We start from the raw sequence: 72,089 nt of genomic DNA, 5'->3' as shown, positions 1-72,089 counted from the left end.
ATGGCTAGTATATAATCATTTTTGCGATGAAAATGTAGGGAATGGTGGGTTGTTGCTTGTTGTTGTGCTGTAGATGAGCTTGGTCTCCTCCATGTTTCAGCTCACCAGGGTCGCGTCACAAGTGTCAAGTTCTCCTTAGGCTGTGAGTGGGTGTTGAGCTGTGGGAAGGACAAGTACTTCATGTGGCACTGCAGCGAGACCGGTCGCAGGCTTGGCGGGTACCAGGCTGGGGCGTGGTGTCTATGTCTGGAGTATCCTTCCCAAGTACAAATAGAGGCTGTGAAATCTGTACAAAAGTACAGTGGAAGCTGCCCAAACCGGCATCTGTCCAATCCGGCAAGTTAGCAAGAGTAGGATAAAATCTCAGTCCTGTCCGTGGCTTGTACCTTTATTCTCAGCTCTGTAATCCAGCACATTGACAGAACCGGGCTATTTCTTCAGTCTCAATGAGTGCTGGTTTAGACAGTTTCCACTGTGTTCAAAGTCTCTCAACTTTTTCACATTTCAAGAATATTCTTGTTGATTTAACTATCATGTATGATGAAATTCTTCAAAGGCATTTAGAAGTTGGTGAGGTAATACAAGACACTATTATGGATGACAACTTCTTTAATTCTTTTAACACAACGTTTCAAGGCTAATTCTTGCCCCTTCGTCAGGTGGATAATGAACATAGGTAACATTGCAGAATATATATAGGTATACATGAAGCCAGAGAGGTAAAGTGATTGGCGGAGAAGGAAGCTTTGGGAAGCAATCAACATCAGAAGATTAGAACCTCAGATCAATAGAGATCAAGGCGTGTACCTACCCTCTGCCTGGTGTGTCAACAAGGACTCATAGACTCTCAATCTATCAGTTGTGTAAACAACCATGTACTGTTAAAACATTCCTCCTTTTCATCTCTCCTCTGTGATTGTACATACCTAATTACATTTATGTGCTTGTATATACATCTTACCTCTCTGGCTTCATGTATACCTGTATATATTCTGCAATGTTACCTATGTTCATTATCCACCTGACGAAGGGGCAAGAATTAGCCTTGAAACGTCGTGTTAAAAGAATTAAAGAAGTTGTCTTCCATAATAGTGTCTTGTATTATCATGCATGATTCAAATGTTAAAAAGGCAATGTAATGTCTCCAAGTGGTTAAAGTGTTTGCTTGCTGAAGATTTAGGTTTGAAACCCACAAGGTTACTATGAAGCATATATCAGTTAACGTTCACTATTGTTGGCGGATAATATTTGACTCTAACTGACACTGACTGTACGTTCAGGGCTCACTTGCAGAAGGCAATCTGAGTGCTACGACTATCTTAAGCCTATGCTGGACAATGAGAGTTACGTTTACAATCTTTGTAGAACTAAAATCGCTTTGTGCAAGTGAGTCCAGATCCTGTTTTTCTTCACAATATGTAAAGGTCTATAAGCATGTTTTTACCATTGAAGAAAGGAATATAACAGTGTGAGCATTTAGTTGATCATTTTCAAATATTTGTCAATGAATTTCTTTGCAAACTTTACATGAAACAGTACAAACTGTGATAAAACATGATATTTTATACCCAATGTACTAAAACACAAAGTATGTAATATGTATTGCTACAAAAAGCATGTGAAAGTATACCTACTCTAATCAGCTAACAACAACTTTGTTGCATAAAAGTACCTTAACTTAGGACTAGATTTGATGAACAGTCCAAATATGCTTTTGTGGGCGACTACTCTGGTCAGATCTCAGTGCTAAAGATAGGACAGAGCAGCTTCCAGCTTATTGTCACACTCAAGGGACACTCAGGTCTGTATGTGTTCAAGTATCCGTAGTCAACATCACTGTCATCCATGTCGCATTACCTTGCAGGTATCATATTATCTCCATGGTTGTACAGTTGACGTCATTAAAGATTCTTTGTGTGTTCACATGAAAGTCACACTATCATGCCACACTTCTCTAAAAATCAACATTGATTTCTCTTATTTATAGTAATTACTCTGAAAGAAAATAAATATATATTAAGATTACAATGGGAAATTAAAAAGTTCAGTTGAATCAATCCAATGTTGCATTAAATTGACTTTCATGTGAAACGAACCCCTTAGATTTCTGTGGAACAATCTCTACAAATATATTAAAACTCAACTTGTGATTGAGGCCCATTTGGCACAGCTTGACATCACCGCACACGACAGCTTTCCATGTACAAAGCTTTGGTATCATTCTATGTATGGCAAGTGTTGTCTGTTTGGAAGCTGCTTGCGTCGAAGTTTCGATTATTGATTTCAGGCAAGTCATAAAGGATAAAGTCTGTTATTGCATCAAAAGGAAGTGAGTGCATTGTCCTGGTACATGTATTAAAAGCCCAAATATTGTCGAAAAAGCATGACATTGTTTTCTTTGCATATGTTCAAAGCATGATTTTCCAGGTTAGAATTGGTCTTCAGCAGCCTGAGATTGTCATGTGGGATGACTAACACGATCAGGTTGTCAGGCTCACTGACTTGGTTGACACATGTCTTGATATCCCATTTGTGTAGGTCAATGCTCATGCTGTTGATCACTGGATTGTCTGGTCCTGATTCGATAATTTACAGACCATCACCATATAGCTGAAATGTTGCTGAGTATGATGTAAAAATAAACTCATTCACTCACTTTGCATGTTTTCATCAGCAAATATCAATCCCTTTATTCATCAATGTTTCACGGTTTTAGATGATTCACGTTTCTTTTTTAACTTTATCCTAGATTGAACTGCCTAAATGTGTTTTGCTCGCACACAGGAAAAGAGACATATGTAATAAGAACCAATAGCAAATTTAGTGGCAATACAGGGGAAATAACCCATTGTATATCCTTTGTATATCATGCTGTTTGGGCATCCAGTTGATTTTCCAATGTTAATTATGTTGTTTATTATTTGTATAATCATTGAAACAAAGAAGAAAATATCAATGTTTTCTTTCCTTTATCTGCTGGTTCACATTTCTTTTGGTTAAAAAAAAATTCAGAGTTACTTTCGTAGGCCCTAGATATTGAATTTAAATTTTTATTGAACGTCACCGGCCACGGGACAAGTGACTTTAAGAAAATCACTTGTCCTGGCTGATTTTCCACTTGCACTGGTCTTTGGTGTTAATGTTTACTGGACTATTTATTGGTAAGTGATGAACAGCAAAGAAGGAAAACTCCACTTTATTGTCATTGCAAAATTTGATGTCTGCATTTTTAGCAAATATGAAATACAATCAAAGTTGATTTGCATTTTGAAACCATAAGCAGGATTAGGTAGTCAGATTTAGTTGCATCTTAGATTGTCAGTGTACAATGTTGGTTTGCTGCCCACAGTATCAATCACTGGTTTGTCAGGGACAGGCCACTGTCAGTGTCAGTTAGCTCGAATACTGGTGACTACAGCATTAAAATGACATACACAAAGCAGACAATAAGATACTTTCCATGGTGTTTGAGAAAGATGACAGTGACTGCACGGTTCTGAATACTCAGTCCAGAATGAATGGTCTAGGTTAAGCCTAAACTGTAAGATAAATTTATTCTGAGAGTTGGTTTACAGGAAGTATACGGTCTATGGCCTGGGATGTCCAGCGCAGTTTGTTGTTTACCGGTAGCTTCGACCAGTCCATCATTGTGTGGGACATAGGGGGAAAGAAAGGCACAGCATTTGAATTGCAAGGCCACCAGTGAGTATATCCGAGTGTGTGAGAAGTTTGATTTTTGTGATGACAAAATGTATTATAATTTTCATGAGAGCTGTGTGCATTTCCAGAGCAGAACTCCAATTACTGATTTTGAATTAAATAGGCTATATGGACCTTTTCAATGGTTACCTGCTGTCTTTTGATAATTCGGTACATTGAAAAGTGGTGACGGCACTGACCTGGGCATGATCCACTAAGCATTTGTAGCACTACGTCATCGTATAAAGTGTGTAGTTACAACAGCACATAATGTTCATACTATCATAGCAATCATAATGTGTGTAGTGCCAAAAGCATGTAATGTTCATAGCACTACATCATTTGTAATCCTATAAAGTGTGTAGTTACGACAGCCCGTAATGTTCATAGCAATCATAATGTACATAGTACCAATAGCACGTGGCGTTTGTAGCACTGCATCATTCGTAATTCTTTTAAGTATATAGATACGATAGCTTGTAAAAATCATAGCACAATGTTATTCATAATCCTATAAAGTGTGTGGTTACAACAGCACGTAATGTTCATTCATTGATGTATATAGTGCCAATAGCACGAAACGTTCATAGCACTGCATTATTCATAATTCTATGAAGTATGTAGTTACGATAGCTCACAATGCTGTGATTGCTTTGTGGATTGGGTCCTCCGCTAATAAAGAGTAGATCTCAAATGATTTTTAATTTGTATTTTCAGTAACTGTGTAAACTCTACGTGTGTAGTGTACAATCCTCAAATAGCATGACTCAGTTCATTTCTTCATGTGAGATATTGTTTTCATAAACATTGTAAATTTATGTGCTGTGTAATTTCAGCGACAAGGTTCAAGGTTTGTCTTATGCCATGGGTGCCAAGCAGTTGATTTCAGGGTCAGACGACGGTCTGCTCGGGATATGGCAGATGGATGTAGAGAGGCTGGAGGTAAACCATGGCTTGTTCTTTATCAGTGTCAGAAGTACAGGTTCTTCTTACAGGGTTTGATGTTAGGAAATGAAGCGTTCTTGACTCTGGTGCAAGACAAAAACAGGTTGCACCTGCTGCTATGAAACTTATCTACATGCTTTAGTTTTGTATTGATGATTTAGAACATTAGAACAAAACAGTAGCATCCTATCTTACTACATAAATTTCTTGACTTGAACAATCACTGTCCATGCCATCATCAGTCATTTCTCCAAGCAAAGTCCTCATCATTCTCTTCTCCAGCTAGTGACTAGACATGTTCTTCTAACAGCAAAATGTTACCATGCAAGCTGGTGTAAATATGAACTTGCAGTTTGCAGTTCTAAATGTTCATTAGAGCCCTGAATTTCTTCTTGAGATGGAATAGATTCAATGAAAGGATCAGTTGTTTGCAAAATAATTGATGTTCATGTGGTCATTGCATGGTGTATATCTTGTATGCTTCACAGACTCCAGAATGGAAGGAGAGTGATGTGTGTCAGAAATGTGGAGCTCCGTTCTTCTGGAACGTCCGCAAGATGTGGGAGGAGAAGATGATAGGAAACAGACAGGTCAGTGTTATCAGTTATTGCACAGTAGGATAGTGTGTTATCAGTGATTATAACATGGGACACGTCTTACAGAGATGCCAACCACTCTGATTTTGGAGGAGTTACTCTGATTTTCAAACATAATATCCACTCTCCGATATATCTGTAAAAAAGACGAAAATACAAAAATATGAAAATTCAAATATGTTAATAAATTAACAATGTTTCAAAGAATTTTAGTAAATAGAAGTTTGAATATGTTCATTTGAGTCAAGTATTATCTGGTTAAGTATGTACAGAAATTGCATATTTCCAGCAGACTAAATCTACTTATATAGCGGAGCCCCACCCCCCAGCCCCCCAGACACCCACCGTCAAAAGGGTCCTTATCCCCCTCTCAGGCTAAACCCCCAACTTCCACCTTCAGGGCTCGAGAATTACTTTGGGCAAGGCATGACTCTGCCTTCATTTGATTCAGGGTTGGCATCTCTGATGTTATTGTCATCAGTTATTGTAAAGTAGGAATGTGTTATCAGTGATTATAACATAGGAAACAGTCAGTCAGTGTTATCAGTTATTGTAAAGTAGGAATGTGTTATCAGTGATTATAACATAGGAAACAGACAGGGCAGTGTTATCAGTTATATTGTTAAGTAGGAAAGTGTTATCAGTGATTATAACATAGGAAACAGACAGGGTAGTGTTATCAATTACAGTCATCCCTCGCCATAACGCGGGTCTTGGGGGTCCACAGATGACCACCAGCGTTATTAGACATCTGTGTTATAGTACCTATTACATAATGTGGAACAAAGGCCAAGTGAAATCGTATTTTCCAAGGACATAACAAAACTGCTATTTTGTGAAGTGCCCAGTCAAAAATATATTGTTTCGACTGTCATTGAAGGTGAAAATAAACTCTGAAAATGAAAACATATATATGTACGGGAAACTTGCAATCAAAAATCACTAGACATGATCAATTAATTGTTGCTCCTGTTATGCTAACTGTTATGAAAGATGTATATTCACATCAACTATGCTAAATGATTGTAACAGATTATTTAGCATTCTTATCTGGCTAGTATATAATGCATGTTTTCTGCAAACATATTTAACGTAACCATGAACACGTGTTATCAGTTATTTTACAGTAGGAAAGTGTGATATCAGTAATTATAACTTAAGAAACCAAGAAGTCAGTGTTATCAGTTATTGGAAAGTTGAAAAGTGTGTCATCAACGTTTTTGACATAGGAAACAGACAGGTCAGTGTTATCAGTTATTGTAAATTTGGAAAGTGTATTATAAGTGTTTATAACATAGGACACAGACAGGTCAGTGTTTTGAGTTATTGTAAACAGGAAAAGTGATTGCATTATGAGTGTTTATAGCATGGGAAACAGACACTTCCGTGGTTATCTTCAAGGGTCCTCAATTTGAACACTGCAAAGGTCCAAACAATGTTTTGGAGAATCAGATGCCAACAATGCCTTCCATCTTAAACCAAGTTTGATATGAGTGGAGACATTATTTCCTTACTGGTACGTGTTTGTGTGATTTGTTTCAGCATCACTGCAGGAAGTGTGGCAAGGCAATATGTGCCAAGTGTAGTAACTCTAAGTCCACTATCCCGCTCATGGGATACGAGTACGAAGTCCGGGTCTGTGACGAGTGTCTACCAACCATTACAGATGAAGAGTGAGTTATCACTTTGTTTACTGTCGACAAATAGGTGTTGATTTGTTATCATCTAAATTTACTTAAACTTTCATCAAGGTCTGAAGAAACTGTAAATATGCTTTTTAATTCAGTTTTCAAGTTGACACTGAGAGTTAAATGAAATCTGATGTTTTTACTTGTATGAACAGTCAAATGGAAAATGATCGAATCAAGCGTCGAATATCGAAAATCAAATGAAACTGAGGTCTGAATTGTTGCATCCTTACATGATAGAACTGACTACCTTTTTTCTCCTTAGTCGAGCGCCTCTGGCGACATTCCATGACACAAAGCACAGCATCATGTACATGCACCTAGATGAGACGAGGAAACGACTGCTGACTGTCGGAAAAGACCGGGTCATGAAGGTGTGTGGATTACAGGAGATCTAAACTGGTTGCTTTAACCACGAGGCTACCCTACCGTCCCTTTCTCTGAATGTACCAATGTTCAGAATTGTCCCAGGGCCTTTAATGTGACAAAGAAATGCTGTAACTACGCTACCATAATGTCCCCATTCCGTGAATTTACACATGTATGAAATTGAAAATATGGTCTTTGATGTGACGAGCGATTGCTTTCTCCACGAGACTACTATTCTACCCTCTTTCTGAATTTACCCATATACGGAATCAAACCAGAGCCTTACATTTTATAACTCGGCTATCCCACCATCCCCTTCCCTGAATGCACCGTGTGCAGGACCAAACCATAGTCTTTGATGGAATGAACATCTGCCTAAGACCCACTGCCCCTTCTCTGAGTACACCCATGTGTGGAATCCAACCATGGAATGAACAAACACTTTAACCACTTGTCCCACTGCCCCATTAGTTTCTGGAGACTATTTTCAAATCTGATGACATTTTATTTCCAGGTGTGGGAACTAAGCAGTGTTCTCTAGCAGTGTTCTCCAGCTCTGGACGCATTGAAGTCCTAGAAGTCATTAAGTAATGTATTCATCTCGACAGTCTGTATGTCCATCCTAGCTGCTGCTTCAGCCTCATCTGCTCAATAGCAGGCGCTTGTTTCCTGGCCTGGGCACCGTCAGCGCTATTGTAGGTCACCTCTCGGTCACAGGACACCTGACCTGTTTATATTGTACAGCCAAACACAATGTTTTTCCAGTAAATGGACCTTAATCTTGCCCTTTCTAAGTGGAACAAAAATTCTGACTTTTATTTTTTAATGTGTAAACAGGAAAATGATTCTATTTATTCCACACGCCCCTCCCCACTCCAGGTTGTATTTATGTACATGATATAGTGTGTCATATCTTGAATGACTGTGTAGAGAATCCTCCTGTACAATGTACGGCAGTCTGTGACCCTGGCTACAGTTGATGCTTGTTGTCTGAGATGAAGTCATGTCTTTGTTTGAGATTTTCAAGATGACAATTTTGGACTTGCTGTGTTGAGTGTAAATATAAACCCCTGTCTCAATGCAGTTTTAAAATATGAGGTGTTAGGGTCTTGGGATGCTGTCCTGACAGTATTCTGGGATATTTGTCATGCTCAGTGAATCTGGGAAGATATCTAATGGTTCATACACATATGAATTTCTTGTCTCAACTTCATACAACTTCACTGGCTATGCTTGTGCAATGATCAAAGATTTCAAAGGGAAGAAACTGTGTTGAAAAAAGATGTTCATTTTTTATTTATCAGTCACAAAATAACACCATGAAATATAGAAACAGATGTAACCACTTCAGTTAAATTGTGGGATAGATATCACTTTTGAAAGCGTAATGTCACAATTTAATGTAAACTGCCTTGATAAATGAATCCAGATGTTAAACAGAATGTTGAAAAAAAGATCAATTTAGCATGAAGTTTCTCTGACAGATATTGATCAAATATAAGATACAATTCATATGATATGCACTTTGGCAATCTAAATGACAGATGTTTTGTATTTCGAAAACAGTGATTTTTGTTCCGTAATATTTGTTCTGTTAGTTCAGTTGAAATTGTAAGAGTTGATCAGTAAAGATTGTAAGTTTATCATGAGGGATTGACTCTGGTAGTCTGATCGTCTTTAGACGAAACACGCAGCACGTGAGGTGCATCAAAATTTTTCTGTTGCATTTCGAGACATGATAATGACATTTTGTCTCACTTGTATGAATACTCGCAAAATACTGTGTTGTGTTTATTCTGATAGTCCCAATCATGTTAATGTTTCTATACCGCCTTATAATTACAAAGGAAGATAAATAGTAACACTTGATGTTAATGAAAAGCTTGTGGGGCAGTGATCAATTAGATCTGTTGTGACATGTGTAGAGCTGTCTCCAGAAGGCTCAGATAATTTTAAGAATTTTCCTCTTGGCATATGATCAGCATGTGTATATTGTTTGTTGACGAGGCTGCAAAAATTAATTCAAGTAACAGTACATTACCCTTCGTGATGAAATCATACTTGTATGATAAAATACACAACTTAAGCTTTGGGGGTAATTATTACTATTTTGACCGTGATATTATGCCAGTACACTTAATCTGGAAAAATTATGCTACTTTATTCATATTACAGAAGCATATTAATGTGGATATAATCTCACAGTGAAGTGTTTTGCAATTCACCAGTGCAGGGGTTCAGAAGTGGCCTCATATCGATAGGAATCGATTACTCTTAGCATCTCACTCATTCCAATAAACGTGTAAGGAAGTAAAATGTTATCTGTCACATGACCAACAATTTTGTTCGATGTATGGAGCTTTATAATGATTGGTAATGTGTATTTCTCTCTAAAACCTCCCTTTCATGAAAACTTGGACCATGTGAAAGCAACCGGCAGACAAGTGTTGCACATTTTAGGCTCAACTTACACTTTGTGAAGTAAGGTAATACACCTAGGTCCTACAAAGGGTTGGCATCTCTGCTCTTGTGTGTAAAAATGTATGAATATCACATGACAAGTGTTAACAAAGGCTGTATATTTTGTTATAAATATTCCTTTCGGTTCCAGATGTTTGTCTTATTTCAAAGCCAACACAAGGACAGATATATCAGTGGTGTGTACAAAACAACTGAAATGCTACTAGCCAGCTATTTTTAAAACTAACCAATGTATTGGTTCAGAAATGATTCACGTAATGTGTTCCATCCCTGTGTTGTTTCAGTTTATATACTCTTCATAGAAAGTACGGGAACTCTACTTTCAATGTATGATTGTCAAAATTGGGAGGTATATGGGATTGAATCAATGTTGATACAATAATAATGGATGTTTTGAGAATGCATCACCACGTGGATTTCATTCAAAGCAAAGCTGTTCGTTCAGTTATCCCCAATTTGAGGTGCCTGGAGAAAGGCATGAAAGTTTCAGGTTTACAATTTTCAGTCAGTAGTGTGTGATTTGACCCTGAAAACCCTGCAAGAAATGTATTGAAAAAAATGGTCTACAGTGATTTATCAACCTGCCTGAGGAATGTCAAGATTCATAGTGACACTCCCTGCACGTGTAGGAGGCTCCCACGTTGTGCACATGCTTCCCATGCATTGTGTTTGCGTGAGGTGATAACATGAAATGATGATGCATACACAAGCTGAATGTTATTGTAACATTCCTCAATGGGTTTTCTTTCTACCAGACTTCAAAGTTTAGGTTCCCCTACTTTTTTTGTGAGAGTACAGTTGGGAAACAACTTTGCACTGTTTCAGACAGTTGTTGAGTGTATAAGCACTTGTTTTCATTAGAAAATATGAGTTTTCTTTGGGTGTTTCATATATTTCTACACCCTTGGATTTAATCCAGCGAACCTTTTGGAAAACAATTCTGCTTGAAACTGTATATAAATGAACTTCTACATCTGTCCAGTTGACGTAGTTCTTCATTACTCACAGCATTAGAGATTATGTATATACATGTATTTAATCGGTATATTATTACAAAGATGTGTGATGTTATGCCTCAGTATACGTGTAAAAAACATAAATGATACATAAACGTAGATATGTAAGGATATACAGAGATCAAATCTTAGAAAGACTGTGTTGGGTAATTGCACAATCTTGTTTCACTATTAGTGTTTTGTTTCCTTTTGTATTTGTATGAGGGGTAGTAGGGTAGCCCAGTGGTTTAAGCGTCCACTCATCATGCTGAAAACCCGGGTTCAATTCCCCATTCCTGGTGTCCCCTGCTGTGATATTGCTGGAATATTGCTAAAAGCAGAGTAAAACCCAACTCTTTCACTATTTGAATGAAAGCTACTAAAATAATTAGGTTATGGTGATCTATTGTGATTATTTTAGACTAATACACAGCGTATCTGTAGTTCTGACAATGTGCGCATGTGTGGGAGAAGACTGAATCTGTTGACTCTGTGTAAATGTAAATATAGTAATGACTGCAGTTTTCTGCTGATACAAGTAGCGAGAGCCTACATAGGTGCCTTGTACATATCTGCAACCATTAGTCAGAGAGCGATCGAACAATAAACATGTCACAGGATTATGGTTGTCACGTGAATTGACAATGAAATGCTATTCGTGACAGCAACTGTGGCAGAATATTCACAGATTCCAACCCTCCCGAATTTATCAGAATCAAAAATGCATGTCGATTCCTCCATTCCGACAAAGCCAATTTCATTCCAAATTTTTTTCAAAATGTAACAAAGATATGATTACACGATGCCATTTAGAAAGTGGTCAAATGCAACATATGTCATATTTGGGATTTCACTTTCTTAGTAAAGTACAAATTCTAGTACTTTTTTTTTTTCGGTTGAGTCCCATCCGGGATTCGAACCCGCACCCTCAGAGTCAGGCACCTAATCGCCAGCACACAAAGTCAGCCGCCTAGCCCGCTCAGCCACCGCGACTTCCAGCGGGCTAGGCGGCTGACTTTGTGTGCTGGCGATTAGGTGCCTGACTCTGAGGGTGCGGGTTCGAATCCCGGATGGGACTCAACCGAAAAAAAGTACTAGAATTTGTACTTTACTAAGAAAGTGAAATCCCAAATATGACATATGTTGTAACAAAGATAGTCTTACTCACTGGAAGGCTAGGCTCATCTTTAACTGTAAATAATAATAATAATTAAACAAACAGGTTTCCCTTTTATGAGGATCCTTGTGTGTAAAGGTATTGAAAAGCTATTTTCCTTGAGAGCAACAATGTAATGGGGATGCCTAATTTGTTGGGAAACATACTAATATTTACTTCCTCAGGGAGCTCAAATTCCTAATTGCACCAGTTTGGGGTTGGCATCTCTGAATGTTGAATGACAGTTTTTAATCATACTTCAGAGGCAATATAAGAAACTTTGAGAATGTATGCATTGAAACCTCATGGGTGAGATATCACATGGAGTGACAGTGGAGTACTGTAGCTGTTCAGTAAGCAATGGATGCAGTATTATATGACAGTTTTTACTCCTACTTGAGAGGCAATACAAAAACACATTTTCACAATGTATATGTCATTGAAATTTAATTTATGGCACAGCACATGGAGTACAAATTGAATGGAATGTCCTTGCTGTTTACTCAGTGATTGCTGTAGCTGGAATATTGTATGATGTACTCCTGCCTCTGAGGCATTGTAAAACACTTCCGCAGACAAAGTGCATATGTCACTGAAATATGATGGATGGCAAGTCACATGGAATGACACTGGAATGTTGTTGCTCTTATGACAAGTGTAACACCTTTTTAATTCTCAAAGTTAAACACTTACACAACATACATGTTGTGCACATAGCATAGGTTGCAAAGTTTTTTATTTAAATAATATTGCCCAGCTCTCATTTTTTTTGAGAAGCAGTGTTATCATTTGACGCTGATGAGTTTAAAACCTTTCAAAATGTTATCATATCTATGTTTTGAAATCAAAAGAAGGATTTCCAAAGACTTAGAGTTGTTTACCTTTAATTGTTGTTATTATGATTTCATAGAGGGATTAAGATTGTTTATATTTTTCTGATAATGAGTTATTTTGGAAAAAGTTAGAGAAGAAAATTCCTTGAAGCAAAATCCTGTGTAACCCCAGGCTTTGTTTGATAATGGTAGTTTAGCCCCTGCCCTCAATTCAAGATGTCCAAACTGTATGGTACTATTCTCAATTCAAGTTATCAATATCATTTTAATATTTAAACTTTGCAAAGGTAACATGTATTCCATGAGACAAAATGTAGCAGGCCGTGGAGTCATCCCACAGATGACATCCTTTCCTTGTCAGCTTGCTGACAGGGATAACCTTTATGGTCATGTAGACAAGACGTCAGACTTCAGAACAGAAGGTCTGGTTCGAATCCCAGCACAGGACCCTGAAATTATGTGGCCTCTGCATGTGAACACTGAGTTTAACATTTTTGCAGACTGAATGCAAGGTAAAATTAATTGTTAGAATGTGACCGTTGAAAACTATGGATTTTTAGACTGTGTGATGTTTTTTGTTCAATAAAGATCTTACTTGAAAACTGTGTTAGACGTAGTAAGATCTACTATTGAAAATTATTCCTTAAACTCTGAAATGATAATTTGAAAACTCTCTCACTTAAAACATTAAGGGAACATTCAGCTAGTGATGTCGTTCATTTATCCAGACAGGAATCAATCTATTCGACTTTGCAGAAGCTACAGTTTTTGAGTCATCAGAGTTCTAGAATGTATGTTACTTTCACTTGTTTCGTGCAGTAGTAATCTGTTGTATGTACAGTTTTCCATGGTTACATATCTTTACTTGATAATGTACCCTTCCTATGTTGTTGAAACAGATACCAATTCATGCATGCATTGCTCGGATTGATTCAAAGAAGGAACAGTTGTTAAGCCAGAAGTAGGAATATTTCATTGATCATGTGACCAGAAAGTCAAAATTGGAAACTGTGCGATATATAACAACCTCTTCCTTGTGGAAAAATATTTAAGATATCAGCATCTGCAGTTGTTAAGCTATCAAGATATCAGATACCATATTTGACGTATTTATTGTTCTGCACTTGGGGGATCTAATAAGGAACATATTTAAATCAGACAAAACAGTCAATAAAGTAATATCAGTATGTGTCATAAATGCTGATCTAGTTCTATGTTCACAATCCTCTCAAGGAGACTGACTCTTATTTCACATTCTTCGTATATCTAATCAGAGCATTTGCTTGAGAAGTGACACTAAATGCGTTGAATATGGTATAACTAGATTCGGTTTCTAAATGTTGGAAGTGTTTGCAGATGAATTAATTTTGGAATGCCTGAATCAGATGATGGGTATATGCTGAATTTGTTCTGTGTTGCTAAGCTGTTATAACATTTTCGTGAATAAAAGATGTACAAAACACTCTGTGATTAACACGCTGACTACAACAAGTATACTTAGGGTATCAAACGTAACAGAATTTGCTCCTAAGGTAGCAGAGCATCTTTGTCACTGCTATCAGATGCTTGCTTCTTGTGGCTGTTTTGGCATCGGTGAAATATGTTGTAGAATATCTCTGATAAAGCTATGAGATAATTTGTAGCAGCAAATTCTGTTACATTTGTTAACACGATTATACCTGAGGTGGGCAGTCAGTATGTTAAATGCATAAAGATGTACCTCTGAGTATATACTTCATGATACTAACACTATATTAATCTTGTTTCTTTTCTCAAATCATTATTTTTCGGTGTGACCTGAAGAAATATCATTTTATTGAATATATATTTTTGACATCTTTAAGAGGCATTACGATCATTGAGCAGTAAGGGGAGATAACAATCCAGGGATTATCAACTTCTGTAATGGTGAAGTAGTTCATTCACAGATTGTTAACTTCTTTTATATATTTTTTAAATAACATTTTTATTTTGTCTCCTGGCTTATAGTTACAAATTTGTTAAAACAGATGATATAAAAGTATTTTTCACGATGCATCGAAGACATTTCTGTCATTTTTAGACTTGCCAGTGTGCGAATGGGAACATAGGAAATGTTTTTGTGTTACATTAACTTTCAGCCTTTGCTGCAATATTTCCTGTTGGTCTGTGGACTACCTTATGCAAACCCCAGAGATGCTGTGTCTGTTGTTAATGCCCTGCATTCTGTCAGTGAAGCTTGTGTATGCGCTAGTCGTGTTGATGTCTGAAAACTCAAACTATGACAGGGCTCGATTTAAGCATTTAGAACTTGCACTGATGCAACCTGACACTGCTAAATTTAACCTCTTCCCAGTGGATGTTAATATTTTGGGTTCAGAGAACACAGACTCGTGAGGAAGTGACATGGAACAGTGACTCTGATTGTTGTAGGAACAGTGACTGTAATTGTTGTAGGGACAGTGACTCTGATTATTGTAGGAACAGTGACTCTACTTGTTGTAGGGACAGTAACTCTGGTTATTGTAGGAACAGTGATTCTAATTGTTGTAGGGACAGTGACTCTGATTATTGTAGGAACAGTGACTCTAATTGTTGTAGGGACAGTGACTGTGGTTATTGTATAAACAGTGACTCTAATTGTTGTAGGGACAGTGACTGTGGTTATTGTATAAACAGTGACTCTAATTGTTGTAGGGACAGTGACTCTGATAGTTGTGGGAACAGTGACTCTAATTGTTGTAGGGACAGTGACTCTGGTTATTGTAGGAACAGTGACTCTGGTTATTGTAGGAACAGTGACTCTAATTGTTGTAGGGACAGTGACTCTGATTGTTGTAGGAACAGTGACTCTGGTTGTAGGAACAGTGACTCTGATTATTGTAGGAACAGTGACTCTGATTGTTGTAGGAACAGTGACTCTGGTTGTAGGAACAGTGACTCTGTTGTAGGAACAGTGACTCTGATTGTTGTAGGAACAGCGACTCTAATTGTTGCAGGGACAGTGACTCTGGTTATTGTTGGAACAGCGACTCTGGTTATTGTAGGAACAGTGACTTGATTATTGTAGGAACAGTGACCAAAGGGCTGACTGTTTATGAAAGTTTAGGAAGTAAGAGATCTACAAATTTCTTGTGTTATAGTGTTGTTCTAAACTGTCATGACCACAGCTCAAACATTGTATGAGATTTTATATCAAGGAGCAGGTGCAGCCTGTTTTTATTTTGTACAAGGTCATTGACTTACGTTAAGCAGGTTAAGTAGGTTTCATTTCCTTAAATCGACCCCTGTATGAATTACATTTGTGGATGAACCATCCCTCTATGTGTAGGATTAACAACAGAATATCATTGCTGGATTGTTATGTAACATCTTGTCTTGGGTAGAACTGTCTTCATGCTTCCATGGAAACAGTGTTGTATCCGCTCTGTCAGTCAAACAATCTGGCTTATACTAGTTTGAAAGGTTTAAGTTCTTAGTTAAACATTGTCTGATTTTTGTCCACAGATGTGAAAAACTGAAAGACAGTAGATATCTTTGAAGTGAGATGTCTCAAGATTTGCTACTGGCTGCAGATATTTCTTGTATATTAAAGACTGAACTTGAAAGTCTGAACACTATTGTCAAGTGTTGTCAAAGGTTATCAATGTACAGAATCAAAATGAGATTCTTTCTCTGAATGTAAGTGAATGTACTGTAGTACATGGATGTAAAAGTGTTTGAGCTATCCTGTACAACGGGTGAAATGCTATACCGTGGTATTAGTAGAAAAGCAGTATTTTGCCTTTGGTTCAGTATACTGTAATGCAATCCACAAATTTGGTGATATTGGTTTTCTTACCATCATTTCTATGTATTTATGAAATGGCAAAGATTATGGGTATGTTGCTATGTTATTAAACAATGTGAGATTGGCTCTTGTGAATTTTCAGCAGTGTGACACTGAACCGAAACAGACTGAACCAGAGGCTTTGTACCGCCATAGGTACCAAACCATGGTGAAAGCTTACCTTTTCACCCCTATCCTGTGTCCTTCGCTATGCAGTAGTGACTGTGTTATTGTCAAATTTGAAGAAAGGGACAATAATTAGTGATGTGAAACCCAATCAGTTAAGAATAGGTCCCCAATAACTCATCCCTGCAAAAGCCAAACATGGCGGGGTAGCTTTGTGGTGAAAATATGCACTGTCACGCCGAAGACGTGGGTTCGTTTCCCTAGATACTTACAATAAGTGAAGCTCATATCTCATGTCTTCCACTGTGATATTGCTGGATAGTACTCACTCATTCACTGTCAGTCACCTCTGTCTCTTGGTCTATAGCCTGTGGTTGTAATGTGATAAGGGACGGCCAGGTAGCCTAGCAGTTAAAGTTTTCGCTCGTCAAGACCAAGATCTGGGTTTGATTCCCCATATGGGTATCATGTGTGAAGCTTATTTCTGGTGTCCCCTTTCATGATGTTTCTGGAATATTGCTAAAAGCAGCATAAAACCCAACTCACTTAGTTAGAAGTCATCCTCCAATAGGTGGAGCACTGAATATTGGAGACAGTCACATTCTGTAACTAGTTTTAATAAATTCGGCATGCTGTCAGACAAGTTAACACCTCTGATTCCTTTAGAACTTTTTTCCCCACCTACAGTGGACCTAAAGCCTGACCTTATCCGTTCACAGTGAAGTAAACTGGCTGGTTTTGGCACATTGTTGAGATGAGTACATCTTTTAAGTGAATGTATATTAACTGTGCTTTGTTGACAACATATTGTTTTCTAGCGTTGTAAATAGATTCCACTTGTGGCTGCCTATATTATTGCCTTGGATGTATAAAGCATCAGTGCTAATGTATGTGTGAATGCCACCAGTGTATTTGAGCACCCTACAGCTAAGATAAGAAGGTTCACTTTCAAAGAAGGTTTAGATGCGTACTTTTTCTGACGGGTTACATATTCTTTTTCAAACAGCATAAAATTTGCATGCAAGCAAATAAGATATTATCAGGGATTGAAAAGATACTTTATAGATCATGTGTACAGGGCCATGTGTTTTCTGAGTATGTCAATAATACTATCAGGTAGCCTTGTGGTTAAAGCATATGGTCGTCATGCTGAAGACCTAGGTTTGATTCCCCAAATGGGTACAATGTGTAAAGCCCATTTGGCCCACTCTGTGATATCGCTGGAATATTGCTAAAAGCGGTGTAAAACTAAAACTCAATCACTCTTCTGAGAACAGTAAATCAGGATGCCAAACGTTTGAGTTTCTCAACATTTTAATTTGCGGTTAGGTTTAATATCTTTGATTTTATATTCATTTTCAGTGTTTACGCTGTCTGATCATGTATATGTATGTCAGGTCAAGTGCAGGTTGCAATGACAAGGGAGAGTAGCATCAATTCTCTTCTACATTTCACTCTCCTGGAAATTTTTATCTTCAAAAGTTTTTGTACCTTTTCTCTTATGTTCAGAATGTGTTTCATTAAACTTTGTGTACATATATGTATGGTATGACTAATATACATTTAAATGGATTTCTGTGAGGAGAATGCAGTTTGATAATATATTGTGGTAATATTTAATGCTGAATGAACAAGAGAGCTAGGTTTTTTTTAGAAATATGTGATTTTATACAATTATTGACTTCTAGTGAGATTGATCCAGTGGAAAAGCCAAGGTAAATATGGTATGTCCAAGATCGATAAACCATTGATCAACTAAACTGAAGTCAATAATTGTTTTTTTACATGACAAAGTACTGACAGTCATGAATCGTTGTGGCCTCGTGTCATCTGCCATTTTGATACAGATGGGACGTACCTCGAAGTCAACACGGTCACAGGGACAAATGATGTCTATTCCTTCCTTAACCTTTGTGACGCTCACACTGCAAAGTTCACAGCTAGACTACCCCAAATCTATTTTTAGCCACAGGAGGTGCTTGGATTGTTACATCAACCTGTCGCGATGGGGTGAGGTTGACATCGCTTTGTGTCAAAGCTGTCATGTGACTAAGTGGGCCAATCATAAGGTGGAAATCTGTCATATAACGCAAGATGCTCAGTTAAATGCTGATCATAATAAAATATGAAAAAATACAATCATGAAACAGTTCACTATTTGTTTGTTACAAGGGCCATGTGCAGAGAAAGGGATTCTGTGCATGAATCCCTCATAAAAAAAATTGAATTCTGTCATAATGTAATGATAGTTTGTTTTTTTTTATGTTTAGGGCTTGAATTTTCTGCAAAAACCTCACAGAATTGGTCTGATGTTTTTGGTTATGATCAGCTTATGTTTATTAGCTTTGAAGTTAGATAGCAATTCATTGCTCCACTTTTGAGTCAAGAAGAAGGCTGTATTTGAGTGAAGAAAACTGAGGGTTGATGATGTGAGCAACAACTGAGGTAACACATTGTAAAGATTTGATGTACAATTGAGTTGGGGAATCTTACTGTGCTGTCTTCTAGCCTTCATTTCAAGAACAAATTCCAGAGCTGTCCAAGCGCAGCCACCATCAACACCACCTGATCCTCACTTCACCTCACATGCTCTACAAGCAGTGACATGTTTTAACTGTCAACTTCACTAAGTACTGCTCAATGATAAATTGCCACAATATGTTATCATATGTTTTGTGATATTTCCAGTAAAGTTTGATGACAGGACCAAAGACGTGAGAAATTCCTATTGATGTTGGAATGTACTGAACATGTGTTTTCAGTGCTTGATGTTGACTTTTACATACTGATGTAATGCTGATTAAAACTGATGTCATTCAAAATACGTCTGGTGTTGTCACTGAGACATGTTTTCAAGGAGGGGTATTAAAATGGACTCCATGCGTCTGCAAGTTAGTCTTTTCCAAAGAAGAACTTGAAAAATGTTCACTATTTGTCCACCAAACTTCGCACATAGATAGGTCAATTGGTGTACTGGTGCCTTTTGGTTGTTTTAGCATGAAAAATAAACTCTGTATTGTGTTTCATGGCAACAAGTTTGACTTTGATCAAATTTAGTGGTAGTCCTTTCTGGAGCAGCTCTTAAAATTCTTTCCATACCCTCCTTCCACTTAGCTATACACATGCCAAAACATATGACGTCATCATAACTAGCATCCATGGGGAGCATTTTGCCATTATAGGGAGATATTGATGACTTTGTTATCACATTAACTTTCACAAGGCTACGCAAAACTCCAAGACATATTTTGAACAAATACTTGGCAGGAATTTCTTCAATGGCCAAGCTGCTGATCCATTCAAATACTCTCCACTACCAATGTTGCTGATGTAACAGGGTGTGGAGTTATCCCACAGATGACCACCTTACCTTGTCAGCTTGTTGACGCAGCTAACCTATTTGGTCATGTGGACAAGGCATGCAACTTTGGTTATGTGCGACTTCAGATCAGAAGGTCAGTTGTTCAAATCCCAGCACTGGACTCAGAAATTTTATGGCCTCTACATTGGCGCCCAACATGGAGCTGAGCTTATTCATATAAAATTCAAGCAATATAAGTCTCAGTACCCTTCTGTTGTTGGCGAGTATGTAAAAGGACGTGGAGTCACCTCATCTTGTCAGCTTGCTGATGTGGTTAACCTCTTTGGTCATGTGGACAAGGCATCCAACTCTTAGAAGGTCCATGATTCGAATCCCAGCATGGGACTCAGAAATGTTATGTCCACTAGACTTGACTTAAGCTGATCTCAGGATCTGGCGCCACCAGGGGAAACCAAGATACCATGTTAAGCCTACACAGGCACAACCAGCATGAATCCAGTTTTTTTCCACACACACTAGACTGACACATCAAATAAAGACTTAAGAATGAAGATTTTTATGGATATCAACTTCTTTATGTGAGAACACAACGTTTCGGAGTTAATGCTTACTCCTTCATCAGGTGATTGAGAAAGGGGATACAGAGGTGTATTTATATGTACAGGTAAAACAATAACAAAGTAACAAGTGGAATGAGTTAACGAAAGCTGGAAGCCAGTATAAACAAGCACGGATAGGAAGCCGATAGTTATGATAACAATGATGGAAGCCAATGGTAATGCATTACAGTTGATTGGATATGTTTACATAACACAGATACGGGGTAAGGACGATGTACATGATTGGGGATAAGGATGGAAGCCAATGGTGATACATTACGCATGATAGGATGATGTGCATAACACACGATAGGGGGTGAGCATGTTTACATGAGGGTTGATGATGTACAAACACAAGTAGATAAGGATGTACTCGGGTAGACTGGCTATACATGAATTACATAGATAGAATGTACACAGATAGATGAGAAACGCTGAGACCAATCAACACCAGAATGAAGGAACATCAGACCTCAGTCAGCAAACTCGACCAGAAATCGGCCATCTCTGAACACATTCTCAAGAACCCTGGACACTCAATTCGATGGGAGGACACTAGGATACTATCTACCAACAACAACAACTGGCGCCAAAGGAAACTGCAAGAGGCCATCGAGATCCGGAGACAGAAACCAGCCATCAACCGCAACCAAGGAGTGTACCTACCAAGTGCCTGGGACTTATTGATAAATTAATCTCATCTATCTGTGTACATTCTATCTATGTAATTCATGTATAGCCAGTCTACCCGAGTACATCCTTACCTACTTGTGTTTGTACATCATCAACCCTCATGTAAACATGCTCACCCCCTATCGTGTGTTATGTACATCATTCTATCATGCGTAATGTATCACCACTGGCTTCCATCCTTATCCCCAATCATGTACATCGTCCTTACCCCGTATCTGTGTTATGTAAACATATCCAATCAACTGTAATGCATTACCATTGGCTTCCATCATTGTTATCATAACTATCGGCTTCCTATCCGTGCTTGTTTATACTGGCTTCCAGCTTTCGTTAACTCATTCCACTTGTTACTTTGTTATTGTTTTACCTGTACATATAAATACACCTCTGTATCCCTTTCTCAATCACCTGATGAAGGAGTAAGCATTAACTCCGAAACGTTGTGTTCTCACATAAAGAAGTTGATATCCATAAAAATCTTCATTCTTATATATTTTCACTTCTAAATGACATTCAAAGAATTAAATAAAGACTTGTTAGTAAAGTTTTTATTCTATAAATATCGGCTTGATCAGAGTGTATAACAGTATATACAAAAACCATTACAAACATGAGCAACAAGGATAAATCAGGTAAGTATATGCATAAAGGTACACAGGTGGTATACACACCCAGTGATAATGCCTTATAAACACCAGTGAGGTAATATATATGACAAACATCCAGAACACAAATATATCCCAGAGTGCTGTGTACTATTCACATGGCCATCAACTACAGCTGGTTCTTGTTATCTCAACTAATATACTACCCATGGAAAGTTTACACTCACTAGTGTAAACATAGCCACCTTTTGCAGTCAACTGTTCTAAAGTAGAATTTGCAAAATATTCTGTTTAATTGCATTGTTTATACATGAACTGATGTACTGTAAAATTCGTAACCTTGAAAAGATTAGTCACAAGTTCAATAATGATAAAATGCTGCTAAATTTGGCAAATTCTCAAAAAGACATTACACCAAAATGCAACTGTTCACGTGCACATCTGCACACGCCTTTCAGCAAATATGCTGCTTGATCCTTATGTATTTCATCTGAATAATTTGACTTAACCACATATATTTGATGTAACCACATATATTTATACATAACAAATAGTGAATGCTCTAATTGATTCTAAACTTTTGATGGGTAGTACACAAAACAGATAAACAGCCTACGTAATACACATGCACAATATTGCCATATCTGGTGTGAATCTACTGAAAGACTGAAAATACACATAGGAATTGGGGAAAATATTTCAACAAATTTACAGTGGTTGTATAGCCTGAAGGCACGCAACAACTGCAATAATGTCTAAGTTTGAAGAAACTTGCAGACTCGGTTGATGCATGTTGTATTCTGAGTTGACAATTATGTCCTGTTTCAAAATGTGATCATAGAGCTAAGATCATAATATATGTTAAGACAGGCTTATGACATCAAAGTGCTAAGATCATATTTTGAAAAGGCTGAACAATGGCCAGCTGCAGTTAATCACAAGCTTGAGTTACAGCATATCAACTATAGGAAGAGATTATGATGAGGACTTGAACTGTGTGTTGAATGCTGCTAGTTTCTTCATGAGGTCCTCCTCTTCCTGGCTTGTTGACTTGGTCCACGCTAGAGGCAGGTGCTTGGCTACTACGACCCGATCTGCAGAACAGGAGTAAATATTGCCATCAAAGCTTACAAAATCGATACTAATGTTTGTATGTCTATAAAGCAACCACAAGAAGAACACTACCATTGCATGTAAGGTCTCTCTATTTGCAATGAAAATCTGTTGGTCTTCCTTTGCTTTTTATCATCCCAAACTGTGTTCCATGGAAGATATCACTCGTGTGGAATCAAACAATACCTCCTAGGAGATATTGTTTTGACAGTAGATTGTGCACAATGTCCAGACAATGCTATGACATCATGAACTTGATAACATCACAATGCTATGACATCGCTGCAATGCAAGTCTAATGGCAGTACTGTGTTCATAGATGTACATTTTTCAGTGAAAACTAATGAAGAATGATTTTGGATAATAAATAGAATCTCACCCTCATGTCTACTGATATCAACTGTATCAACACTCTTTGATAAAGGCAAAAGTATCCTCGGCAAGCCTTGGATATTTCTTACTTTATTAACTTGTATTGGCATAATTGATATCAGTACACACTTGGGTGAGATTCTCTATAAAACACGTTGGTTGTGAACAATAAAATAACTTGGGACCAACACTGGTGACAGTAAAAAAATCCTTTTAAGTACTAAAGTATTTTAGACAAAGACATTCCATTTCCTTTAATTTAATCGCCAGTTATCCAAGTTTTATTGTTAGTTTTGAGTGTGTTCATTCAATGTGTCTCACCCTGAAAGAACTCTCCACTGGGCTGCTTGATGGCTGCTGGTGACAAAGCCAGCCAGATGAGAGTGTCCGCCCCTTCCTCTGCTGTCCGCAGTCGGTCCTTCATCTTGTTGTAGAAGTCGGGCATGGCTGATCTCACCGCTGGGAGCAACATATACAAACATACAGTCACATCATCTCAAAAACATGAAGGAGGGAGTGATTTAATTGGGTTTCACGCCACTTTTGGCAATATTTACAGCAATATCATAGTGGGTATTGCTCTTCATGCTCTTCACACACTGCACCTATATGGGGAATGGAACCTAGGCCTTTGGTGTCACGAGTGAATGCTTTTACCACTAGGATACCCCACCGCCCCAAAACATGAGGAAGGAAGCAGTTTTATTCTGCGCTAATTGTTATAATGAAATAATAATAACACTAAGAACTTATATAACATGAGAATCCAGTCAGCATACCTGCTCAAAAGCGCTCCGAGAGGATGCATGTCACATTTATCAATAATGTCCAATTAGTCTTTGTGTATGTCTTTGGGAAAAGGTGGGCATTGAGATTGGTTTTTAAGTGGCGAAGTCACAGTTTTAATGGCAGATAGTTCCAGAGTCGTGGAGGTACTCTGGCAAAGGATCGATCTTCACAGGTGGTGGCTCTTGCATATGGAACACACAGTATGCCTTTCCCCACAGATCTGTACCCCTGGAGAAGTTCCTGGAGATACACGGGCAAGGCCTGTCCTTGTTTTGAGTAAGTGAGTTTAATTTCACACAGCGTTTAGCAACATTCCGGACACATCATGGTGGAGACAACAGGACTTCACAAACTGCACCCATGCATGGAATCAACCCAGGCTTCCTTCATGATGAGCGAACACTTTAACCACTAGGCTACCTCAGCGATAAATGATCTAAGCACATGTGTTACACAGCACAACCTATTCTACATTTCCATATATCATGTAAATATCACAGACTTTCATATATTTGTAATATGAGGCTGACCATATTTGAACAAATAACTATGATACCAGCTATAGCCTGATGTTTGTACAACATTAAGGTACATTTCCAATAATGGTAACAAGTAATGGGGCATTTCATATACACTGGGACAATGAGTGAGTGAGCGCCACACTCAGCAAATTTTCCCATGGTCTGTAAATAATCAAGTCTGGACCAGACAATCCAGAGATCAATAAATGTGCATTGATCTGTGCGATTGGAAACACGATGACATGTGTCAACCAAGTCAGTGAGTCGGACCACCTGATCCCATTAGTCACCTCTTATGACAAGCATAGTCGCCTTTTGTAGCAAGCATGGGTTGCTGAAGACAACATCATCTCATTATTCATTGTCAGCATGTCACTCATAAATGAATGCTTTACTCAATATGAAAATGAATTTGGATAGAAAGTCAATAAACACATTTTAAGATGGGAGGACATGTCATAACTTTGAAAATATTACGATGTACTTTCATTAAAGTGTAAATTGTTTCCTTTCAGAAACAAAAATCAGTTCAACACATGTAATATGATGATACACCATTACTCAGCATGTAAACAGGAGGCAACAGGTGATTATTCCATAATGCTGAATGAGCAATATTGCAGCTATTCATGGTGACCTATTAAGAGTGCAACCCCCGACAGTGTACCTGGAGTGTCGGCCCAGCCAGGATGCATGCAGGAGAAGTGGATTTGTGGGTGACTGTTGGCAAACTGCTCGGTCATCACAACCTGCTGTCTCTTGTTCTGGGCGTACACCATCGTGCCGTCAAACTTGGACATCTTCTCAGACTGAAGATCCTTCTCATTCAGCTTCTGTACCAGCATGCCTCCAGATGTCACAATTATCTACAGGCAAAACATGACCATTCATTATCATACAACCTTTCATTAATAGATTATGATACTGACGAGTGTTGTCGAGACACCAGCCAGACTTGTTGACTTGGCTGATTCAGGCTGTTGTATCTTTTTTGTGTAGATCAATGTTCATGATGTTGGTCACTGATGTCCACACTTTCATCAATGCCAGTCAGTTCAGTTTAACACCACTTTCAGCAATGCTAGTCAGTTCAGTTTAACACCACTTTTAGCAATATTCTGGCGATATCACAGTGGTGGCACCTGAAATGTGCTTTACACATTGTATCTATGAGGAAAATTGAACCCCGGTTTTCAGTGTGAGGAGCAAACGCTGTAACCACAAGGCTACCCCACCGCTCATGATAGAGCTGTCTCTTACAATAGTCATATCTGGAATCACTAGATAATCTGGTCCAGACATTGGAACAGAGTTGAGTGACATGTTGCACAACAAACAATATAGAGATGACCGACTGATACACATACCACACGGGGGTCTTCACTCTGTGACAGCAGAGGAACAAGAGATACAGTCAGCAGATACGTTCCTGAAATATACATGCCATAAATCAGCAATGAAAAAGATGAGAAAAGCAAAACAAAACAAGAGTCATCAGAAGATGACATATCCCCCCGGCCCCCACATATGTGAAAGGACAAATCATCTGACAGTTACTTGATGTTTTCTTAGATTAAGTTTGAATCGTTTCCATGGAAGTCATGAAAAATATAAATGCCATATATCTGTGAACAGCAAAAGGCACCACTTCAAGATCTGTTTCATGTATCTGCCAAGATCTGTTGAAAGATATGAAATGGTTTTCCAGTTGTGCTCTGGAAACGAAGCATATCCCTCCATTTTGAGACTAAGTAAGAATCGTTTCCATGGAAACCTCGAAAAATAAAAGTGGCAAAACATTGTAATTGCAAAAGGCACCAACTTGCGGTCTGCTTCGAATATCTGCCATGTTTTGCTGTAAGATATTAAATAGTTTTCAACTTGTGCTCCTGAAACAAAGCCCATCCCTCCATTTTGAGACTAAGTCCAAAACTTTTCCATGGAAACCCAGAAAATTATAAATCTCAAAAATCTGTAAATAGCAAAAGGCACCACACTGGGGTCTGCCACATATATCTACCAAGTTTTACTGACAGATATTAGGAACTTTTTGAGATGTGCTCCGGAAACGAAACACATCCCTCACTTTTGAGACAAAGTCCAAATCATTTCCATTACAAAAACCTGTAAGTAACAAAAGGCACCACTTTAGGTTCTGACTGATGTACGTAACAAGTTTTTCAGAAAAATATAGAACGGTTTTTGAGTTCTGCTCCGGAACGAAGCTCATCCCTCCAATTTGGGAAACGTTTCCATGGAAACCGAGAAAATAATGAATCATCAAAACCTTAAGTAGCAAAAGGCACCACCTCAGGTTCTGATTGATATATCTACCAAGTTTTAAAGAAAAATATAGAACGGTTTTTGAGTTCTGCTCCGGAAATGAGACACACCTCTCACTTTTGTGACATGTCCAAAATGTTTCCATGGAAACCGAGAAAATAATAAATCACAAAAATATATAAACAGCAAAAGGCACCACATCAGGTTCTGATTGATATATCTACCAAGTTTTGCAGAAAAATATTGAATGTTTTTTCAGTTCTGCTCCAGAAACGAAGCCCACCCCACCATTTGACAAACACTAAAATGTTCTATTGAAAAACAAAAAAAGTAAAAATGCCAAAACTCTGTAAACAGCAAAAGGCACACCTATAGGTTGAGATTATTATATCTATCAAGTTTGGTTTAAAATATTTAGTCTGTTTCTGAGTTATGCTTCGGAGACAAAATGATTACAGACGGATGGAGGACTATTGTTCAAATTCATTTCATTTGGATATGTGGAGAATGGCATTTTACAGTAAAATTACACCACTAATTTGAGATACTAGTGACTTAAGTGAGTGAGTGAGTTTAGTGTTGTGCCGAACTCAGCAATATTCCAGCCATATGGCGGCAGTCTGTAAATAATTGAGTCTGGACCTGACAATCCAGTAATCAACAGCATGCGCAACTGGGAACCGATGACGTGTCAACCAATTCAGCAAGCCTGACCACCTGATATTGTCGTTCGCCTCTTTCGACAAGCATAGTCATCTTTTGTTGCAAGCATGGGTTTTGAAAGACAAAATTTAGTTAGTATTCATTAATTGTGATTGTAATTCAGTCTGAGCATCTTACAATGTTACATGTTAGAAGAATGGGTCTCGGCCATTCACGACATGACATTCATGGTGGAGGAAATTAAGTATGTTCACTTGTAGTATCAACAATGTTCAGTGGCATATGCATTAGCTATTAATATTTAGCTTGTCATTAATGTGTTGGCAAGGGACCATGGACAATTGTCATGGAAGGTCAATCTCTGAAGAGATCACTTTTACAAAATCAGCCTTGAATAAAACGATGAGCATAACTGATGAAGGAATTCTTGGACTGTCCTTAAACATAAACATCAAAAGTTGCATAATGAAAGAAATCAACACATTCATGTTTTCCAAAGTCTTTACAAAGCAGTTTGTGTCAAATGTTTAACTTGTGATGACTTCTTACCAAGTGAATTTGTGGCAAAGTTTTTCTCCAGTCCATCTTCTGCAACTTCTCTTGTGTTCACCATACACCCTGCATTGTTTATCTGTCACCGGAAACCAACAATAAAATCAGCTTGTTCTGTGTGCTGTTAGCAAGCAGACAGGGAGAGAATGAGAACGAGCAAGTGGTTTTCATTTTAGGAGTATTCCTGCAATATCACAGTGCGGAGCACCAGAAATGGGCTTCACACATTGCAACCATGTGGGGAATCGAATCCGAGTCTTTAGCATGCTGAGCATCCACTTTAACCACTTGGCTACCTTACTGCCTCTGCTGTGAACAGGGGTTCTTCTGCCATGTTATCTGTATCAAACCTACGGGGTTTCACACTACGCACAAATGTGCATCCAGTACACACAAATATAGAGAATGGACGCAGAATAACATGCTATTCTTTGCACCAACAACACATCTATGAGTTTGCCAAGTCTTTGGTTGCTAATGGAGAGCAGTTACTAGCATTTCATCCACCAGTCCACATGATCAATGTTTCATTCCAGGTTCTAAAGAAACTATCAAAACATAGAGTTCTATACCCCATTACTTCACAGGACCTTTATATTGCCTCAACTGGCCTCTAAAACTAATAATTCGGGTTCTTGGGCAAAACCCTGAAGTGTTTTTCTATAATAGTTTCAGCAAAATGTTTTCAAGATGAATTACTTCTACAATCATAACCTGATGAGCATGACCGGTGTAAACTAGTGCTGAAACCATACACTATGTCACAATATGATACATGTCACGATATTTTACCTGCGTAATAATACGTATTATGATATACACACCTTGAAAGAGTGACACAGTATTAACATCTAAAATGATTTATTTCAAGCTGTTTGTGTACAACAATGACACTACTGTTTGTGTACAACAATGACACTACTGTTTGTGTACAACAATGACACTACTGTTTGTGTACAACAATGACACTACTGTTTGTGTACAACAATGACACTACTGTTTGTGTACAACAATGACACTACTGCCATAAACAAGCATCTAATTCTATCATACTTGCGTATCTTTCTCTAGATAAGTACTAAACATGTTTCAATACTGTTTTGAAAAAAGTCATGTATTGTTTAGTATTGATACACCAGTCAACAATACGATAGGTCTATCGAACTTATATATATCAAGATGTATCAGTGCATCAGTGAATCATCCCAGCCCACTATGGAAAATTATCAAAGAGGCTTTTGAAATCCAGCAAATCGGATCAGCACATATAATATTCCACAACCATATTTTCTTTGTTTACATGTTTAATCAGCATGATTATTTAGTCAGCAAGGCCAGCATGTGATTGTGAGTATCAGCATGTTGACACTAACAGCATGTGTTCATGTTGCATTGAAAAACACTCTCATTCCCCAAAACATATCTCAGAAAAGACAAGATGCACATTTCCTAAAGAACCTATGTCAGCTTTTAGCTATCAGCAAGACTGTTGTCAAACAGACATGTAAGATTGTACAAAATAGGGTACTTCATACTCACCAAAACATTCAACTTTCCAGTATTTTTTTCAAAATCGGAGGCAAATTTGATCACTTCTCTAGGCTGTGACATGTCCAGCAAATGCAGATGAACATTCTGGAAGGAAGAAATGGTTCACGGTTTATTGTAATGCTCACAACAATAACAGGGCTCGCTTTAACAGCTGATAACCTACTTGCACCAAGTGCAACCAAACACCTAGTTGCACCAGTCAAATTCCAGTTGCATTGTTGTGCATTAAACATCAAAGGTTTTGGTGCACATAAACATATTTCTGTGATGTACCCATGAAACCATAGCAACACGGAGATGCAGCTTATTCCCGTTTACAAGAGCCGTTATAGGTGAAACATGTCTGAAAATAGCAATGTTTCAGTGCCAAAGCTATTCAAACTTTAGAAGAAAAATGAGCTGACATGTTTATGATTATAAAGTTAGATTTATTAGTGATTTATTTCTCAAAAACTGACTTGCACCTGGTACAAGTTAGACAAGTAACTAGGATGCACTTTGGGCTAATATTGGGCTGCACCACTGCAAGCCTTGAATGATCATTTGCTTGGAGTCTAAACTGACTTATTCTCTGCGATTAATATCATTAGCTTATCAATCTCATCACACTATACACACCAGGAAGGCGAGTACTATCAGTATACAACCTTCAACTGGCAGTAACAACACAAAAGATTATTATTAAAAGGACCTTTGAAATCCTTCAAACTCAATGTTGCAAATGAAATGAATCTTGGTTTAAGTTTTCAATCCTTTAACTCATAAACTACACTATTCTGCTGATATAAAAGAACCTAAGATTGCCAGATGTAAAACAGATTGGCATAGTGCCACAGAGCTCATGTTGGTACTCAGTGCCCACTGTAATTTTCGGAGGTGGGTATTATGAATGTTGAGTGGGTATTTCATTTTTCTGTTACCCACTGCTTTCAAATATTTGGGTATTTCAGTGATTTTTTTTTTCAGCTAAGTATAATGTCACTGAGTAAATATACTGTCCTTTCATGTACTGCCTTACGTCATACCTGATCAAAACTAACTTAAATATAATGAAAATGATTTCATAAAAAATCACTCATCGTATTCGGACTAGTCCTATACTAGCAGTACAACGTGGTAACAATCGATGTCTTTCTTAATATGCAAACAATTTTTATGAATTTCTCAAACTGTTTGTGTATCTAACATTGTAAATGCATAATTGGTACAGAAGTATTTTTCAATGTGTAATTGAAATTTTCTATGCATATTTTACCCAGATACGCTGTCCTGTATAGAGAAAATAAGAGGAAATGTGACAATTTATTCCATTCCTTTGCAAATATTTCCTCTGCATGGATATATATTGGCATTGGCTAGTGGTATATAAATAGAATATCTCCTACTTTTTTTGAAAGGTATACAAAGCTGCTTTGACAAAGGCATACATAATCAGATCACTCTATGTTTAAAGCAACTTGTATGTTGTATGTATATATGTATGTATCTCCAAGAAAAAAATACCTCATAGTACAGTCGTCCCTTGCCATAACGCGGGTCTTGGCGTCAACGGATGACCCCCCGCGTTATTATACATCCGCGTTATACTACCTATTACATACTGTGGAACAAAGTAAAATCGTATTTTCCAAGGACATAACAAAACTGCTCTTTCATGTATTGTGCCCAGTCAAAACTATACAGTATCGTTGAATGTGGAAATAAACAAACTTTGAAAATGAAAACATATATATGTACGGGAAATTTAATCATTCCTGTTATGCTACCTGTTATTCATCTAAGCCGGAAATCGCGATCAGCTGTGCACAGATGTTTGGTCCAATGTACCATTGATTCAGGAGAAAACGATCCGATAATATTACATCAAAGAATTTCTATTCCATTATCAGAATATTTTATATATTAAGCAGTTATTGTAACATATACATTATATATTGCTATTGGGTTAGGATATAATACATTTTTCTGCAAACATATTTAACATAACAATGAACACAGGCCCTTACTTGTCTGGATACATTTTACGAAGGAAACAGTTTGACAAGTCACCGATGACTTCCCGGAGTAATTACAATTTTGATTGTAAAAAAAATTTAATTGTTAAAAATGACTTCAATGAGTCAATAACGCAAGTCTCAGAATCCATGCAGTACGAGGTTGTAATCTGCTCGTAGTTGCTAGGAATAACGTGAAATTGCTGCTATCGTGGTAGGCGCGAAAAACGGACCCTCACGAACGTGGTAAGCGGAAGGTGTGCGCGTATGGAATGGGGTAATGCCATTCTCTCTCAGTGTCTCTGCTGGTTCAGTTTTGATGAATGCAAATGGGAATGATTTTAATCAAATAAAATGTGTTTTCTGACACCATACGTTCTGGGATGACTGTGTTTAATCGCGCTATATCGTGATGTGTTACATCACAGCTGACATTGTTAGTACTCGTCGTAACTTGGCTGATGGCATGTCTTGTCTTTCAGAAGTTACTATTACGATGTTGGTATGATTATTATTGAGAAAACCCTGCATGTTTTAAGCATCTGAAACACATTGGATATGTACGATAAACATGTCAGTCGCCATTCGCACTGAATTTCACTAGTTTACGTTATTTACCAGAGTGCAGCAGCGGATTTGTTGATGAGCTATTTTCGATTTTGTGAAGCCACTGAAGGGGCGATCGCAGTTCAACATTTTTTAATAGGAGCCACACATTACCCCGCGGTTTAACTGAATCCGTGATACTGAGAAGCGCGTTATTGTGAGGGACTGTATATGGCTGATTACTTCCTATCACACGGCTTTTGGTGATTTTCTAGCCGATAAATGAAATGTGACAATAGTATGATTTGCAAATACAAATTACTTTTGGTATAATATGATTTATGTCATTTTGCATACTAGCGTGCTAAACGTTTTGGGTTGAGTATATATGGCTAATTACTTCCTATCACCATCCCCAGAGTATTGACAAATGATCTCAATCTATCCAATTTTGTCAATACAAACAAATGTATATTCCAAAGCAAGCTTGTGTACCCTGTGTGGATAAACAACATTGATTTCTTCGACTATCCAGCTTCACCTGGTTACCAGTAACTTCAGATATTTCTGCTCTGGCTTCTTCCCCTCGCTTGCTATCCCTGCACACCATATGGACAGTCCCACCTTGTAAATACAGAAATAGGGGAGATTAACCAACAGTTCATGCAACAACTCTGGCAACAACAGTACAGTGATGCTCAGTTACAGGCTCTTACTAGTCAAACATGATAGCCAAATATGAGGTGCAGGGTGTTTGAGAATTTAAAAACTGTCCTGTATAGTACAGGATGAAAATAACGTAAGAACAGCAAAAGTGACGAGACGAAAAAGGTGGAAACTTGGAAAGAGGTGCTCGTATCTATATGATACTGATGTGAAAGGTAATAATATCAAACACTGGAAACAGAGAGTAAATAGACGAATAAACCGTGCTGGTAGGTGATAATAACTGATTGGTAATGGACAGGAGGACAATGTGGGTAAAGTGAACTGATTGGTAATGGACAGGAGGACAAGGTGGGTATAGTGAACTGATTGGTAATGGACAGGAGGACAATGTGGGCAAAGTGAACTGATTGGTAATGGACAGGAGGACAAGGTGGGCAAAGTGAACTGATTGGTAATGGACAGGAGGACAAGGTGGGTATAGTGAACTGATTGGTAATGGACAGGAGGACAAGGTGGGTATAGTGAACTGATTGGTAATGGACAGGAGGACAAGGTGGGTATAGTGAACTGATTGGTAATGGCCATGAACACCAGCTGGTACTATACTGAACAGCCAAATAAATGCAATTTGCGACAAATCAAAACCTCACAAAAGTAAGCATTCATGTTTATGTTTTCTATTAAGAAAATTGACAAAAAGACAGTTACATTACTTTTGCAGTTCAGTATGGTTTAGTTTATCCATACCTTAGTGTATGCTGGAGTTCACTGTACATCACCATATTAAATCAATCTAACTGGTAACCAACAATAATCCCCTTTTCTTTAATCTTCACTGTATGATAAGCAATTACCTTTCTTTGCAATAGCAATAGCTGCACATTTTCCAATTCCACTGTTTGCACCAGTGATCATGAAGCTTCTCCCTGTCACATCAACCTCCATGTCACCAGCATTGAACGCCTTACTAGCTGAGGCATAGCCTGATCTGAATATACATGCAACTGAATTTGTGAAAGGTCAGGAAATTTCACAACACTTTTTAAAGAGTATTGCTCTCATACTGCTGTTTGTATTACTCAAGAACATGTTAGTGTTAAGAGTGTTATTGTGAGTGACTGAGTGTTAGAGTGAGTGTTAGAGTGTTAGAGTAAGTTTTAGAGTGAGTGAGTGAATTCATTTTTATGCCACACTCAGCAATATTCCAGCTATATGGCAGCGGTCTGTACATGATCAAGACTGGACCAGACAATTCATCAAGTCTGGACCATACAATTCAGTGATCAACTGCATGAGCATCAATCTGCACAGCTGGGAACAGATGACATAGTCAACTAAGTCAGCAAGCCTGACCACCTGAACCCATTAGTCGCCTCTTACAACAAGCATAGGTGCCTTTTGAGGCATGGGTTATGGAAGACCTATTCTACCCCGGATATTTGTGGGTCTAGTGTTATATCTAGTGAGATAACATGGCATAGTTTCACACATTATAACCTTTGACCAACAGATGTGTTGATGTACCAAGAATATTCAAACAAATGCTGACAGCAGGCAGACACAAAGGAAAAGGACTCATCTAGCTTTACTATGAATGCTGTACAAAGCAACACATTAATTATATGTAATCAGTAGACTTGGTGCAAGAAGTTAACTTTATAAGTAATAGCAAAAATGCACCAAATCAATGTGATATTTCACATCACATTTTAGTGGCAAGAACAAGAGTAATATTTTATCATCAAATCTTAGCTCCATGAATGTTATCAACTGAGTGTGCTCATTCTTGCTCCATTTTACATCGTTTTCAGTTTTTAACTACTAGCCCCTTTTCTCACTATATCAGTCCCCTAGGATCATAAAAATTGTGGTCAATATGGTACATATGATATGCATTGCTTATGTACAAAATGACTTACTTTGTATATTCTTTCAATCCTTTCATGAACCAGATTGCATTTCTGAAGAATGACATCTTAAGGTGCTTAGTGTTATTTCAGTCACTGTTCAACTGCAATAAACCTGCAAATATGAAAAACATGAAGTGTTATCACTTAGCACCAAAGTAGCTTTACTGAAAACAGAGCTGTAACAAGAATTCTCTTTCTACTGTTGTGCAGGTATATGTAATTGTAAACTATACAGAGACCATATTTCATATACTTCAGCTGGTACACTGCGTTAACGTCTGATTCTTGCGACAAGTGAACTCGGAACTGATGAAGTTGTGGTGTAAATTTGCATGAATAAACTGTCATTTTCAATTGCTGTACAAATTAATTTTGTTTTGGGATTACTGCACTTTACCAGGCTTACTTGTTCAGATTAATTAGCGCTGATGGGGCTCGACCTCGCTTTGATGGAATACTGTCTTTGTCAATTTGTGACATAATTAGCGGACGCTCTATCTCGGGACCATGAGTGCTATCATAGTCATAAGTGGTCATTTAATGGGTCATTAGAACAGCACTGAGGCGAAGCACAAGAACTAGTGTGCTTACGCCTTACTATGCCACACCCTTCCCATTCATGTATTTGGTTTTTGGCGCCATTGTTTCTGGGACTGTAGTGATGAAACATGGATAGTGTGAAATGAAATAAGATTCCACTATCAGGGTAAGGTTTAAACCTATGGGTGGTTTGCCCCTGAAGATGTGTCAGTTCCCTAAAGATCGGAAAGGCTACCAGACCCTAACCCTAAGAATTGTAAAGGGTGCCAAACCCTAAAACCAAATCTTAAGGATCGTAAGGGTTGTTTGCCTGTAAAGAAGGGATCAGTGGGGCGTGAGACAATAGGCGACATAGCCAGACAGCGGGGCAGCTAGTAAAATAATTGCTTTGCGACGCTGGCTGGTGCTGCGCCCGATAAACTGCATTCTTATATTTGTGTCGACACGTATACCATTTTGAAAGGATTGCCGATTACAGTATTAGCTGTGCTCTAAGCCAAGAACTAAAATATGTTCTGCATAAGAAGCGAGTTACCACTCGCCGGTTACGTAACGCAATAATTATAATTTTCAGTCAATAGGAACTATTGACATATCCAATCGATCATGCTGTCAGATACATTTGCTATTTTTCGTAAATAAAATCAACAATTTAACAACAGCTGACAGATAGTTATGGTCAAAAGGTGCATATACAAACTGTAAATGGAGATTTTTACCAACTCTCCCTGCGAACTGATGTGAACTACGTCATCAATTTATGTGAACAGTGCTTGGTTTTATACAAAATTAGAAGCACCTTATCATGCGAATCACGATTAGCAAGGTATAGCATTGAAATAGTTTTTTTCCCAATAACAGACTCACTGTATGTTTTAGTCGAGAAGTTTTTCCGTTCGTATTCACAGACAACAAGGGATAAGTGACCAGTTCCAATTATATATCGCATTTTGTTCGTTTCGTATTTTTGTTTTTCACACAAATGATGACATACAACACATCCTGTATAATGAGCTGGAAGCTGTGCAAAATGTGATATTTGTCTTTGTATTTTGCGACGTATTTTAGCCCAGAACATAGTGTTGAAAATGGTAAGCAGGTTGATTAATAGTTAGATACCTATGTCATCTAATATTCAGCTAATATATGACAAAGTATAAGTTAATGTAATCATGTTCCATATGATGTGATGCTGTTTCGTTTTAAGCCGAACCGTATTACATATGCGTATTGCCACGCCCATGTACCAATAATTACAGTTAAAGTTGAAGGAATTTTCGCTGATGTTTTTCGTAAACTCTACATTGCACGTACATTGCATCAGTTGGTAGTTCAAATGTCCATGCTATACAGTGTCATTAAACGTGTAAAGGTGTTCATGTAAAGTCCTGCTCCAATTATCAAGGAACCCTGAATTATGGAGGATATTAATGTTATGGTAGTAAGGATTATGAATGCCAACTGACACTAGGCATCACTTGTATATAGATTTTCAGTTTACTGGTGTTAAACATTATTTTTTCCCATAAGAAACACAGTTTATCGAATTATTGTACAATGAGCAGGGAAACTCAGTATTCTCCTCACATGCAAATAGGGAATAGGAGTGAAGAGTTAACATTTTCCTAATGTTTTCGCATGCCACACTAGTAAAGAGCCTGTGGTAGTAGATTGTCCAAGTATACAAATGCAAACATCGTTATTTGGCTGTAATATTGCTGATGAGATGTAAAATTTTAACTCACTCAATTTACTAATGCGAACAAGGAAATTTACAGTTTTATGGATTTCACTTCAATAAAATTATATTTTATATTTACTCTTCAGCTTACAAGTCAAACAGAAATAAAGTTTTCATCTGTAACCATCAGTGTTTGAATCAGGATCTGTTTCAACTCATCATGTACATTGAAACCTGAAAAAATAACAGCTCTTTCAGTCTCTATGAATTTCTCAACATACTTTGTATTATAGCACCTAGTTTTCTCTTCACTATGTGAGCCATTTGTCCATTTTATCTCTCTTTGGAAGTTATGTATCTGTAAATACAATACAGGCTGTTGTCCATGAGAATGAAGTGTGATAAGTTGTGTTTGCTTGGGCATCAGTCTGCTTCCAAGAGACACTGCCAAGCAATAAGAGAATGCAGTTATGACCAGTACATCATCATTCAAATTACAAGAACTAAGATGATGATCTTAATTGTGTTATGTTTAATTTCAGATGCAGTTTATGCTTCTGTTCAGCCGACAAGGCAAACTTCGGCTACAGAAGTGGTATGTCGCCAACACAGACAAGACCAAAAAGAAGATCACCCGAGAACTAGTCACAATGGTTTTAGCCAGGAAACCAAAGATGTGCAGCTTTCTTGAATGGAAAGATCTTAAAATTGTTTATAAAAGGTGAAACCTTATGTTCTAATGATCTCATGTCTATAACTTGACAAAAAGGTTTTTTTCAGCCTGTATTCTGTCACAGACATAATTGTGAAACACAGATCCCCACCGACACAGTAATGGATTAGCCTGACAGTGATAAGGGCAGAGGCAAGGGTTGAAGTGTTGAAGACCGGGGTTCAGTACCCCATTTCTGGTGTCCTCTACCATGATATTGCTGGAGTATTGCTCGCTCACTCACCGTGTTCAAAATGAAGGGTGTGAATGTCATGAAGTTGCTGCAATATTTTTTCAATCTAGGGATCTGTGAACTCTCATACCTAAAACATTTCAATGTAAACATAACTTCTTTTCGTTTCTATTTTTCTTATGGTCGTGCTAAATTTTAAACACTATCCCTACATGACAAATGTCAGTTGTCGCAACATTCTCTCAGTGCTTACTGCATGCTATGTATGGTTTAGGGGTGGTAATTGAGGGGAAAACAACTATTGTGATGGTAATAGCCTGTTACAACACACTATTGCTATGACAATAGTCTGTTGCGGCCAGCAATTGCAATACTATTGCAATAGTATCTTTGTCCTTGAATAGTCTCGTTTAAAGTCATTTCCCAAATTGGTATACAGATTGTATGAAATGAAAACAAGTTGAAGTAGTTTCAGTCACTTTAAATAAGTGAGAAGAAGCATGATCAAGTAAACAGTTGAAACACGAACTCGATGAAGCTGCAAGTCTGCATCCATACTTCATGTATTTTGTGCCATGAATTTATCATTGTAAATCATTTGCTAAACTAGCTATAGTCCGACATGCTATTGATGCATGGAAAGTTTTTTCATTTCTACCTTCGATTAATTGCTATCATAGACTCAGCAATTGCAATTCATGGACAATTCAATTCATGCATTGTTACAACCCTAGTATGGCCTGATGATTTCATCTCTTACAAAATGTCGAAATGATTTACAATGCCACCATGGCCATTGTCGTGATTAGTAAGCTGGATTCCGATGAGACGAAATGTCGGCTAATCACAGAAGTGTATGTACATTTACCACATACCAAGTAAATTTGCTTGACATGTACTTAAATAAGGTTATGTCATTTACGTTTTCTTTTCTGCAGATATGCCAGTTTGTACTTCTGCTGTGCTATAGAACCAGAAGACAATGAGCTCCTTACTTTGGAAATCATACACAGATATGTCGAACTACTAGACAAGTACTTTGGAAGTGTAAGTTTTCCCCTTAAGTGTGTTTATGCTAATTAGTAAACTACAGTGACACATGTGACCTTAGTAGACTCAAGTTATTGTTTCTACTTTTTGTCAGTGTTTTAGTTGGTAGTCACGTTTCAGCTTTGAAACAGTGTAAAAACCTACACCCAAACATTCCTGTGTTCTATAAACGAGAGACCCGGAAGGTCTGTTGTAGAACAGGCCTTCAGCAACCCATGCTTGCCATGAGACCCGTGAAGGTCCGTTGTAGAATAGGCCCTCAGCAGCATATGCTTGCCATGAGACCCGTGAAGGTTCGTTGTAGAATAGGCCTTCAGCAACACATGCTTGCCATAAAAGGTGACCCTGCTTGTCGTATGAGGCAACTAGCAGGATCGGGTGGTCAGGCTGTCATTGTTGGCACATGTCATGTAGTGCAGATTGATGCTCCTGATGTTCATCACTGGGTTTTCTGGTCCAGACTCAATTATTTACAGACCGCTGCCATATGGCTGGAATGTTGCTGAGTGTGGCGTAAAACTGAACTCACTCACTATAAACAAGAAGTTTTCATCCATAAAGTTGTATTCTTTAATATGCAATAAAAGGGAGGTGTTATCCATACAGTTGTATGCTTTCTTATGTATTCAACTTCACAGCAAAAAAAAAAATGAGAAGCTGAAATCAAATATGTTAAACAGTCAGATATTATTCTTCTGGATGTTAGATAGGGATGGTAAGATATGATTTTTAAAATTTATGCTTAACATATGAAAATCATCCTTTTATGACATGGAAAGAAAAAAGTAGCCTTGTCCAAAGTGGATCAGTATATTATTCCCATGATTGGTCTTCAGGTGTGTGAGCTAGACATAATCTTTAACTTCGAGAAGGCTTACTTTATGTTGGACGAGTTCCTACTTGGCGGAGAAGTACAGGAAACAAGCAAGAAGAACGTGCTAAAGGCCATAGCTGCACAAGATCTATTACAAGAGGTAAGACTATCTTCCAGGTTACGCAAAAGTTTCCAGTCGCAGTACCAATGTCTGTATGAGGACGGAAACACTCATGAAGCTTTACATGTGTCGTATTGGAGAGCTGATATTTTCTTTAAGAACTCTTACAATACCAAAAGGTTTTGCTATATTTTTCAGTGTTTGAGAAAATGGAATTACAAGTCATTATTGTCCCATAGTTCAGTTGTTCTTAGCACTCATTGATTCAATTGACATTTTCACCATGGACCCCAAAAATGACAGATTGTATAATATTATAACATCATTGTCAGCTCTGATTTTGTTAGTTCCCTGCCTCTTGTGGACATTGGTGTGTTGTGTGTTAACACTAAAACATGCTCGTTCTTGCTTTATGTCAGTGCATTAACGCATGTCCTACAACTCAAGATGCATTGCCTTTTCTCATTTCTGCTTGAACAGTTTTCTACTTGTAATAAAAATAATCACAAAACACGAAAGAAATATTGAAATGCTATCAAAAAAGTAGATGACGTGTAGATTCCTTTTGATCGTATTTCTTCATGCAGAGAAAGTCATCATGTGGAAAGAAAATATCATTCTCATTGGCCAGAAATTCTGTGTATGAAAGCAAGATAAAGCATATGTTTTGTAGTTTGGCAAGGGTTTTTTTGTTGTTAACCTTGGTAATGATGCTTCGTGCCTGCTAATTGAATTTTGATGAATACTAACCAACACGTTCCAGCAGCATGTACTTCCTGTTCATGAACACTCTTTTCCAAAAATTTCAAGCTGCATCATGTCATTGCTATCGATAGACTACCCACAATGCACTGGTAGGTTTGTTGCCACAGTTACATAGGAAATACAAGCAAGATGTTTCACCAACATGCATCCAGGACCCAGAGCATGTTGGGATTGGCTAAGGAGTGTATGTTCAAGCATGTTTGGCATGTTGACAGCAGTTTCAGATTTTCAGATTGGAGTTATCCTGAACCAAGATGACATCCCATTCATCCTGTTATTCATTGCTTTGATTATTCTGATAACCAACTTCTTTTCTCTTCTTCATCACATTTACCTGTGAGGAAAGCTATTTGCACAGTTTCATCTATTGCAAACTGTTATGTGCACAAATGTGAAGAGTTCACAATAACTATATAAATCATAGTTGAAAGACATTGTGGACCATTTTACCATGGTTACAGTCTTGTCTAATAGAAATTTGATTTTAACAGTAGGCCAAAGTAAAGTTGAGACATATTTGATGGTAATTTCCAAATTTATCATTGTGTAAGTGGGGTGGTATCCGTTTGTAACCCAGAAGCACTGGATTTCATATTAGTGCCTGTGTTCTAAACTGATTGAATTAGTAGTGCAATTTTGGTTCTTTTCATAGCAATTAGCATGCCACAAGTGTGATCACTGATATACTAACTTAGATTTAATATTTTTCATGCATTTTTTGGTCTTCAGTATGCAGCTACAGAAATGTGGCCTTTCGATTAAATGGTCCGTGCATGAAGTATATGTTAATGTCTTTTCATAGAAGGTATTTTTTTGTAAGGATTCAGACAATCTGTAATGCTGTAAGTCCTGGTCTGTAATCTTGTAAGTCCTAGTTCTTGTGCTGTACTTGTTTTACATTATCTGGGGCACTTCCAATGAGAATTATTTAATCTTTTCCTAAATGTCTGTCCTGTTCACATATTTATCCATTGAATGTTAATGGTTGTTTTGATTTGAAGGATGAAGCGATAGAAACTGCACTTAAAGAATATGGATTAACATAATCCACTTCACAGGTTAGCCCTTAATACTCATCGCAGCGCTGCTCATTTGAGAGGCTTTGGAGATTCATGTCGTAGTTGTCTCCCTTGTCATGGCAGGCTCTGGTTTCACACGTCAATGTCACTAACTGACAGTTGTGAGGATTAAATCTGTAGCCATTAATAAAGGGATTTTCAAAAAGAGATGGTGCTACTTTGATTAGCCTGTTGGTTAGTTAGCATGTGTATTAAATTATTTCACTCATCCGATACGGCTATGTTAAGTTATTGTAAAGAGTACTTTGTCATGTGGTATTGTATCATGTTATTTGTCTCCTCAAACCTATTTTGTGATATCTTCTAATACTTTTTTATATGATATTTTGTAAGTTATGACAAAAAAACCAAAATCAGTACTTGCTACCATGTGTTACCCTGGTTATGCTTGGAATGTAAACTTGACAAATTCTTAATAATATTTGAAGGTCAATAAAAGAAAAATTAATGGGAGGGGTAGATACAGTGTGAAAAATTGACCTTCACCTGTTACATCATTTGTTTGCCATGCAAATTTTAAATCTGTCACCTTTGCACCACACAGTGAGTCATGAAACAGTTATTGATGTTTATAACAATCAGCAAGAACTGTCTCTTCTGGTGACTGAATGACATCATTACCTTATAAATGAGAATATCCATTGCAGCTTATCATCACTGACCCAGTCACATTTATGATGTCATTTCAAAAGGTGTGAAATTCTTTTGTGCTTAAACAACAAGTTTCCCAGCATGACTTGGAGTAAGTCCTCGTACCTGATGAATGCAGATAGTATATGCTTCACTCATTATCAGATTGCATATACTTCCTCTACTTTTGCATTATACCTTCACAAAAAGAATTAATGGTAAATAAGAAAAGTTTATGAATTTCAAATTTACTCCGTCATATTTCCTCAACATCTTGCCATAGGTACTAACACATTCCCTAATGAATCACCTATCGTACATGAAACACTAGTCATGTCATTTGTACTTTGCATATTGAGAAAATCCATGGTAAGCAAGAAACATTTATGAAATACACATTTGGTTCATAGTGAGTCTAAGTCATCTTGAAACAGGTGTTAAATAATTCCCTAATTCCCCACATGAAACTGTAATGTTTGTGACATTGACAAGTGAAATGAACAGCTTGCCATGAAGGACAACAGTTGTTGACCGATGTGTGATCTCTTGCTTTGAGAATGTTGGAATGACAACTACCTCTACGTTTTTACCCAGTCTAGTGCATACTACCTCTCAGTCACCAACCGGCTGGGTCAGTTTGCGGTCTGTGTGAATGTGTTTGAAAGTGTTATGTTGTGTTTGTCACAGACTTCCATATCAGTTGTGCATCTTCTCATGTGAATGCTGTCTCTCATTGTCTATCATTTCTACAATATAAATAAATAAAAGCACCTGCTTCTATCTGAATAAGACTGGTGGGGGTAGGGAGGGGAGGGGATGGAATTCAAAGACTAGTAAGATCATGTCAGTGAAGGAAAGTGTTGTCAACATTTCTACTCACTCAGGTGATTCAAAAATATTCCTGCAGCATCTATGATACTGATTCTAGGTAAAATTTCAAGCATATTTTAAAAAATTCAAAAATATATTTTAAAATGTAAAGAAAAAACTTCCAAATCATGCACTTTTGTTCCAGAAGTTAGGATAGGAAATTACTGGTATGGGTTAGTGCAGAAACATTTTTATATATGAAAAAAAAAGAACTTCAACTTACAAAATGAAACTGTGCTATGTTTTTATTTCAAACATCTCTTTGTTCATAGGCGGACATTTTTTATCGTTTTCAATCTCTTATATGTAATTGTTCCTCAGCATAATTTGCCTACTACTCATGTGCACCCAATTTGACTTGGTTGATCTACAACCATGATAGTATTCATTGTCTGCTGCTAGTACTGTAATCAATTGGTAATGGTTTTGAATACATAATCGTCCAATTATACAAATTAGTCTTTCAAGACCACCCCTGTGCTGTCAGGTTTAAAAGTCTGTTTTTTCTGTCTGTTATCCCATAGTAGCTGGCATGGTGTGATTTACTAAAATAATTTGCAGTAAGCTGTGACAGTTTACTAACAGATTTTCTTTCAACTCATTGTAATTCTACTTATAATTGATGGATTCAGATGAAGAATATCTGTAACTCCAGCATCCCAATCCACACAGCGTTCATAGCACAATAGCATTTCTACATCTGTGATAAACTGTAGAGCTGTGAGAGGTCAGGCTGTAGGACAAAAAGTGAAGCTGTCATTATAGACATGGTCAAGTTAAATGGTTTAATGTAGATTGGTTCAATGGAGATCAAGCAGTAGCATACGAATGGTTTAATGGAGATCGAGCAGTAGCGTACAAATGGTTTAATGGAGATCAAGCAGTAGCATACGAATGGTTTAATGGAGATCAAGCAGTAGTGTACAGATGGTTTAATGGAGATCGAGCAGTAGTGTTCGATGGTTTAATGGAGATCAAGCAGCAGTGTACAGATCGTTTAATGGAGATCGAGCAGTAGTGTACGGATGGTTTAATGGAGATCGAGCAGTAACGTACAGATGGTTTAATGGAGATCAAGCAGTAGTGTACGGATGGTTTAATGGAGATCGAACAGTAGCATACGAATGGTTTAATGGAGATCAAGCAGCAGTGTACAGATGGTTTAATGGAGATCGAGCAGTAGTGTTCGATGGTTTAATGGAGATCAAGCAGCAGTGTACAGATCGTTTAATGGAGATCGAGCAGTAGTGTACGGATGGTTTAATGGAGATCGAGCAGTAACGTACAGATGGTTTAATGGAGATCGAGCAGTAGTGTACGGATGGTTTAATGGAGATCGAGCAGCAGTGTACAGATGGTTTAATGGAGATCGAGCAGTAGTGTACAGATGGTTTAATGGAGATTGAGCAGTAGTGTACAGATGGTTTAATGGAGATCAAGCAGTAATGTACGGATGGTTTAAACATGCTGAAACTAAAACTTCAGTGACTAACTTATCCGTTGATTTGTTTAGAAATTGTTCATGGGCTGACTGAGAGTGTGCAACAGTTGGAGTAGAATTCTTGATGGGGAACGAGATGAAATAGTGATTGATCTAGATGTTAGCTGGCTGTAGGTCTGTAGAGATTAATTGGTCTAAGAGTTGGTGAGAATCCAGATGCGAGTTTTCTACAGATGATATAGCAGTTGGTCTTTGGGTAACTGGAAAGAAATGATATACAGTTTAGTGTAAAGTTTGCCATGAGGTGATTTATGAAGAGATTACTCACAGATTAATGAAGGAGTTAAGAAAATTCTTAAATCTGGCCCAGAGGTTGGACGTGGGATGGAAGTGGCCTGGAGATTGGAAGCCGGTCTAAGTTGTTGATTTTGGGATGCTTTGAAGAGCAGGGTGCTTAATTCTGTGATATAAAACAAATAAGCAGGCATTTTCTTTTTTATACTATGGTTTACTATGAACTAGAAGAACTAATATGGATAACCATATGTATGATATGATATAAAGTAATGTAAACTAACTGATATATAAGTATCATAACAGACCTAACAGAGATTAATTACATCACTCAGCCCAACATTAGACCTAATATGTTGAGTGAATGTATTAGATCTTATTAGAACAAGTGAAGTGCACATTACTTGTAATACCCAGCATATAATTACATAAAGGCTTCTGTTATCACTTATCTGACAATCACTCCATAAAAAAACGCTGCTACTCTTTTAAAAATTTAAATTAAATTTACTAATGGCAGGATTTTCTGAATTAGAAAATTGTGTTATTTGTAAACTTTTTGTTGTTAAATGAATTTTGCAGATTGTTAACAATGTAACAATGGGAGAAGAAAAACCATAAATGAGCACAGGACTAGTCTTCTTGTATGACTTTTTAGCTAATAACGACAATGTACACTTACTTAGCATTTGTACACCATAATTCTTTCACTATCTATGTAAGAGGTATACGCGCTTGTCAGATGAGAACAGAATATGTGATCTTGACAACCAGTTGCCAGTCACTCCTCCAATTGTCTCAAAGTCTCGGCGGCTGAGTGGGTTAGATTGCTGACTTTGGAAGTTGGTAATATGGTGCCTTTTTAATTTTATGAGAGTGGGTTCAAATCCTTGATGGGACACAAAACCAGAAAGTACTAAACCTGTGTTTTTTATCGAGAAAGTGTAATCACAAATATAGCATATGTTGCATCTGTGTTCTATCCATGATAGAATGTTCTATCCGTGAAAGACATAAATGTTTGCCACCTTTGTGTCAGTTCCATCATGGCTGATCACAGGGTCTTATGTTGTGATGTAATGCAAGGATAACCAATTTAGTCTGACTGTTTACTCTCTATGTTGTGTGTTCAGTCATTGATCTTTGACCTTGTCTTCTGGTAGTCATGGTGATGGTGACCCCAAGTAGACTGGTTAGAGCAGCACCACCTGGTTTTGTTTCAGGTTGTATTTGTCATTGTTAGAAGTTTTGAAAAGTCCTCCAAGAGCTGAAATTTACAAAATCATAAGAAAATAACAATCAGTGAGGCCCTCACCTTCCTGTAGTTGGGGTTTGGATGATTCAAGCAGTTGACTGTGTGATACGAGCATTGTACAACGTGAGGTTTTCAACCAAAGCATTGTACAACATGAGGTTTTCCATCAATCCAAGAAATGTGGCTACATGTAAAAATGGAATTTATTGATTCAGTCTAACCATGATGTGATTGTTTACGGCTACTGAAGTTGACGAGGGTTGATTTTTGGGGGTTTTTTTTGTACTGCATCTTGGATTGGATTGAGAGCATTCTTTCTAATTCTGTAATATATCATGAAAATATATGTAACAGCCCGAGCTGTAGCAATAATGGCAAATTCGTGACAAATCGTCACCTCGAAATGTTTCTAAAATTACAGATATTTATGAATAATTTTTTGTGTAGACCTTTCTGTATTTTCTCTAGTTTTGGAGTGACAATAAGTTTCTAACAATGACAAGCAAGTCATCTTCGCTACCATTCCTCAAGACAGGGCTAAATTTAGTTTGATATTTCTGTTGCTATGACTACTTAACAAATCCCAACTCCTTTCCCAGGAGGAGACCCCACAAGGATTCTTCGAAGATCATGGATTAGGATGATCGCTCACAGAATTGCTTCCTAGTCATGTGACCATCAGGTGTGATCACATGACCCAATCACATGACTCTCATGACCACTGCTATTTTGTGTTTTGGACGCCATCGACGTCAGTTTACAGTCTAAAGGTTGATTTGTATTCAACACAGATATAATCTTATTTAACAGATGCACTGAATTCCATGACGAAATGATGATCATTTCTATCACAAACATTGACATTTTTTTGCACATTGGCAGGTGTTTTATTTTGTTTTGGAGTATTGACAATATTCATTTATAAGCTTGCGTTGTGAATCTGGTAAAAGTTTTGTTGGATTTTGTTCGATGTGTTGCACTTTACAGTGGGGGTGTGGAGACCAGATCAATGGCAATAGATTTTTAACACATATCTTGTAATGTAGAGTGTTGTAACAATATAAGCAGATGGTTCAAATCACAAGCTTCCAAAATAGCTAGAACCCGGTATCTTTGTTTGTCTTTGTTTGTCCATGTGTACATCTAATAAACTCTCTATTGTGATCTCAGTTCAGATGGTAGAACTTTTTGTAGACGGTGTTGTTCAGGAAAATCTTTTTCTTTAATGCCATAAGCATAAATAGCTCGTAAAAAAAATGTGGAAAATTCAATTTCTCAGAATTATTTAAATCTCTTTTCAGTGTTCAACAGTATATTTGATTCTTAGGTGCACAAGCCCCTTTAGATTATCGTCATAAGGTTCAAATATATTTTGAGAGGTGGCTTTAATTTTTTTCTAAACTAAATAAGATCAAGTCTCAGTCAATCTCAGTTTGCCTCTCGTGCAACAGTTGGCTATCACTGTGAATTACTGCATGTAAAATCTGTATGAACAATTTGGCATAATAAAGTTGTGTATGTTACTTGCTTGTTGTGTGTTTCTTATAAGGACTTTCATGGGAACGGATGGATAGTCCAGGGGTGGAAATAACTTTAAAATTGCTATAGTCCCTTGGGCTCAATAGCAGACCAGTGAATTGCAGCTCCAAAACAATAAACATAAAATGTTCAATGAAATGCTGATCCTAATTAAAACATCATACCACCTCTGAGGTTTTTACAGAATGTTTTGTCCCTTTCTGTGCACTCCTCCTTCATAACAAATAGCGAATAATTATACTATATTAATGATAGATTGTTAAACAGCCTTTAAGTTTTAGAGCTAAAATTCTGCAAAAAAAAACTCGAAGTTGGTATGATGTTTTCATTATGATCAGATTGCAATTCAATGGTCCTCTTTTGATCCAAACAGACTGTAGGGCTTTACTGTGGTACATGTTCATCATTTGTCCTCTAAACTGGTCAGTGGTGTTCATTTTTTAAATAAACAACATATTTAACATTGGAAAGTCAACTGTATACAGGTGCACTCGACTGAGATGTTGGACAATGGGTTATTTCCACCCCTAATAGTCTCCAGGAAGGATGTGAGATGATGTTTGTTGAATCAGATTTACATTTGTGTTTTGAGGGAGAATATTCCAAATTATGAATATATCTTGCAATCCCATCAATAAAAGAGACTATAGCTTGAACCTGTAGTGTGTCTCATTCAAATGTTGGGTGTCAATGTCTCATGATACAGATAATTTTATTAAGAACAAGTTATTTATTTAGTGAGTACGATGTTTTGTCAGAATCTTTTGACACTCACGAAATACAAGAAATAGTTATCCATAGATTTGTCCGTATTGCTCAAAGAACTCATCTCAGATGATGAAATAGTGATCGAGTAAGGTTTTCTGCAATGTTTTCTGCAATATTCCAGCAATATCATGGCAAGGAGACACCAGAATTGCGTTCCCATGTGGAGAATTGAACCTAGGTCTTCGGCATAACCAGCGAATGCTTTTAACACTGAGCTATCCCCCTCCCTCGTTGGGTAAATGAACTAAACTGGTTATGACAGAATTCAAACTTTGGCATGAAGTGAATCAGTACTGCCTGCCTGAAACCAGTCTTTACTGGTCAGACTGGATGTAGCTGTGTGAAGTTTGTAGTCTGAAAATAAGTCACAGACAATATTTCTCTGTTAGAAGAAGGAAATAGTAAGCTCATGGAAACAAATGTAGATCTGATATTGCAGCTTTCACCATGATGAAACTATTTCCCCATGACATGTTGGTTTTTGAGATGTTGACATCCAGTGAAATGACAACAGCTTCAGAGTCCAGAATTATTTTGAATCAACCTCAACTGTCTTGATTTTGTTATGAAAATAGATATGTGTCACCCAGCAGTTTTGAAGTGATGTTCAAAATGTAAGTTCAAGGAACAGTTGTATTTTGAGTAGTCATTTGAAATGTGCAGCAAACACGAGTGAGACAGGGAGTAGTGAAGGTAGAGTGGGTGGGTCTGGAGCAACAACATGGATGCATGAACAGTTGAGGATGATTCTGAATGAATATTGTTAGGATGATGAACATTACTCCAGCATGGGAAGACCTCTGTCACTGACCTCTCCTGAGTGCCATGTTGCCCAGTTTTATTGGGAAGAGGAGAGGGGTGCACAAACACATGTGCACCCCACTGGATCTATACCTGAATCATAGCCCTACAGTTTCAGGGATTGAATTTTGGTAAAAACAGTCCCATGAGTTTGATGTCTTTTCTTTCTGATAGAAGATTGCTTTCAGAATTATCTACTGATGACATGACATGTCTGAAAAAGAATACTTGAAGCTTGAAAGTCACTCTTACCATGCATATCAAGGTTTACAAGGTCTGGTCAGTCTGTTGTTTGCATTTCAGAATTGACTCCACTTAATAAAGGTTTAGGTAATCCTATATTTGGATGTGTGCAAGTTTATGTCCCTAAGTTATTGTGGAGCCCCAAATATTGTTTGTTAGTCTGCAACAGTATTCTGTGGGGCATCTCTGTTCCCATGTATTGAGAACCTTGTATGCCGATGTCAACCACCTTCCACATGTAATGCCAGTGACGGGAACTTGATCACGTCACATGAGACTTGACAATGTATTGTGAAGGTTGACAATGTGGCATGAAGTTTGACATTTGACATGAAACTAGACACGTGTCATGAGGCTTGATATACGACATGAAGCTTGACACATGACTTGAAGCTTGATGTGCGACAAAGGCTTGACGTGTGACTTGAAGCTTAACATGTGACATGAAGCTTGACATGTGACTTGAAGCTTGATGTGTGACACAAGGCTTGACGTGTGACATGAAGCTTGATGTGTGATCCAGGTCTTGACATGTGACTTGAAGCTTGATGTGTGATTCAGGGTTTGACATGTGACTTGAAGCTTGATGTGTTTCTAGGCTTGACATGTGACTTGAAGCTTGATGTGAGATTAAAGGCTTGATGTATGACACGAAGCGTGATGTGTGACATGAAGTTTGATGTGTGTCACAAGGCTTGAAATGAAGCTTGACATGTGACTTGAACCTTGATGTGTGAAACAAGGCTTGCCGTGTGACATGAAGGTTGATATGTGACATGAGGCTTGACAACACAGGACAAGAGGCTGGATGTGTGACTGAAAGTTTGACATATGTCTTAAAGCTTGACACTTGTGGCATGAAGCTGCACAAATGACATGAAACTAGACACATGTATTGAACACAAATGGAATATACACGACTGAAAGCATAAATCTGACCTATAACACCCCATTTCCCCTGATTGTTTATACCACACACATCCACCACTGGAGCATGCCAGTTATTGCAGTGTACTAACAACTGCATGGATTACTAACCTGGTAGGCCAAGCATGTCAATATCATGTATATATCACACTAATATCATATTGCCCTGTCTGAGGAATGGAGAGACTTGAAATGAGCAATGCTTTGCCCCTGTCTGTAGCCTGTTGTGCTTTCTGCTGGAGTGCATGAAATCTGCATGTGTGTCTGTCCATCAAATTGTCACGACTGTGAGAAATCATGGTGTCTACATAAATAATTTCCTGAACAGTTGAGCAAGATTTATGTTTTATTTTTTGTTTTAATCTATACCTTATATATATAATTTTCAGTTTGAAATATTATCGTAAGGCTTAACATTTTCAGTGTTTCAGAAATCATCAGCATGAATGTTCTTGTAGTAGTACATGACAAAGTTGAAATTCAAATGCTATCATCCATTGCTTTGACTTAATGCTTTATCATTTGTAGGGATCTAGTTTCATGTGCTTTGTGCTTTCATTTTGATTTGGCGTGTTTTGTTGCTCATTTCTGTCTCTCCGTTCCCGACAGGAAACTGAAGAACCGAAGAGTATTCTCGAGGAGATGGGATTTACTGTTCCAAGTTAGTGTGCATCCTTTGTATTGCTGTCGTCATGGTGATACCTCCTTGTTGCCACAGTGATCACACCTGCCTAATGTGCCTACTTTCATGAGATATCGCCATGTTAAAATATTGTCAGTTTTCACTTTTTATCAACAGATGAGTGTAAATGAAGTGATCATTTAAGTGATACAACGCTACAAGAATCGAATCAAAATGATTAGATACACATATTAGTTGGTCTTTTTCTTTTCAAATGAACCGTTGATTAGTTTGATGGTATGACTGCTCATAGATCATCTCAGTGATGTAGTCATATTATCATGTAGTTGGTGAAAGGAACATTTGTAAAGGTGAAAGTAAAGAGTAATCAGCTGTTGATCATAATTTTTGTCTGTCATCCTGCTTCTCTTCATCAGTGTTGCCATGGTAACATCTGGTTGTATTTTTGTTAATGTGTTCTTATGCATTTAAAGAGTAGAAGATCTTTGAAAAGAATGTCATGCTTTATGTCCTCCAAATCTTTGCTGTCTGTAATCTCTGTTTGTCATGATCCTTGTATGTGAAGAACATAAGAACATTCCAACCTGTTTCAACACTTTAATTTAGATTTAAAGATTTGTCTGTTCATTCTAATGTGAAAGTTGTGCGACAGGATCTCTGCCTATTCAATTCAGTGTCAACTAATTGGACATGTAATTTGATATGGTGTTGTGATGTAATGATTTCATGAAAGAAAGTCTAGTTTTCTGCTGGGCAGATTCTTGCCATCCATTCCCCATAGTCAAGAGTATCTCCATTCTGGCATGATAAGGTGATCCTGAACACAACCACTGCTTTCTAAATATATCTTGAATGAGGTAGTTCTGCAAGGAGCAGTCCAATCACTGCCGAGCATTATAGGATGAAGTAGTACTCACCCATATTATCTCTTCCTGAGGTATAAGGGGTGGTGGTGGTGCAGCCCAGAGGTTGAAGCATTCGCTCATATAGCCGAGGACCCAGACTTGATCACCTTGTGAATCCCATTTTAGGTGTCCCCTGCCCTAATATTGCTGGAATATTGCCAAAGTAGTAAACATTCTGTTCAAGCATCATGAAACTAAAGCATTATTTGATAACTGACTGGTAATTTTTATATACCTTTGTCACTGTGACATTTTGAAAATTGAATCCATAATATGTCCAGACATGTATAGACTGATTTGTAAATTTTGTGTTATGATGGACACTTGTAAAGATTTGTGACCAGTGGTTAAATTTTGTTTATTCCATGGTGAAAAAGATGGTGGGGGGTAGCCTAGTGATTAAAACATTGCTTGTCGTACCTAAGGACAAGCTTTGATTCCTTACATGGGTACAATTTGTTAAGTCAAATTCAAGTATCCTTTCATGATATTGCTGAAATGATGGTTATTACGGCGTAAAACAATACTCTGTTAAGAGTTAGTGAATGCGATAGAAGTGACTTGCCACTTCTGTAAAAAAGTTGCAAGAAAAAGGATCACATTAATCATCATAACAGAATGGAGATACTGATGACGGGGAAGGTTTGCCTTCACTTTGTGAGGTCTGTGATCATACCCACTGAGGGTCTGAGTACAAGTGCACTTAGCATTCACCTGGTTGAAGGTGGTCATGTTGGGTATTATGTTTCTCAGCTGAGCCACAAACATGGAGGTCTGTCTGTATACAATTCAACTGCAGTCTGTCCAAATATAATTCTACTTACAAATTATTTTAGTGTCTGTAAAAAAAGATATTTTTTATGTGAGACATTGAAGTTTCATTGTTATCTTGCCATGAGAAAGCCATGCTGTACTGATGGATAAATGTTTTCTTCTTCAGGTGAAACTTAATTTGTTCAAAATGTTGTTATAATCACGTTGGATAATGATCACAAGATTTATCTATTTTGATACGTAGATAGTTTTAAATATTTACAATAGCTTTGCACTACACCAAAGTTCCCATTACGAAAGCAGAACTCACTGTCATGCTTACAATCAGGGTATGAACATTCACTCTTTATATAATTATCATGATAAATAATATTTTGTGGTACAGTTTTTTGTACTTATAAGTAACAATTTACACAAAGTTATGCATATTTCACACACAACATGAGAAGTGACCCATCTGTTATATGTTTACTGCTTTTCAATGAAGGTTAACAGTTAATAGACTTATAACTATAGCAGTAAGGTGTATGGTCAAATTATGTAACAAATATCCAAGTGTTTTCTACGGGATTTTGCTTAAATTCTTTTGTCAAAACCATTATGATCTATTTTTTAATGTTGGATGTTAAATATTACTAGACTCAAACTGTGATGTGGAATTGAGTCTCTTGTGTTGAATTGTTGGTTGTATATTTCCATGAGAGTACCATTAAACAGTTACACATAAACCTGTTGTTTTCTGTTCAAAGAAACGGTTCTCATGCCCAGATGGTATTGTGCAAAGCAAAGTTAGTGCTGAGATTATTGTCAGTATGCTCACATTATAGTTACCTTAGGAGCAGTGGGGTAGCCTAGTTGTTGAAGCGTTCACTCACAACACAGAAAACCCAGGTTCGAAACCCCACATGGGTACAATGTGTGAAGCCCATTTCTAGTGACCCCCCCAGAATATTGCTTGAATATTGTCAAAAGTGGCATAAAACCATGCGAACTCACTACAGTTATCTTAGCGCCAAGATTGCTTTGTACAACAGTACCTGAAAATACCTTGGAGTTGGCGGTTGATGATGTTGAAGATTACCCTTGCTTAAACATGCAGCCAAAGTAATTCACTGAGCACTCACTGGCAGGAGCCCTGGTGTGTAACGCTGCCTTCAGCAATTTTTCAACTTTCTGTGAAAAACAGATCCTTGACCAGACAAACCAGTGATCAACATTCACACAACTGGTATATGATGACATGTGTCAACCAAGTCAGCGAATATGACCACCCAACTCCGTTAGTCACCTCTTGCAACAGGCATGAGTTGGTGAAGACAAATTGTATCCCCTATCTCCTGCTACATAATCTCTTATGTTACAAGTTACCCATATGTAACATACGTGTGTGTGTGTATATGCGTGTGTGCACAAGTGAGACATCGATTTTACAATGCACAGACTACAAAGATCATGTTTATTCAATCACAAGAAGCCAACGGTTTCATTGTAACAGATGGTTTATTTTTAAGTGAACAGTGGAACAGGATAAAGGAAAACCTTTGTAAGGCAGCATTGAAGTTGATGCTGTAAGAGATACCAGCCTACATGACAGGAATGGTTCCATGGGCAGGTTATACAGGTGATCTGTTTCCTCGTTGGCTATAAGCAGCAACATCTCAAAACTGACACTAAAGCGGCCAGACCAATTTTTTTTCTTGTTTTAAAGACTTTGTCCTCAGAAAATGTAAAGGCAGGAGGAAAGACAAAATAAAAGTAAAATCAACAGACGAAGTAATATTCCTTGTTGATAAGTATTTTACTTCTGGCAACTTATGGAGTGCAACAATCAAAAAGTAATTTTCTTGTAAGTTCATATTTTTGGCCAATAAAAAGATAAGGATTTTATTTTTTCAGAGGAGAAAATTTTTATTTTATTTCATATTCTTGAAAAAATATGACAACAGATCCACAAAACAAAAAACAAAATTGGTCTAGACTAAGCATATTTGTGTCTCCCCAACAATATCCCATACTAGTATTTGCTATCTGAGTTTTGAGAACAAATCACTCCGTGGTTGTAATTTAATTGCAAAAAATAAGAAAATATGAACTTGTGACATGTAATTAGTGTATCAGGATACAAATAGCATCAAACCCATGTATTGAGATACAAATCATTTAACAATGATACTATCAGAATATGTAACATCACACCCATATTATAGGAATATGAATCATTACAATATCGTCCATATTACTAGCCTACAAATCATATCACACCTGTCATTGCAATATGTATCATATCTAAGCCATATTATTGAGATATGAATCGTATCACACCAGTAGTATCAGGATACTACTGTATTACATCCATAGTATTGGGATACATATAGTATTGCAGTTTCACTATCTCATTACACCTTTAATGACAATATCTCAATTTAAATGAAACTAGTTCACGCGAATGCAAGGTGATATATTATGTCGGACCAGAATGAAGCTACGTATAGGTGGTTTCTTTCATCTAGCCAGTCAGCCCTGCGAATTGCTAAACTGCAAATGTGACACTGATGGAAAATCATTTCACTTTATCTACCACCATGGGCAAGATTGCATAAAGTATCCAATAAGGAAATACGTCATTTGAAATCTGAAATCTATAGGAACTGGACAAAGAGAAATGAGCAATACATAAATGAGCAATCATGTAAATGATCCTGCATAGAAACACTTCATTTGCCATGTGCATAAATATGACTGTTGAAGAAAAGGTTTGATATGTATGAACACTGTAGCAAATGTGTAACTGTATCCATGACTGTCACTGGAGGTGGTTTTATCCTCAGCTAACCAGATTTTACAAATTGTATACTCGGAGCCTGTGACACACTGAGAAGACTACTTGAAGTCACTTTACACATACACGTCTTCAAATATGACATCAACCAGGTCCTCCTCACCACTGTCCTGTGGGATCTCAATTACGTTGATTTTGCCATTATGATCCTCTGGAGATTCTGGATCGCTGACGGATTTGCAGTCAACTTGAGCCGTAGTTTTATCTTTCTCTGATTTTTTCTTCTTGTGACTTTTATGTTTATGTTTTTTATGCTTTTTGGACTTTTTGTGTTTTGTTTTAGAAGCACTACGACTGTACCTACTATTTTCTGAATCACTGTCAGTGGAGCTTTCTGTCCTTTTAGCTTTATGAGTTTCATTAGACTGACCATTGCTGGAACTTTGGACATTTTCCATCGAATGTGATGGAGACCTTGACCTTCTACCTTTTGATCGTGACCTTCTCTTCCTCGATCTTGATGGTGACCTAGACACTGATTTGTTATGTCTTGCAGTTTTTGACTCCGGTGAGACTGGTGATCTTGACTTACGACGCTTTAACCTTCTATATTTTGGCGACCTTGAACCAGATCTGTGTCTGACTGATTGAGACGGAGACCTAGATAAGCGACTTCTTGACCTTGATCTCTTTCGACGTGACCTTGATGGAGACCTTGATCTTGATCTGTTTCCGCTCTTCAATTTTGGTGACCTTGACCGTGACCTATCATGCCTCCTGTATCTACTATCATAACTATGATCACGTCCGTTGTGATCAAGTCTGTCTCTATGTGAATAACGATCTCTTCTGTCAGACCCATACCGATGATGACTATCCCTTTGGCCTGAGCTTCGATGGTCTCTCTCAGACATTTCATAATCTTTATCTGCTAGCCAGAATTCATTTCCAGGGTTCCTGAATACATGGAGAAAGTTACAAGATTTCCCCTTCGGACACCTCTTGACGAAAGACTGACCTGACAATGGAAAATGTCCAATATACATTTGTATACAAATTGACAGGCATAAATGATGGAAATGTAAACATGATGTATTTTGTTTGCTTTATTTGTACGCAGTATGCAATACAGAAACACTAGGGAAGAAGTGTGTGTGTGTGTGTGTGTGTGTGTGAGAGAGAGAGAGAGGGAATAAAGAGAGAAGTGCACAATGCCCAAGAAACATTTCACTTTTGTATTTAGAGTTGGCACTCATGACACAGATATATATTGCCACAAAACTATTTTCTTTAATTTCCTGTTCTGCTAAAGGGTTTACTACTACTAAAAGTTCACCATTAACTGTCTGTTTTGAATAGAAAGAAACCATCCATTTTTCTCACTCATTTTCCCTAAATATATTTGTAGATTTAGTTTCCCCATTAATACAAACTGGCAATCTCCAATGGCAGTTTTTATTTATTTTTCTGGTTGTTATATATGAAGATGTACATTGTCAATCTAACTTGACATCAACACGAATATCTTATCAATGTGTTCACGTAAATAGCTAGGTCTTGTTTTCATTTCTGACGTTTTCAGGACCAACATAAACATGAAAACAAGGTTCAGGTTCTAGCCAGCTAGTCCAGAATCTCACCCTGAACAAGAGTGGGGAAGAATTAGCCGTTAAAGTTGATTCAAGTGGGGGGAAAGTGTGGCCTTGGCCAAAGCTTTCCCTAGGGAAAGTTTGCCCGGGGAAGGTTTGGCCTGGGGGAAAGTTTGACCTGTTACACCAGACCTCCATGGGTCTAATAACTATCTTGTACTGACTACACAACACACTGCTGACATACCACATATTGCTGACTTCCACCTGGCAATGGTGATGAAGACACAGGAGATCTGCCGGCCTCCGTACCACCGGCCGTTGAACTTGACAAACGCCTTCTGAGCATCGTCCTCACTGTAAGTAAAACAACAAACATCAAGTAGTACAGTCCCACACTTCCCTCAAGAGGTTGTGGTAAAAAAACGTAATGTAGACAACAGCAATATTATTACTGTGTTGTGCTGCTAAAACTATTCATCGATATCACCACATGCTGTAAACATCGTAAACAAACATAGCAGTCATATTTCAACCACTTTCCTTGGTGAACAGAATACCCTTGAGTAAGTTTTTCACACCACTTCTGGCAAAACTGCGTCAATATCAGAGGAGAGGACACGAGAAATGTAACTGTGAAATAATCTGTTCCATGTAAGGAATCAAACCTGGGCTTATGGTGGAACAAGCCACCACTTTAACCACTGAACTAAAACCACTGCACACCATCCACAAGGAGCTAGACAGCCATCTGTAGACAAGCAGAGTGCCAATACTGCTGTGTTGTGCTGCGGAAACTACTTATCTACATTTACACATAGTCTTTATACTGATGTTTGAAAATCTAAAAGGAACAAAGTCAGTGATAAACTTATTGCTGCAACACAGGAGTTGATGCAGATGTATCAAGGATGATAACTGCAGCAACTCTGAGATCCACAACCATCAGGTAATGGCAGCTAGTACGTTCTAGAAAAGCAATCCTTGTTCCACAAAATAACCTATCGTTAATCCATTCCCAGTACAACATAGAACACTTGTGAGGTCAATGAGCAATGTTCTACCTTTGTCTCTAGTATATGGGGGTAGCCTTGTGGTTAAAGCATTCGTACATCACACCACACACCCTGCCTTGATTCCCATATGGGTACCAGGTGGGAATGCCCATTTCTGTTGTGAGATTGCTAGAAAACTAAAATGCCATAAAGCTAGACTTGCTCACTCTCTTACTATAACCACTGAAAAGCAAAAGAAACCCAACTTTTCTTTACATTAAGCTTTTAAATAGAAGACATACATACACACACTTACTTTTAAGAGATTCCATTTTATTAAAAATTGTGTTTCTTTTGCTGTTGAGGAAATATGTCAAAGGGGCTGAAGAGTGACATGCTGATGGTACTTACCGTCGGTACTGGACATAGACATTTCCCCGCAAGTGTGGCTCACAGTTGCAGCTGACCTTGAACTGGACCACCCGACCCATCCTGCGGAACTCTGGCAGCACGTCATTGTAGAACTCAGTGAAGTTCTCATACAGCTCCTTGTCATCATACTCTAGAGCAAGATCTGCGGAGAAAATCAACTGACATTTCTTTCGGTCTTTAGTTTTCAGTTGTGTGAGAGTGATGTTGGTGCTGATATTAGCAATTTTTGTCACTCAAAACTGGCTACAGGAGAATCAATGATACAGTTAAATTGAGGACATTGCTTTCAGATCAATGTGATAAATTACCCTGACGTCACAGTCAACTGACTATGCTCTCCAACCACTGCTGCTAGTTGGCTGTAGCTTTCACTCTAAACTAACTCTGAACTGAAAAAGTGGGAAAACAATTTTGGATGCTGCATGACCATCAGGGTGTGTTTTGATCTAAAGACATACATGACATTTTCTGTTTATCATCCAAACCTGTGTTCAACAGGAGATATTGCTTGTGTCAGATCAGACGATATCTCCCAGGAGATATCATTTTGACAGATTTTGCAAGATGCCCTGACAATGCTATGACATCATGAAGTTGATGATGTCACAATGCTATGACATCGCTGCACTGCAAATCTAATGGCAGTGCTGTTTTCAGAGATGTAACTTTTTCTTTGAAAACTAATGTAGAATGATTTGGATGATAAACAGAATCTCACCCTCGTGTCTACTGGTATCAGTTATATCAACACTTGTTGATAAAGGTAAAAATATCCTTGGCAAACCTTGGGTATTTGTTACTTTATCAACTCGTGTTGATATATTTGGCATCAGTAGACACTTGGGTGAGATTCTCTATTTATCAAGTAAATGTTGATATCTGAAACGAATCAACCAATTTAGTCATTTACGCAAAATCATATCCATATAAATCATCTATACACCTGGAAATTAATCAAGCAACACCCCAATTTTTTCTATTGGAGCAACTTTGAAGTGTTCTGACAATCAAAATATGCCGGGTTGATATAGTTTGACACTTTTTTATTCAACAGACGATCTCTGACAAACAACTTAAAGGGAAAAAGTATCAAGACTTTGCTTTATTGCAACGAAATCCAAATTCTTAAAACTGTCTTAAATTCATGAAAAAATGGACACAATTTACTATTCATCCACAGACGTTGTTGTCAGGTGTATTAACACAAATGTCACATGGAAAGAAAGAACAGTCATCTGAGAGTCTGCACACCGACTTTCATCAATATCTAGTGTGTCCTCCCTGCGCACGCACCACCGATTCCAGACGCCTCCTCATTCCTTGGATGAGTCTCCGGATCTGATTCTGGGGGATCCTGTTCCACTCCTCATGCAGGGCAGCCGTCAATTCGTTGAGATTATGGACTGGTGGGTCTCTCTGCCTCACACGACGGCCAATAAAGTCCCACAAATGTTCAATGGGGTTGAGGTCAGGGCTCATGGCAGGCCATGGAATTCTGTCAATTGCATTTTGCCGCAAAAAATCATTTACAGCATGCGCCCTGTGAGGTCTAGCATTGTCGTCCATAAATATGGGTCTCGTTGCCAGAGGATGGTTCTCAAAATGAGGTACCACAGCCCTGTCAAGAACCTCCTGTTGGTAACGAACACCGTTAAGGTTGCCACGGATGGTAATGATATCCAACTTGCAGTTCATGGAAATGCACCCCCATACCATAACGGAACCTCCCCCAAAGGCCACAGTCTCCTGGATGTTCCGTGGAGCCATTGCTGTGTTCCTCTGCCTCCAGACCCGAGTACGACCGTCCACCATGTGCAGCAAGAACCGGCTCTCATCTGAGAAATGGACCTTCCTCCAAGAGGCAATGTTCCAGTGCAAACGGTCATTACACCAGGCCAGTCGGGCTGCCTTATGGGCTGGAGACAGTCTGGGTCGCTTGATTGGCCTCCTTGCCCGGTATCCTGCAGCTTTCAGACGATTCCGAACAGTCCTGTTCGAGATGGGTCTCCCTGGAAGCCACTCCTGTCTCAACCGAGAGCTCGAGTCGAAGGACCTGCGCCGTACAAGTCTCAGTAAAGCTCTGTCCTCCCGGACTGTGGTCTTCCTGGGTCTTCCTGGTCTAGGCAGGTCTTTAACTTCATTAGTGGCCCGGTATTTTTTCAAAAGTTTTGAAATTATGGAATGATGTCGTCCGATTTGAGTCCCGATTTGTCTTAGAGACATACCAGCATTCCTCATGCCGATTATTTGCCAACGAGTGGCCTCTGATAATTTCCTACGTGCCATGACATTGAAATGAATGAAAAACCGAATGCAATCGACAACCTGCGCTTGTAAACACCCCAGGGAAAAAGTGCATTTTTCGAAAGTTGAGGTTAAAGCAATGCACGTGCGCTGTGCAAGCTTCACGCGCGTCATATCAACCCATGAAAAGCTCATGCTGTATGTCAATACATCAAAATTGAATAATCAATCATCAAAATTACTTCGTTAAACTTTGTTAAGTTTTTATGTGTCTTTGAATTTGGTGTTGCTTAATTAATTTCCATATGTATACATCATTTTAGGCATAACAGCTCTCACCTGTGTCATTCTCATCCACCAAACTCTGCTCTAGACGGAAGTTGGCGAACATCCCAGGTAGCATGATAGTGCAGCTCGACTCCGGGTATGTGTGTGAACGTGAGCATCTGGGACAACAACACACACCTATGAGATGCAGTTTGAGCACAGATTTGTGACATTGTATTTAACCATCATCTAATGGCTGGTCATTTCGGACTCAAACAAGGCATATCAGCAGGCAAGCAGAATAAAACTGTTGCCAGTCTGGCCTGGTACAAACATCACACATGTATACTGGTAATGGCAACATATGAACATAATGTCAAACCACATTCCAATTAATCAATTCTGAAAGCAAAGTACAAGTGGTCTTGTTTATCAGGTACTACTCACAGGCTGATTCAGACGGGGCAGACCTCACTCACCCTACCCTGTCCTTATACTTTACTATATGACCATCGACAAAAGGGTGAAAATGACATGCACCCCTACCCATTTCCTCAAGAGTGTGACACACATACACCCCTTCTCAAAAAGCTCCATCTGCCCCTGCTACTCTCAATGAATTCACTCTATAAACCAGTCTGCATGCATTTAAATCTACAGTAATCAGTCCACAAGCCAGTCAATAAATCAACACAAAGTCTACATAAACTTCGCTCTATAAGCCAATCTGCAAGTCAACACATATGTAGAGATAAACTCAATAAAAAATATTGATTATAATTATATCCCAACAAATGTTTTCTCTGCAGCAAGTTGTACCGTTCAGCAAATCTGCACGCCCCTGTTTTCATGAAGAAGGGACACTGGTCCCGCTCCTTGCCGTACACCGCCGGGGCGATCGGGTTGTGCCATGCATCCTGAAACACAATACACCAGAAGCTATGTAGACTAGTGCCTTTAGTGCAGGACTTTATTCCAAGACTCAACTGGTGGGTTCAACACTTCAACAGTATTCCACAGAAACCAAGAAAAATAAAAAAGATAAAAATCTGCATATAGGTTCTGTTTCATATAATTGCCAATTTTTGTTGAAAACTATTAAATGTTTCTTTTAGTTATGATCTGGAGACAAAATGATTACAGACAGATGGAGAAGGTCTCGACAATATCCCCAGATTTTATACTGGCTGGATAAATAGTAACATCTGTCCCAAAGTGGGTGAATTTCTTTTTGGTTGTTTTAAGCCACATTCAGCAATATTCCAACAATATGACAGCGGTAAGCAAGTAATCAAGTTTAGACCAGACAATCCAGTGACTGACACCTTGAGCAATATGTTGACATGTATATCACCCAAGTCGGAGAGTCTGACCACCCGATCCCATTAGTTGCTTCTCAATAAGAGCATGACTCGTAAAGACATATTCTAGCCTGAATTTTCAGATTTAGCTACAATTGAATGCGTAGAATGTAATTAGGGTTACCTTGTTGTCATTGGCTGTAGCTTGTTGAAGTAGTTGAGCCTGTGGTCACCATGGACAGTGAAACAGAGAGCATGTCTACATGATACTGATGTTAAGTCAACTCAAACGCTAATGGCAGTATCACCAGCCTGCATCATGGCTGTGACATAGAGATATCGGACTGAATGATAGCTGATCACTTTAATATGTCAATGAACTGCTAGAACTGTTTACTTTCAGGCATATCTGGACCATTTCTCAAAATGATCAGAAACACTACGACTGGCAACCCGTTCACAGTTACGATCACTTTGTGAAATAGCCCAATGAATTATTGATGTACTGCTGGTGGCTTGGAGAAGATACTGACATAACATGATACAGACATGTTTACATTTTACTGAAAAAACATCATACAATTCTACAACTTAATGAAAGATGAACACTGAGGAGTTCCGCAGCAGCCAGCCAGACAGCAATACTTCAGCTATGTTGTGGCAGCATGTACTATCAATACTGCTTGGCATATTCAAACATGCCCTGGTGGAAAGCACCAGTGAAAAAAGAAAAACCCATCCATTGCATAAGTAAGTAAACCATCCACAATCAGCCATTTTGCAGACAGATAATTTGGTGCTCAGCTACCACGTACTGAAGACATAAACACTGACCACACGTATGGCTGCTTTGCTTTGTTGTTTAATGATGCTATCAGCAATATTCCAGCTATATGAGGGAGGTCTGCAAACAATGAAGTCTGGACCAGACACTCCAGTGATATGACACACATCAAGCAAGCTGCCCGGTCCTGATCGTCACCTCTTACAACAATCACATTTTGCTGAAGGCCAAACCTAACCGTTATGTGTCAAATGTAATGAACATCACAAGATGGCCCCAAGTCAACATATGAGAAAAGATACAACATTCTTGAGAGGAACTTGAGTGGGTTGTGTCCCTGTATAAATGTGCTGTGGTTAAGGAAATGATGAAAGCATCTTGTACAGAACAAAGTCAATATCATGTATTCATTCTTGCATGGAGCTGCAGCTATCTGATGCCTTGACAACTGTGTAAGGATACATAGCTACCAAATTCAGGATTCTGGGATTCACAACATCTGCATCTTCAATAATCTCCAGAACATATGTTCCATTAAATCTCAACAAGTACCCTTGATGCATTTACCCTCTGGCCCAATAATTGTATTACCTCCCTTTACTCATCACTTAAAGGTTTGTGTGCATAAGAACATGCATTTCTTCTTTTCAACATTTCAAAATGCTGGATTTGGGAAGACAAAAGTTATGTAACATCTGAAATAGATTTGAGTTTATCTTTTACCAGTCTCTTCATATGTCTACAAAAACTGCTCATTTTTCTAAAAATTTATGTTACATTCAATTATAAAGTTGTGCATCTCCATTGGAGTGGGTCAAATGTTATTTCTCATTTTTTCACTCAGATTTTGACAATGACATTAGTGAAATCAGGTATGCCTAACACATGCTGCCATTATGCTACAAGAGGACAAAACCGCATCCTCCGTCTCGGCGTGGGTAGTGCTGTGAGTGTAGGATATAGAAAGTCCATCAGGCTCTCGCTCCATGTCACCTGTTTCTCCTTCTTCTCTCTCTCGATCTTCTCCCTCTCCTCCTCTTCCTCCTTCTCCTTCTTCTGTCGTTCTTCCCACTCCTCTCGAATCTTTCGCTGGAAAATTTACAGGAAAAGAAAATATAGTTAAACAAAAGATAAATAGGCCACACTCATTTTATATCTTGTTTTATGTATCCACCTAACATATTTTTTCAAGAATCAGAAAAAATAAGTAATTAAATTATTTTTTACTGCTCAAAAAAATAAAATCCTAATGTTTTATTGGCCAAAAATGTAAACTTACAAGAATTTTTATTCATATTTTTTTTGCCCCATATACACTTCATACGTTGCAAAGAGTATTTTAGTATTTAGTATTTAAAAGGAATATTACTATGACTGGTTATTTTACAATTATTTTTATTTTCCCTCCTGCTTCTAGGTTTTCGGAGGACAAAAATCTGTAAAATAAGACATAATATTGGTCTGGCCTTACTTCCAAATATTACACAATACACCAATAAGAAAGGTTATTTTCTGTTCCATTTCTATTGAAGTCGATTACTTGGGCCTGCTAAATGAAGCAATCTTAGTGGTGCTAAGATAACTGCAACTCTAAAGGTTTAAAACTTTCTCAGCACTGAGATCACGTGAAAGAAAAGGGTCCTGGATCCTGTGTACAGTGGTTCAAAAATATTTTGAAAAGCCACTTGCCACAGGACTTCAAGAAAGTAACTTGTCCTGACTAATTTTCCACTTGCTCTGATTCTATGACACAATGCTTGATGTTAACGTTTACTGGACTATTTATCGAGGAGTGATAATTTCACTCTCTACAAGATCTACTTTATTATTATTGCAAACTTTAATCGCTTTGTTATGAGCAAATATGAAATGAAATCCAAGATTATTTGTGGTTTGAAACCATAAGTGGAAATTATCTAGTAGTCCACGGACAAGTAAGATACCATTATTTGATTGCCCAAAATGAAAACTGACTTGTCCCGGGTGTCAGGTGATGTGATTTTTTAACCCCTGAGTGTAGTAAGTTAGCAAACTCTCCTCAAGCAAGGACTGTTTAACTCCCATGTTTAACATGTTAAGGCATCAAACCAACAACCGATACAGCTGAACCCCGTTTATCCGGACGTTTTGGTTTCACTCGAAAATTGTCCGGATAGCGGGACGTCCGGTTAACTTATTCAAACAAGCAAAACGTGAAAATTAAGTGAAAGAAAAAAATGTTCATGTACATATATCAATAAATCAACAGTCAATAGTAATAACAGTGAATCATCAAGACAGATAAGTGTACCGCTAATACCGCTAAGTATAAAACATCAGCGATCTCGACAGAAAATGGAAACACACAGTCGTGCGGTCAACGGTATTGACATGACACATACACATCAGTGTTCACGATGGTGTTTCAAAGTAACAGGACATTTGGGTCCTGTAAGTTTCAGATGTCTGTCTGACCCACTGAATATTCACAGGTAATTTCTATCTGACCACTGGCGAATCTTCCAGATTTGTCAGAGGATCAGACGCTGTTCATGAACACTGCACATGCACGCTACACAGATCTCTCCCTCCAGACAACTGGATCATTTTTCAATGGAAATGTATGGGAATGGTCTGAAAATTCACCGTCCGGATCCGGAAGAGCAGGGTTCGGTTAAGCGAGAACAATTAATGAATGTAGGTTTTGTTTCACTTAAAAATCGTCCGGAAGGCGGGGTTTCCGGATATGTGGGGTCCAAGTAAACAGGGTTCCACTGAATATGACTACAGACTGTGATTAATGCCCAGAACCCATGAAATATACCTCCGCTTCCAGTCTCCGCTCTTTTTCCTTCTTCTCTCTCTCCTGTTTGGCCAGCCATTCTTCTTGTGCTTTCTTCTCTCGTTCCAGCCACAGTTGATGCTGACGTTGTCTCACTTCCTCCTGTGCCTGTAGTGCAGCCTCTTCCTCAGACTCACTCACAGACCCAGCTGTAACATATGGCCTAGCATTAGTGTGAGTTTGGGTTTATGCAGCTTTTAGCAATATTCCAGCAATATTACAGCAGGGAGCACCAGTAATTGGCTTCACATAATGTACCCATGTGGGGAATCAAACCAGGGTCTTCGGCATGACAAGCAGTCACTTGAACCAGTAGGCTACCCCACCGACCCTATCCGGCATTAGAATAAACAACACCTGACGACAATTACCCACACTCACAAACTTACAAATGTGTTGATATAAATCTATATCATACGATCCCATCAATGTCTGGCAGTATAGCGAGTTCTTGTTTACGACAGTTTTAGCAATATTTCAGCCGTATCACAGTCAGGGGCACCAAAATGGGCTTCACACATTGTACCCATGTTGAATCGAGCCCTGGAATTCATTGTGATGAGCGAACGCTTTACTTTAACCACTGGTCTACCCCAAGATTCCTTTGGCAGTGTCGCAAGAGTTGAGCACTGCATTACTGGGTGGCTTCCAGGTAAGATTAGGTCTTCAACCCCTTGAGCAAGAGACCACATGGATCAGGTGGCCAAGACTAACTGTATGTCTGTCTTGATTGTAGCCTGACTCAATGTTGACTAGGTTAAAATAACTGTCACTGGATTGTCAGGTCCAGGCTAGATTGGTTACTCTCTACAAGCAGAAGTCATATAGCTAGAACATCAATGAAACAATCATTAAACAATGATAAACAAAAAGTGTTCCAGCACACAGGGACAGAAAGATGGAGACAGATGATTGTCCAAAAGTTTACCTTTGTCAGGTGGTTTTTGCTGGTCCTCTAATTGTCGTTTTGCTCGTCTTTTCTGTTTGCGCATCATGGCTTTCCATTTTCTGTGACTAAACACAACAAAAGTATAAAAACATAAAACGTACCTCCCTAAATCTTGCTGTTGTTTTAGATTTTTTAAAGTCTGATCATATTGACTAGCCACAGTACCTTACTCATGACAGTATATTTGACAGCAATACTTTTTTAAAAAAAACAATAATAAAATACATCACAATGACAGTAAGATAAAATTTCAACACACTATGTTGCTATGATGTATTGTACAGCAAGTAAATTATTCTAACTTTTTAAACTTTTTAGCCCTACTCCAACAGATTTGATTATAAAGTGCACACGTCCATAAAAGGCGACTATGCTCGTCATAAGAGGCGACTAACGGGATCAGGTGGTCAGACTCGCTGACTTGGTTGGCACAAGTCACTGGTTTCCATCTGCGCAGCAGCTCATGCTGTTGATCACTGGATTGTCTGGTCCAGACTGGACTGTTTACAGACCGCCACCACATAGCTGGAATATTGCTGAGTAATCACCCATTCCCTCACGTTGATCACTACACAAGTATAAACTATCCTGTATTATGTTACATTCAGTTGACTGATGAAATGTAACTTAAAATGGACCTTGGCGTACACTTCAGCCTGTAGACATGGTAGCAAAACATGGCGACGGACGAATATTCAATAACAAATGAGGGATACAGTCACTATACTGCTTGCACAGAGATGGCAACAATCGAGGGCCTACCTTTAGAATACAGCTTCACAAACTTTAAAAATATGTCATAATGCCTATTTACATGACGTGTATAAATAATTGAATAATATTATTCTGCAAGCATACTAATTTTGTGTTGTGACGATTTTCTAACGAATTCTGTGGGAAATGCCTGTGTCCAACCCACTCAATCCTTCTTCTCCACTGCTACTTTGGGCTTGTTTCCGTAGTTGAATGTTGAATATATTGTTTTATTTCACCAAACTCAAACACTTTTCGATTACACTAATGTCATAATTAATAATAATACCACACTAATATTCCAACACTGAAATAAGTTCACTGACTAATTTTTCAAACCCGTTCTTGTTTATTGAATGTATATTTAGTGTGAGATGTGCATGTGAGTTTGTAACTTTGTTTTTTTGAGTTGGTTAGGGGTACGAGTGAAACTCTTAGTCTTACCTCACAGGAAAGTCGGATTCAGGTCGCTTTGGGATATAATTTTGCCTTAGTGGATATCTGGGGTGGAAACCAAATGAATTCAACATCTAACAAATGATAACATCATTCTCTCTGCCTCTCTAAGTGTATAACGCTGTTAACAGTCACAAGAGAATGAAACTGGCAAAATGTCAAGCATACCTCAATTTCTGGGTTGGACACATTTCTGTCGTCTTGTCGTTTGTTTTCACTGAATCCATGCTGATTCCGTAGTCGCTATTCCACTCTCGTTCAGAGACCGCATGAATGCGTTCGCTTTATCGACTGTAGTATATTCAAGGGAGGCAATTCACCGCAACCGCCACAACTCGCGTGTAATATTACAACGTTTTTTGTGGTCAGTCGGTGTGCTCTGTAAAATTGTATCAATCACACAGTGACCTGGGCAACGTCAGTATTCCAGTTTTAATAAGCGTAATTTCATCGTTTGTGTGTTTGTGTTGGGTTTTTTTTTGTATATGGGTTATATGTAGCGGGTGTCACGTGCTAAAGGCACCTCCGTTTCAACATCAACACACAGTACCCAGCTACGGTAGTGAGTGAGTGAGTTAATGTTTAACGTCACATCGGCAATATCTCAGCCATATCGTGACGAGAACATTTAAATTAAATATATGCATATGGAAAAATCTGTCAACGAAGGACAGTAAAACAACTAGAATATCACAATTTTAATTAAAACTAGTATGGAAAGTTAAAACTAATAGCACTATTTAGACAATACATAATAAAAACAGACTATAGATCGCCAACAACAGAAGGTAGATCACCACACTAGGGACCATGGGGACTTACAGTACCTTTGCTACCTACATGGACCCTAGTTGGATTTACATCATCCCCTCAGCTGCTGGCGATTGTACGAAAGGTTAGCCAAAATTAAAACAACATGAATACTACGATTAAAAACCTGGTAGACTTAAATTTACTGTGAATGTTTGTGGACTTACGTACCCTCTCAGGAGGACAATAATTTTACAATACTTCAACCCCCTTCGAGGGTACAGCCACCAACAATTCAAGTTACTAATTCAAACTACCAATCATTAAAATACATCTATTTACAGAAACATACTATTCAAAATTCACCCAAAAATCAATTTCTTTTAAAAAAAACCTATAATAAAATGAGAATTAACGTTGGTAAAAAGATCCTTCATTGTTTTAACTGTAAAATATTTATCCCTTGTGATGGAGAATTCAACACAGTCAAGCAGAATATGCTTGACCGTGACTCTCTCATCACAAGGGATGCAAAATCGAGGATCCTCACCTTTCAACAGGTATGCATGAGTATATCTAGTGTGGCCAATACGACATCGTCGTAGTATGACCTCTTCAAATCTGGACTGACAACCCAAGTGGGTATAACCAATGTAAGGTTTGATCTCATGTAATTTATTTATACCCACTTGGGTGTCCCACTTCTTTTGCATCAGATCACGGATATAAGATCTAATGGTGGCTTTGTAATCACTGTAGGGAATAAGAAGCGGTGTCACAGATTTGTTTAGTGCTGCCTTGGCAGCAAGATCGGCCATTGTGTTCCCTGAAATGCCTACATGGCTGGGTAACCAACAGAAGACGATGTCGTATTGGCCAGTAGCAAGATTATTATACAATTCAATAATGTCAATTAAAAGTGGATGTTTACATGATAAATTTTTAATCGCCTGGAGACAAGAAAGAGAGTCTGAATAGATTATATATTGTTTACGTTTAGGGTGTCTTTGGATATATTTGAGAGCTGTTAATATGGCGTTAGCTTCAGCTGTAAAAATAGAACTACTATCTGGTAATCTAGAAGATATTGTTCTGGATCCAATGACAGTGGCACAAGCCACAGCGCCACCATCCTTGGACCCATCTGTAAATAAGGATTTATAATTGCTATATTTATGTTTTAATTGATTATATTTTTGCTTATATTGTAATTCATTAGTCTCTGAATTTTTAAATGTGGTCAATGTTAGGTCTACTTGAGGCCTGACCAACTGCCAGGGAGGAGAAGAAAGAAGACGGGAGGGAGCTATGTTTTCCAGCTGAATCCCAGCAGCAGAAAGAAAAGGTTTAATTCTATGTCCCAGAGGCGGGACAAGAGAAGACTTTTTGTTGTATAAATCCTCATAAAGGGGATTTAAAACACAGTTATATGCAGGGTTAGAATTATTAGAGTATAATTTAGTAATGTATTGTAAAGCTAACTTTATACGGCGCTGCTCACGAGAAGGTTCATCAGCCTCAACATAGAGACTATCAATAGGTGAAGTTCTAAAAGATCCAAGACAAAGTCTCAGACCTTGATGATGGACAGGATCAAGAAGTTTAAGATTGCTTTTGCAGGCTCCACTGTAAACGATTGAGCCAGAATCAAGTTTAGAACGAACTAGTGATCGACAGAGATGGAGAAGGGTAGCTTGATCCCCTCCCCATTTTGAATTTGAAACAACTTTCAACAAGTCAAGTGCTTTCAGGCATTTAGTTTCAAGTGATTTAATATGTGGTAAAAAAGTTAAATGTGAATCAAAGATTAGACCCAAGAACTTGGCTTCCTTCACAACTTTAATGGGCGTCCCATCTAGAGACAGTTCAGGGTCTTTATGGGGTTTATATTTACGACAAAAATGTATGCAGTTAGTTTTCGATTTAAAAAATTTAAAGCCGTTTTCAAGACACCATTTATTTATTTTGTTTAAACAAAGCTGCAGTTGCCGTTCAAATGTATGCATATTTTTCCCACGACAAGAAATATTAAAATCATCCACAAATAACGATCCATCAATTGAATCGTCTAAAACTTTTGATAAACCATTTATCTTGATGCTAAAAAGTGTAACAGATAAAATACTGCCTTGTGGAACACCCTGATCATGATTGTAATGATCAGACATTGTAGAACCCACTCGAACTTGAAACTGTCTGTTATTTAAAAAGTTGGCTATGAATTGAGGTAAACGACCTCGCAAGCCGAAGTCATGTTAGTCTTTTAAAATACCATATTTCCAGGTTGTGTCATATGCTTTTTCGAGATCAAAAAAGATAGACACAGCATGTTGTTTATTAATTAGTGCGCTTTTAACAAATGATTCTAAACGCACTAAGTGATCGACAGTACTTCTGTTTTTACGGAAACCACACTGTATATCAGTTATAAGGTTATTTGTTTCCAAGTACCAAACAAGTCGATTATTTATCATGCGTTCCATGGTCTTGCAAACACAGCTAGTTAACGAAATCGGCCGATAGTTGGATGGATCCGTATGATCACGTCCAGGTTTAGGTATGGGTACTACTATGGCGTCACGCCATGATGAAGGAAACTTACCCGATGTCCAAATATCATCAAAAATATTGAGAAGAGTTTCTAGGCAGGATTCTGGTAAGTGCTTCAGGAGTTGATAATGTATGTTATCAGCTCCTGTAGCAGTATCATGAGCTTGATCAAGAGCAGTATGGAGTTCATGAATAGAAAAAGTTTCATTATGGTCTTCCCCATTATCCGAGTTGAAATTAATAGTTTTCTTTTCTTGTTGTTTTTTATACTGTTGGAATTTAGGTACCTAATTAGAAGAGGAAGAGTGTTTAGCAAGGGTTTCACCCAGTTTATTTGCGATATCTGACTTATCAGTAAGTACTTGATCTCCATGTTTAAGATGATGGACACTAGATTTAGTACCCTTACCTTTAATTTTCTGGACCATATTCCATACCTTGGACATAGGTGTCCGAGAAGTTATTTTAGATACATAATTTTGCCAAGATTGGCGTT

General features: G+C 38.0%; 4 protein-coding genes across 7 annotated transcripts in view; 2 read left to right on the top strand and 2 right to left on the bottom strand.

Moving 5' to 3' along the window:
• LOC137281827 (WD repeat and FYVE domain-containing protein 2-like) overlaps positions 1–11,514 on the top strand; it is a 24,427-nt gene extending 12,913 nt beyond the window's left edge. Inside the window, exons 5-12 of the mRNA XM_067813453.1 lie at positions 101–251; positions 1,689–1,801; positions 3,576–3,702; positions 4,536–4,641; positions 5,133–5,234; positions 6,783–6,913; positions 7,194–7,302; positions 7,812–11,514. Coding sequence (XP_067669554.1) covers positions 101–251; positions 1,689–1,801; positions 3,576–3,702; positions 4,536–4,641; positions 5,133–5,234; positions 6,783–6,913; positions 7,194–7,302; positions 7,812–7,838 — 866 coding nt within the window. The 3' untranslated portion in view covers positions 7,839–11,514. The remainder of the gene's footprint in view (positions 1–100; positions 252–1,688; positions 1,802–3,575; positions 3,703–4,535; positions 4,642–5,132; positions 5,235–6,782; positions 6,914–7,193; positions 7,303–7,811) is intronic.
• Positions 11,515–21,843: 10,329 nt separating this feature from the next.
• LOC137282677 (dehydrogenase/reductase SDR family member 12-like) lies at positions 21,844–36,189 on the bottom strand. Its single transcript, XM_067814464.1, has 10 exons — positions 36,138–36,189; positions 34,888–34,990; positions 33,823–33,956; positions 32,841–32,923; positions 29,748–29,843; positions 28,206–28,287; positions 26,078–26,139; positions 25,378–25,576; positions 23,722–23,859; positions 21,844–23,009 (listed from the first exon to the last, which is right to left on the bottom strand). The coding sequence occupies exons 2-10, from the start codon at positions 34,941–34,943 to the stop codon at positions 22,891–22,893; spliced, it is 969 nt and encodes a 322-aa protein (XP_067670565.1). The 5' UTR covers positions 34,944–34,990; positions 36,138–36,189; the 3' UTR covers positions 21,844–22,890.
• Positions 36,190–36,387: 198 nt separating this feature from the next.
• LOC137281830 (AP-1 complex subunit sigma-2) lies at positions 36,388–53,651 on the top strand. Of its 4 annotated transcripts, none has more exons than XM_067813459.1 (6): positions 36,406–36,509; positions 37,642–37,820; positions 38,943–39,051; positions 39,891–40,028; positions 41,756–41,812; positions 51,211–53,651. In XM_067813459.1, the coding sequence occupies exons 1-5, from the start codon at positions 36,507–36,509 to the stop codon at positions 41,798–41,800; spliced, it is 474 nt and encodes a 157-aa protein (XP_067669560.1). In that variant the 5' UTR covers positions 36,406–36,506; the 3' UTR covers positions 41,801–41,812; positions 51,211–53,651. The 4 variants fall into 4 exon arrangements, with proteins under 4 accessions (XP_067669558.1, XP_067669559.1, XP_067669560.1 ...); XM_067813460.1 differs by lacking the exon at positions 51,211–53,651 and adding an exon at positions 46,923–47,898 and having other exon boundaries at positions 36,412–36,509; XM_067813457.1 differs by lacking the exon at positions 41,756–41,812 and having other exon boundaries at positions 36,388–36,509.
• Positions 53,652–54,404: 753 nt separating this feature from the next.
• Positions 54,405–68,591, bottom strand: LOC137281822 (U2 small nuclear ribonucleoprotein auxiliary factor 35 kDa subunit-related protein 2-like). Its single transcript, XM_067813447.1, has 10 exons — positions 68,462–68,591; positions 67,064–67,149; positions 66,118–66,284; positions 64,308–64,403; positions 62,715–62,753; positions 62,049–62,146; positions 61,302–61,408; positions 58,698–58,860; positions 57,539–57,648; positions 54,405–56,720 (listed from the first exon to the last, which is right to left on the bottom strand). The coding sequence occupies exons 1-10, from the start codon at positions 68,518–68,520 to the stop codon at positions 55,819–55,821; spliced, it is 1,827 nt and encodes a 608-aa protein (XP_067669548.1). The 5' UTR covers positions 68,521–68,591; the 3' UTR covers positions 54,405–55,818.
• Between the last annotated feature and the right edge of the window lie 3,498 nt (positions 68,592–72,089).

This window comes from Haliotis asinina, chromosome 4 (genome assembly GCF_037392515.1).
Source record: "Haliotis asinina isolate JCU_RB_2024 chromosome 4, JCU_Hal_asi_v2, whole genome shotgun sequence".
Lineage (NCBI taxonomy): Eukaryota > Metazoa > Mollusca > Gastropoda > Lepetellida > Haliotidae > Haliotis > Haliotis asinina.
This window is presented reverse-complemented; position numbering and strand designations above follow the sequence as displayed.

Bases quoted from the DNA above. Each gene is read 5' to 3' on its own strand.
- LOC137282677 (XM_067814464.1), bottom strand. From the start codon at position 34,943: ATGTCATTCTTCAGAAATGCAATCTGGTTCATGAAAGGATTGAAAGAA. The intron at 32,924-33,822 runs GTAATTGCTTAT...TGTATTTACAAG, and splicing joins TATTGCTATTGCAAAGAAAG to GTGGGACTGTCCATATGGTG. The intron at 25,577-26,077 runs GTATGTGTATCA...TTTTGCCTGTAG, and splicing joins AGAGTGAAGACCCCCGTGTG to ATAATTGTGACATCTGGAGG.
- LOC137281830 (XM_067813457.1), top strand. The intron at 39,052-39,890 runs GTAAGTTTTCCC...ATTGGTCTTCAG, and splicing joins TAGACAAGTACTTTGGAAGT to GTGTGTGAGCTAGACATAAT. The intron at 40,029-51,210 runs GTAAGACTATCT...CGTTCCCGACAG, and splicing joins CACAAGATCTATTACAAGAG to GAAACTGAAGAACCGAAGAG.
- LOC137281822 (XM_067813447.1), bottom strand. From the start codon at position 68,520: ATGGATTCAGTGAAAACAAACGACAAGACGACAGAAATGTGTCCAACC. The intron at 66,285-67,063 runs GTAAACTTTTGG...CATATGTTACAG, and splicing joins GCAAAAACCACCTGACAAAG to CTGGGTCTGTGAGTGAGTCT. The intron at 58,861-61,301 runs GTGAGAGCTGTT...TTTTCTCCGCAG, and splicing joins GGTGGATGAGAATGACACAG to ATCTTGCTCTAGAGTATGAT.